At 54.7% G+C, this 60,948-nt stretch overlaps 1 protein-coding gene across 1 annotated transcript; it reads right to left on the bottom strand.

Moving 5' to 3' along the window:
• Positions 1–731: 731 nt before the first annotated feature.
• On the bottom strand, positions 732–28,032 carry VSIG10L2 (V-set and immunoglobulin domain containing 10 like 2). Its single transcript, XM_038380401.2, has 12 exons — positions 27,954–28,032; positions 26,134–26,481; positions 21,248–21,523; positions 20,411–20,686; positions 18,148–18,684; positions 15,761–16,021; positions 13,671–13,961; positions 11,702–12,016; positions 5,291–5,413; positions 3,764–3,788; positions 3,067–3,203; positions 732–2,637 (listed from the first exon to the last, which is right to left on the bottom strand). Exons 1-12 carry the CDS (start codon positions 28,030–28,032, stop codon positions 2,528–2,530), a joined length of 2,778 nt encoding a protein of 925 aa, XP_038236329.1. The 3' UTR covers positions 732–2,527.
• Positions 28,033–60,948: the final 32,916 nt, after the last annotated feature.

Here is a 60,948-nt window from a genome sequence, read left to right as displayed (position 1 = left end):
CGGGCCCAGTGACTGCTTCTCTGGGCCTCAGTTTCCCCACCTGTTAGATGGGATAACGATATCCACTTTGGTAAAGTGCTTGTGGCCCCTTGACCGCAGAGAGCATGGGTCAGATCACCCCTAGTGCTGCATCCTCTGGGCAGCTCTCCTGCTCGGAGCAACCCAAATGACAGTGGCTCATAGCCCATCCCCGCCCTGCTAGCACTGGGGTGCGGGGCTGGGGATTACTCTCAGGCCAGCGCTGTACAAGAACGAAGCTAGCAGTGCCCCAGAGGCTGTTGTCTCCCCTCTCCAGCTCCAGCCTCACCCAAGTGATCCAGGCGTCGAGGCTGCCAGCACCACAAGGCTCGTAGGAGACATGGAGGTGTGCGCGTCCCTGGGGACAGCAGGACTGCATGCTGAGGGCTTGGAGCTAGTTTGCAGCCCTAGCCTGGGCCTTGCTGTCAGGGGCTCAGTGTAATGACCGGTCGTCATCTTGCATGGACACATCTGTAGGTCGTTTCTGGTACAGGCGATGCCCACCAAGGGGCCTACAGCTGGCAGCATCCTGCCCCCACAGCGAGGGCCTGTACCACCCTCCATTCCAGCCCAGCTTCCATTCTGCACCCCCACCCCATCCAACTTTGTGCCTCTTTGGCAGAGAGGGTTAAATCCCACTGCACGCACCACACGGGGCAGGTGTCAGGCCCACTCAATCTGCTCTCAGACACTGGCCTCACGCTGCAGAGTCCAGACTCACCCCTCCGGGGGTTTGGCTTTATTAACACAAACAAATTAACTATACAATCCCAAAGCTCAGCTCAACCCTTCTCCCTAGGCTGGGCTGCTGATCGGGCTCCTCCCACTGGCCTGCTCAGCCCACACCCCAGATCCTCTCCCCCCCAGCAAGCCACTCCCACCTCCCTGATAGCCAGGGTAGGTAACTAGTCACTGACGGGGGTGAGGCAGCAGAACTCACTTATCCCTTTGCCGGCAGGGTCAGCACCTGTTAACAGAGTGGGGGATTTCAGGCTAACAGGTTGATGAGGTTCAACAATGACAAGTTCAACAAGGGCACAAGGGGAATGCCAAGGGGGGGGCCGGGGCTGGCGCTCAGCCGCTGCACTGAAATGGCTCCAGCTGCGTTCTCTATGCCCCTGGTTAGCCAGCGGCAATAGTCTGAGCCCGCTCCCCGAAGACAGAGGATGGTTTGGGCAGCCCAGACATCTCCCCCTGCCTACAGCCCTCACCCCCCATGCATGATCTCCTGCCCCACTGCAGGCAAGGCAATAAAACAAGTGCCCTGGACCGAGTCCCTTGGACACGGGGAGCCCCTCATAACCCTGCTGCCCACGTCAAAGGGGGAACTGGCCGGTTCAGTGACTGTACAGATGAACATGGGGGGTTGGCGATGTAAGGCCTTGGCAAGAGAATTTAGTACTGTGCCTTTAAGGCAGCAAGACTTCCGGCCGGGGTATAGCCCAGACTCCAGATTTGCACCAGAGCTCAGCTTAGACACCTAAGTAAGTGGGCAGATTTGGGAAGCGGCTCAGCACCCTCCCTGCTGCCCATCCAGTCCAAGCTGTGGGCCGAGCTATGGAGAAGTTGCTCACAGGGGACTGAGTCTTGCGGCAGGGACCCCACAGCCCCTTGTTTGCAGCGTGAGCGTCCCGTCAATAATAGCCTTGCTCTACGTGACACATGCAGAGGGTTTGGTCCTCCCAGAGCTCGGCCGCAGCCTGCCTCGCTAGCTGCAACGGCTGCTGGGCAGTTCCCCAGAGGGTCTGGGTCCCAGTCCAGGAGCACAGGGCAGGGCTCTGCCAGGACCCTATGCCCCTTGGCTTCCACCAGGCCTGCCAAGAGCTGTCAGGGCCAAAAGGCGCGGAGGGGGCTCCAAACCCTGCCTGGCTCACACAAAGGCTTTTCCTCTGCTATCCTGGCTCCCGTGGAGCCCTCTAACCCAGATCCAGCCAGGGCCCCCGCAGCCCCTCACCAGGCAGCAGAGCCATGAGATGGGGTTAGGATGCACCTGCTGCTGTGCTCCATACCCTGGCTCCGAACAAGGCCGGGAGGCCGGCGTATGGCCATCTCCAGCCAATGGTGCTGCTCCTGTTCACTCCTGCACCCCAGCCGAACCAGCTCCCTTGTGTCGCCAGGGCTGCGTGCACGCACCCGTAGCAGCAGCAGGGCCGTCAACTGTTACCGGCACTGGCGCCCCCCAGAGAGGAGCTGGGCACAGAGGAGTGAGTTAAGCCGCACAGGAAAGCACCATCCTGCTAATCGCTATGGGGCAGGGGAGGGGGAGAAAGGGCCAAAATCCCATTTGTTCCAAGCCCCACAGCGAACCCTCCTTCCAGGCCGTGCGTTGGTACATTGGCTCCTGCCCTCTGGCGCATCGTACCCAGGGGCCATTTTGTTCTCAGCCGCACCCTAACAGTCTGGCAATGCCAATCCCTGCACGGGGGCCCTGTAAATGCCAGATCCCCTTCCCTCTTCCCCGACTGCAGGTCAGGGGTGCTGACTGGGTCTGACGGGGGCCGGCTGGGATTCACGATGTCGCAGTCACTGTGATTGTGACATTGACCGGAGGGTCGTCAGCGGCTAGATCTGGAGCTGGGGGAGCCTCCTGGGTGGATGCAGGGGGCTCTGGGTGACACTCTGCAAAAGGGAGAGACACACAGCAAATCACTGAGAGCTGGGAACTCCAGACAGCTAACTGCCCTGGGTGAGCACCGTAAGCACACCAGGGTCCCAGGAACACCCCTAGCCCGCCCTAACTGCCCCACCTCCCACACAGTAGGCCTGCGCACTACTGCCACAGACAAGGGCGATAAACCCTCATGCTCCAGGGCACAAGGCAGTCAGTCATTTGCAGGGTCAGGAAGAAAGGTCAGGACAGCTTATTACATAGCTGGCACATTCTGCCGCCTCTGATCACGGCCAGCCAAAGCCAGGCACCAGATGCGACGGCCGATGTTTTACGTGACAGGCTGCACCTTAGGCAGGCTTACCCCCAAATGCAGGCTAGCTTATGTGCTTAGCTGGGCCCTCTCACTGTCGCGTCAGCTGCACTTGCGCCCCAATTACCTGCTGATGCCTCCCCAGCCGGGGGGAATGTGGGAGATACGCCCCCAAGCTCCCCGCCCGTCTCAGCCTCTGCCACACCTGCGACCGTCTCAGCGTCTTCCGGAGTGCTGATGTGCTCGTGAGCCTCTGGGCCAGCCCTGGGGACAAGGGGGGGGGGAGCGTGCCTAAAACTGTTCCTCACAGACCACCCAGCAGCGCCAGGGGTCCTGCGGAGAATGGTGCATGGAGCTGGGTGCTGGGGCAGACCCGTGACAGCGAGCTAGGGAGCCATGGAAATAAGCCTCCAGATGTGCATGAAGGGAGCATCTGGCCGGGGGGGTTGGGGGGGAGAGTCAATTGAGCCGTGGGGAAGGAGGTGCGGAAGGGGTGGTGGTGATCCAAGGGAGCTGGGGCAGCCCTCGTGGCGGGCTGTTGTCCGTAGCTGTTGTCTGGCCTGGCTCTTGGGGGCAGGTCCATGATTTCAGTGCAAGTTCGGAGCCTAAGCACCTTTGAGGTCTGGCCTGGAGCGCCGCGTCTTGGGCCCCTGGGGGTAGCGCGCCGGGCCCCGAGCTCGCGGAGCTACTCCCTGAGGCAGGTCGGGGATCAGAGCGGTGATCGGCAGGGTGGACTCGGGAGGGTGGCCGGGGGAGGGCGGCTGCGGGAGGCGGGGGTCTGGTCGCACGGCTGAGGGGGGCATGGCTGACCCCAGGACACTTACATTCCGAAGAGCAGGTCGTGCAGCCCTGGGGAACAGCACAAGGAAATAACATTGTAAGAGCCACGCAGGGCACTGGGCCTGACCTGGGGCTCAAACATGAGCCGGCATAAGGAGTGTGCTTAACCCGAGCCAGGCCCGGGGTAGTGGCAGGCCCTTTATGCTGAGGAGCACCAGAGGAAATGTTCACACAGAGCCCTGTGCCCGCAGCCCAGTCGTCCGGGCCAACAGCAGCGAAACCTTTGCGCTGGGCACGCCGGCCACAGGATGAGGAGCTTAATTCACTTTCACACCCATTGACATCGGCTCCTGCAAACGACACCCCAAACTGCAGAGAGTGTTGAGCCATTGGCTCAGGACTGGCGGCTCTCTGCCCTTCTGAGCAGCTCTCCGCCTGGCACGCTGTCCACTTTAACCCACCACCGCCTGGCATGCTGTCCATCCTACTCCACCACCACCTGGCATGCTGTCCGTCCTAACCCACCACCACCTGGCACGCTGTCCGTCCTACTCCACCACCCCCTGGCACGCTGTCCGTCCTACTCCACCACCGCCTGGCACGCTGTCGTCTTAACCCACCACCGCCTGGCACGCTGTCCATCCTAGTCCACCACTCCTGGCACGCTGTCCAACCTAACCCACCACCACCTGACACGCTGTCCGTCCTACTCCACCACCACCTGACATGCTGTCCGTCATACTCCACCACCACCTGACACGCTGTCCCTCTACTCCACCACCGCCTGGCATGCTGTCCGTCTTAACCCACCACCGCCTGGCACTCTGTCCGTCCTAACCCACCACCACCTGACACGCTGTCCGTCCTACTCCACCACCGCCTGGCACGCTGTCCGTCTTAACCCACCACCGCCTGGCAGGCTGTCCATCCTAGTCCACCAGCTCCTGGCACGCTGTCCATGCTAACCCACCACCACCTGACACGCTGTCCGTCCTACTCCACCACCGCTTGGCACGCTGTCCGTCCTACTCCAACCACCTGACACGCTGTCCCTCCTATCCACCACCGCCTGGCACGCTGTCCGTCCTAACCCACCACCACCTGGCACTCTGTCCGTCTTAACCCACCACGCCTAGCACGCTGTCCATCCTACTCCACCACCGCCTGGCACGTCCGTCTTAACCCACCACCGCCTGGCACGCTGTCCGTCCTACTCCACCACTGCTGGAACGCTGTCCGTCCTACTCCACCACCACCTGACACGCTGTCCGTCCTAACCCACCACCGCCTGCATGCATGCTGTCCGTCCTAACCCACCACCGTCTGGCACGCTGTCCGTACTCCACCACCCGCCTGGCATGCTGTCCATTCTAATTCACCTCTGCCTCCCAGTTGAAAGCATTGGGGTATCTGTCCCTGCAGCACCGGGCACCATCGGCTGGGTCCCGGTCTAGCTGTGCTGCGTGGGCATTCTCCATCTTTTAGCCCTGCGTTTTCCGCTGCACCCGCTTGTCCTGACCAGAACGGCCCCAGCGGTAGCGCGAAGGGGCCCCAGCCTTCCCCGCACTCACGTGGGTTGTTGTCCCGGTTCCGGACGATGTACTGAAATGCCAGCAGAGATGCAACCGCCGCCACGACCATCCCTGCTCCTGCAGCGCCCACCACAGCAGGGTAGGCGTTGAAAGGGGGCTCGGCTGAAAGAGGAGAGAGGAGGCGGGTTCAGCACCACATGGCCTGGGCTGGGGATCCCTGCATGAGGAGCCTGCTAGAAACAGGGACCTGCTCTCCAGGTGAGGGCCACACAGCCCCTGTGCAGACCCTGGCCTCCCAGCTCTCACCCCTCATGTATCTCAGAGCAGCTCACACGGGTTTGTTAACACAGACACAAGTGTCACTGAGCTCCCCTTGCACCTCCACCAGGGCCCAAGGGAGGTGATGTACTGCTCCACCAATCGCACTGTGCGCAGGAGATGCTGTTACCCTCATTGGATGGGGGGGGGGCGGGAGATTGAACACACAGCAGCAAAGGGAGCTGCCCAAGGCCATGTAGCGAGTCAGCTGCAGAGCAGGGAATAGAACCCAGGTGTCCTGGACCCCAGGCCTGTGCTATAACCACTGAAGCATGTTCTCTCTTGGAGTCAGGTCATTCCCACTCCAAATTGGGGCATTTAAACCCAAATATTTCCTCCTGCTGGAGCTCTGATCGGTAAGGGCCCAGCCCTGCCTCACTCGCGGCGTTTGGCTCCGACAGTTGGAGTTGGGGGCACAGCAAGCTGCTGCCCAGTTTCAGCAACAATTCGCTTATCCCGGGTTTAAAACATCACCGAGAACAGCTCAGATCCGGGGCAGGCCCAGGGACAGAGTTGACGTGGCTAAGCGGCCACAAGCCCAGCTGGCCACCTCTCTCCTAGCTGGCTGATGAGCTCAGCCCTGGTTGGGAGGCTGCACCATGCAGCGGGGAGGGAAGGGGCGGAGAAGGGCTGCAGTGCAGAAGATGGGTCTCTCCGTGGGCCAGATTCCACTGGCGCAAGGTCGGGCCAGTGGCAGGCTCCCGGGGTGAACCAGGCCCATCAGCTGTGGGTAGGCTCAGAATCCACATGCTGAGTAAGGGGCTGCTCTGGCTTGTGGCCCCAGCACAGCCGTGGAAAGGCCTCGGCCAGTGGCCCGGTGGGAGCCAGGTGGCAAGGGGCTCAGCACAGCCGTGGCGGGACGCGAGCATAGCAAAGGGAACAATCAGCAGAAAACGCAGGGGTGCCGCCATTGGCCCTGGCGCCTGCCACAGGAGGAAGATTTAGATTTTGGATGCAGTTTGGATGCTGCTACCCCACCCCATCTGCCCCCTTCGTCCGCCAGAGCCCCGAGTCCCTCATGATCCCCCCGTAGCTGGAGGAGTTCCAGCCAAACCGCCCTAAGCCCTGGGCCACTGGCCAAAACTGAGCCCCCGCTGGCTTTGGGGGAGAGGGAGAATGGGCGGAGCCTGGGGGGAAGTGTGCGCGGGGCCACAGCCTGGGTTGGGGAGGTTTAGCCTCCCCTCGCCTATGATACCTGCCACCCATGTCCTCTGACCTGGGACCATCTCTCTGTGCGTGGCTGGGCCAGCACTGAGCATTAAACAACCGCAACAGAAAACTTTTCACAGCTTGTACAATCCCATCTGAGCAGAGAGATTGACCCCCATTTAGCTGACCCACTGGATCAAATCTGGACACATACAGATGAGCAAGAAAATCTACCAATTTCTTCCTCGGTTTTTGTAGAAGGGTCACGTCTAGCGCTAGGAGGAAAGGAGGGTCTCGTGATTCAGGCACGGTCTGGAGCCTCATGGGACCTGAGTTCAATTCTCAAGTCAGATGCCCCCTGGTTAACTTGGGGCAAATTTCTTTTTCATTCTGCACTTTATCAACACCATCTAAGCTGGGCCATGGTTGTGGAGCGATCCCCCAGGAATAGCCAGTGTTCCCAGCACTGAACTGGTCAGGACCCCTGGGTTTTATTCCCAGCTCTGCTACTGAATAGAGGTGTGACCCTGACTTCCAGTCCCTTTGCCAGTCTGTGCCTTGGTTTCCCCAGCTGTACAATGACATTTACCTGCCTGGCAGGGGTGTCGTGCGGTTTAATGTTCAGAAAGTGTTTTGAGTCCCTCCCATGAAAGGCAGCAGAGAAGGACCAAACACCCTGGTTTTTCCATGTCCATGGCTTCCGTCTTGCCTCTGCTCACATCAGCTGCCTCTAGCGACATCGGTGAAGATCAGTGCTCAGCTAGTGTCCACTAGCGCCACCACTTGGGGAGCTGTTCAGAGAAACGCCCTTGAAGCAGGTTTTAAAATGTGTCTCTGTCTGAACAGGGCATTGCGGGGCTCCATGTCTATTCCCTAAAGGTGCTCGGTGCCCAGGGAAAAACGGGGTTTGCTGACATCCCTGCAGACTCAGCCTGGGATCTGAGTTCGCCCCTTCTCATGCGTCAGCCTCTGTACTGCAGGTTCTTCAGGCCACATTCTGACCTCAGCAAGGCCCAGGCACCCTGACTGGCTGCACAACTCAACCAGTCGGGACATAACAAAGGGTCCTGATCATGCTGCCCAGGACGGAACAGCTGCCTCTCCCGGTGTTGGGCTGGTTCTGCATGGCCGGGCGTTCAGGCCAAGCCAACTCAGCAGAGCTGCGCTCATAGAGACAGGGACTGTCTTTTTGCTCTATGGTTGGTACATCACCTAGCACAACGGGGCGCGGTCCATGACTGGGGCTCCTAGGTGCTATGGCAATAAAGATAATCAGCTGTATGGGTTTTATTTTGGTCCCTAAAGTCAGCAGATCCAACTCTTGTGCAAACAGGGGGCAGATCTGGTTGAAAAGTTTTTGCTGAAACTTTTTAATTGACGAAAAATGGCTTCTCAGTGAAGATGGAAATCTTTCGGTGAAAATCCCCATTTTCATCAGAAATTGTAAGGCTTTAACTGAAAATGTCAATGCCAAAAACTGAGACTTTTTGGTTTTTTGATGACCCCCCCCCAAAAAAACAACAACCAAATGTTAAGGAAAAGTTCAATGAATACAAACGCTTTGTTTTTGTTGAAAAATTTTGCAGGGGAAAACGAATCTTTTCCCAGACAGCAAAGAGAAGGGACCATTTTAGTCACTTTTCAGGGGAGAATCGCACTTTAAAGAGAAGTCATTTTCCAGGAATTTCGAGGGTATTTTAAGCCAGTCGTATAAATAATGACAAATTGGAGTAGCTTCCTCTGTGCAAATGTGACTCAGAGCATCCTCCCGTTGTATCCCCAATCAGAATGAATGCAGCGTGGATTCAGGTGTGTCGCAGAGAGAGCACAGGTGAGTGAAACCAACCCGAATTGCGGCCAGGGCCCGGGCTGCTAACAGTGACAAGTAAACAAGTGAGCAGAGTGACTTCTTGGGGCTGTGCAGTGACATCTGGAGCGAGAGGGTGGGGTGTGCTTCCCAGGGAAGGATAATCGTCTGCAGGAAACCATGCAATTAGGATAATGAGATGATGGGAAACAGAAGTGACAATCACACTGAAGTCATCAGAGAAGGGGTCCCCTCCAGACCACACTGCACAGCACCACAAGGAATCTACACCCACTCCTGGCGACTCATGCATCAGGGTCAGCTGGGGGGATACAGCAGCTGGGCCATGCAGGAGGCAAACAGACAGGCAGGGACAGCAAAAGGAGGCCCCGAGGGACCCCAGAAGAGGCACGGGGAGAAGAAGGAGCAGCAGGGGTTCGTTCTGGTCATGCTGACACCATTTCAGACCTAGCACCCTCTTTCCCTGGGCCTCTTGTTATCCTAGAAAGGAGACAGGCAGACAGCTACTGAGTTTCACAAGAGCTGAACCAAACTTCACGAGTTGGAGAGAAAATTCTGAGATTTCCCTGCACCATCACTCCGGCAGGTCATCAGCACTTGGTCAATGAAATCTCACGGGAGCAGCATTGCATCATCAAGCCTAACTCTCATTGGCTGATCACACGTGCAGGGCAGGTCCTGTTGCTAAAGTAGCTCCTTGCCATGTCAACCTTCTCATGGAGGTCACTGTCACGCCCCCGAGAGCCCTTTCTAACTACGCCCATGCAAGCTGCAGGGCAGTTCGGTGGCTCCCAGCAGCTGTTACTCCTGCCCTGCAGGGCATTCAGGCCAAGTCAGCTCAGCAGAGCCATGCTCAAGAGAAACCCCCTCAGGCTCAATCCAGGACCAACCAGGGATGTCCGTGCTTCCAATCCCTCTTAATGCTGTTCTGAGGAAACAGGGTGTCAGGGAGGGACGGGGACTGGATTGCAGCAAAATGTGGCAGCTAGCACCAAGGGGGGATGGGCTGATAATGTCCCACTGGTCCCACCTGCCACTCCAGGGAAATCTTTTGCTGGCACAGAAATGCCCCATGCGCCAAATGGCACCAACAGACCCAGGGGGTGCTCATGAACCAGCCAGATGACAGCAGTTATCGGAGTCCCTCTCTGGTGGCTGGACTTGGGGTACCTGCACCCCATACATTTCCAAGGGGGCCCAATGGATAAGTCCTCTGGACATAATAGGGAGGAAAGCTCTGTCATCCCATAGAAATTCCCCTACAGAATGCAAGAGAAGGTGAAGACTAGAGCAGTGATAGTCTTCCTCAAGCCCCATAGGGAGGCTCAGTAAGCCTATAGACAGGGTGGCGTTTCCCATTACATTCCATATGATTTTTCCATAAGGGGCGACCTGAACCGGGCCCCTCTCGCTCCGTAGGCAGCAATTCCAGCAGGAGCCAGGCAGAGCTCATTTTGGCTGGAAGCTGCTCAGCTCTTTGGCTCATGAGCACAGAGGAGGGTGTTCTTCTCTCACTCGCAGCCATGTTCTATCAGAGAGGGCCAGGGTGGATTCAGACCTGATTGAAACTGCCAAGGCCAGAGCTCCCCACTAACGCACAGGAAGTAAGGGTGGGAATGGCCCAGTGCGAGCACTCCACCTGCAGTCACAGGAGATGGGCTATGGGGGTATACACAGCTGACTCCCTGCTCCACAAGAAGCACCAGGGGCGAGATCCCTCGGGTCCCACTCTGATCTCACATACACCAGTGTGACACTGGTTTAACTCCAGGAAGTTAGGTGGAATACTTCTGATCGACCATGAGTGAGAACAGAATCAGGCCCAGTAGCTGTAAAGGAGATATGACCTGCTCTGTTTGCCTCAGTTTGTTAACTCTGAAACCTAATGCTTATAGGTCACTGCTCATTGGTTTATGAAAATGCACGCAGCTTCTCAGCGATTCTGGGATTATGATGCTGGGTGAAATTTGAGTACAATGCCGCACTTCACCCCAAGCCCACAGCTGACTCCGGTCATGAATAAACAGACAAAGTGACTGCCAATGCTCCTCAATCCTGAACTACAGCACCCGCTGATCTTCCACTCCTGGAATCTTCCGCACTACACTGCCAGTACCCTGCACTCCCCACTCACAACACCCTCTGCCATCCCAGTCCTGGGCCCTTGTCCCAGCCATCTTTCACTGCACTAGCAGGGCGCAGTGTTCAAGTTCTGTGAGCAGTTTTGTTCAGCTCCACTACAAACACTTGAAACATTCCCTGCATGATGTGGCAATGCTGGTTGGTCTTCCAGCACACCATCCCCTGCACCCCAATACAATGACACCATCCCCTGCACCCCAATACAACGCTATCCTCCACACCCCAGTACAATGACACCATTCCCTACATCATAATACATCATCCCCTACACCCCAATGCAATCACACCATCCCCTAGAGCCCAGTAAAATGACACCATCCCCTACACCCCAGTACAACACCATTCCCTGCACCCCAGTGCAATCACACCATCCCCTGCACCCCAATACAAAACAGTCACCTACACCCCAGTGCAATCACATCACCTACGCCCCAACACAATGACAACATCCCCTACACCCCAGTACAATGACACCATCCCCTGCACCCCTGATACAATTATAACATCCACTACACCCCAATGTAATCACACCAATCTATATCCCCACAATCCAGCTATGCTAAGGACCTATTTACTCACCCCTGGCCCAGCCTTGCTTGTGGGGAGCTGTCCAGCCTTGCCAGCTCCACACAGCCCTGTCCTGCTTGCTGTGATTCACACCCAGGGAGGGACATGGCCTTGGGAGCCGTCTGCTTTCCAGGTCCTTCATCCCAATGTGACAAAAATCCTAAAAGGGCTGGTTGAATAAATGGGGCTTGGAAGCTAATCCTGCCTGGACCTACCTGTCTAGCTGGAACAGAACCGAGATACACCCACCATTCTCTACAGCCCGGCATCCTCCCCCCACTTCATCCACACCCCAACAGACCCCCCACCACCACCCACAGGCCCAGCCATGGGAGAGGGGATGGGGTTCTGGATATGTGGGCAGTGGACAGCTGCTGCAGTAGGGGATACTCCACTCCAGCCCCCAGAGTGGAGCCCAGCCGGAGCCTGGGCCCTAGTCACTTCACCTGGGGTCTTCCCCTCGGACGGGTGCCCAGTGGTGCGGTGGTTGACAGCCAGGATGCGGAAGGCGTACACTACTGCCGGGTCCAGGCCGCCCACCCTGTGGTCCCGGATGTCAGGTTCTATGTCACTGGCCACCGTCTCCCAGGCTCGGGCTGCCGACCGGGACGGGCCCAGCGAGGATTTCTTTGCTTCTTGCCGTTGGACGACGAAGCCGGTCAGGTTCCCCGAGCCCTGCGTCACCCACTCCAGCTGCACCTCGGTGCGCTGCCGGGTGTACATCAGCTTGCTGATCGTCACGTTGGGGGGCGTCGGGTACTCTGCCGGGGGTAGGGAGCGTGTCAGCGGTGCACCCAGAGAGACAACCTCACACACACCCCTGACTCCATGCTGCTCTCACACACACACCCCCGGCACACACCCATCCCCTGTACACCTCACACAGACACCTGCACATCACACACATGCACAAAGACACCTCAGTTTTCACACACATTCTCACGCACAAGCTCCTTCCCTTCCTCTCTCGTTCCATTCAGGGTATAACTGGCCAGTCAGGTAATAAAAGGCTGCACCTTCCTCCCCCACCTGGAGCGAAACCTGCCCCAGTCCAGACCCTGGACCCTGGGGTTTTCCAGGGTCCCACATGACCTCACTCAGTGCCATAGAAACCAAGAGCAGGAATGAAACAGGAACCCCTGGGAGTTCACCTCATGGTCTCTGGGGAGCCCAAGGCTGCATAATGTGTTAGTCCAACTTTCTGAAGTAAATAGGATGAAATTCAATAAGGACAAATGCAAAGTGCTCCATTTAAGAAGGAACAATCAGTTGCACACAAACAAAATGGGAAATGACTGCCAAGGAAGGAGAACTGCGGAAAGGGATCTGGAGGTTATTGTGGACCACAAGCTTAATACAGTATGAGTCAACAGTGTAACGCTGTTGCCAAAAAAGCAAACATCATTCTGGGATGTATCAGCAGGAGTGTTGTAAGCAAGACACGAGAAGTCATTCTTCCGCTCCGCTCCGTGCTGATTAGACCTCAGCTGGAGTATTGCGTCCAGTTCTGGGGGCCACATTTCAGGAAAGATGTGGACACATTGAAGAGAGTCCAGCGAAGAGCAACAAAAATGATGAAAGGTCTAGAAAACATGACATATGAGGAAAGATTGAAAGAAGTGGGTTTGTTTAGTCTGGAGCAGAGAAGACTGAGAGGGGACATGATAATAGTTTTCAAGTACATAAAAGTTTGTTACAAGGAGGAGGGAGAAAACTTGTCCTCCTTAACCTCTGAGGATAAGACAAGAAGCATTGGGCTTAAATTGCAGCAAGGGCAGTTTAGGTTGGACATTAGGAAAAATTTCCTGTCAGGTAGCTGAGTGCCGGAATAAACTGCCCAGGGAGGTGGTGGAATCTCCATCATTGGAGGCTTTTAAGAACAGGTTGGAAAAGCTCCTGTCAGGGATGGACTAGATAATACGTAGTCCTGCCTCAGTGCAAGGGCTGGTCTGGATGATCTCCCTCCCATCCCGCCATTGCTATGCTTCTACCAATCAGCATTCAAACCATGCCCATGACTAAACCCAACTGGAACAGAACCTCCTGTCCACACACGCCCCAGCAGATTCCTACCCTCTTCTCCACCCCTGGCCCAGACCCTTCTACCACTTCCCTTCTCTCCACACACCATGTGGGCCCCACCAAACTCCCTACCCACTTCCCCTCCCCCCCTCCCGGTGGACCCCATCAGACCCCCTCCATCCATTTCCCCTCCCCTAGCCCTTGCTATGGGGGCCCCAGACCTCCCCATCCACTTCTCCTTCTACCTCCCTACCCCATGGCCCCCGAGACCCTCCCATCCACTTCTCCTTCCCAGCACACTCCTATCCGCTTCCTTCTAAACTCTGCAAAGCCCCCCCGTTTGCCCCCCATCCCTGTATGGATCCCATGAGCACCCGCCCTGCCCTGCTGTACTCTTCACACGGAGCCTGATGGGGACGGTGGCGTTGCCCACGGCGTTCACGGCCGCACAGTGGTAGGTGCCACTGTCCCTCATCCACTCGGTGTCCCGGATGGTCAGGTTGAACCAGGCGTCGCCCTGCTGCAGCCTGTACCTCGCAGCGTCCGGCCGGATCACCTGGTGCTTGTTGTTGAACCAGAACACTTCGGAGCCCAGGTGGGGGCCCTGTAGCGCGCAGGCCAGCTGGACCTCGCCGCCCTCGAACAGCGACACCTCCGTGCGCTCGGCCGCCACCTTGGGAACGTCTGTCCAGAGAGAGAGAGATGGGGGGACACTGCAATGAGAGCAGCGCCCAGGGCAGGGCACCTCACGCTCAACAGAGCAGGAGTCTGTTCCTCTGAGCCCTTCAGGGAGCCCGGGGAGGGGAGCCGGGGTCTGTCCCATGAGCCCTGCAGGGAGCCCGGGGAGGGGAGCCGGGGTCTGTCACCATGAGCCCTGCAGGGTGGCCCAGCCCAGGGTGGGGAGCCAGGGTCTATTCCAGCTCATGCATCATCACCAGGATTGGTAACTAATTTGCAGTGCCAGTGCAGGGCCAAATTCTGCCCTCCACAACCCCGGGCACCCCTGGTGATGATGGGGGCGGGGTGGGGGAATGACTGTACTAGGGTTGCCAAATTTCTGATTTCAGAAAACCAAACATCCTTGCCCTGCCCTGCCCTGAGGCCCCGCCCCTTCTCCAAGGCCCCGCCCCCACTCACTCCATTCCCCCTCGCTTTCCCCCACCCTTATTCACTTGCGCATTTTCACTGGGCTGGGGCAGGGGCCTCAGAGGGGTATGGGATGCAGGAGGGGGCTCTGGGCTGGGGGGATAGGGGCAAGGGGTTCAGAGTGAAAGGGGCTGGGGGCTTTGGGTTGGGGTGCAGGAGGGGGTGAGGGCTCCAGCTGGCGGTGTGAGCTCTGGGGTGGAGCCAGAAATGAGGGGTTCAGAGTGTGGGAGGGGGCTCTGAACTGGAGCAGGGGGTTGGGGTGCAGAGGGGTGATGGCTCGGGCTGGGGGTACAGGGATTAAGGGTTTGGGGTGCAGGAGGGGGCTCCAGGGTGGGGGTGGAGCCAAGGGGTTCAGAATGTGGGAGGGGGTGTGGGGTATGGGCTCCAGGAGGGAGTTTGGGTGCGGGAGGGGGCTCAGGGCTGGGGCAGGCTGGCGGGGTGTGGGAGAGGGTTGCAAACTGAGTGCTCTGAGTCAGGAATCACCAAGACGACTGCCATGGGAGCCCACGAGGCCATTCTTACATGCACACAGACCACCGGCCAGGGCCACCTCCCCTAGCATTCGCACTGAGTGCGCCTGTCATTGGGGCACAGTTCCCTCATCTGCCATCTCACGAAGCCTTGTCCCTGAACCCGCCTCAGCCCCCTGCCCTGCCTCTTAGGGTGGAGCAGCGGTAGGGGGCAGCAAGAGCTCAGGAGCGGACCCCATTCTCCCAGGAGAGGTGAGGGGGAGCAGAGAGGGCCCGGCTGCTCAGGGCAGCTCTGTCCCTTCATCCCCCTTCCCTCCCCGTGAGCAATAGGACAACTCCACTGCCCCTCCCGTCTTCCCCTCCAGCATCTGGGCTGGGAGGGGGCACCGGGGACTCGCTGCAGCCTCCTCCAGGCCTGGGGGGGTGGGTAAAGAGCCCTTGGAGCTGCAGGAGGAGCAGAGTTGTGGCTGGGGGTGAAGGGGGGAGGAACGAGGGAGGCAGTGAAGGACGGGCGTGGCGCCCGGTCCCTGCCTGGGGCTCTGACACACACCTGGGGACGCTCTTCAGCCAGCTCTCCTCAAGAGCGTTCATGAGCCGGACCCAGCGTGGATTTTCCCTGTTTCTGGCCTGCACAGGGGTCAGTGGCGAAAAGGGCGAGATTCCACTCATCCCCACAGCCCCAAGGGTGGCTCAAAGCGACAGCCGCTTTGCCGTGAAGCTGTGCAATATTGCTGCCTCTCGGTCTGGGTTCCAGGAACCGCAGAACTGGTGCCATGTCCCACCCGCACTCCCCACACTTGCTTTGCCAGCAGTTTCACTGGCCCACGACCCGCTGCGGCCCCGCCGGATGGCAGCCGGCCTGCTTACCCAGCCGGACAAGGCACTCTGTGGCTCTGGCCTGCAGAGGGTGGGCTGCGATGCACGCGAACTCCTTGCCCCCGAGGGTGCTGTTGGCTTGCATGACGTAGATGTTGCTGGATGGTTTCAAGCCGCCCAGCACGCGGTTCCGCCAGTCTCGCCACCAGAGTGTGACCCGGGGCAGGCCTCCTGCCCAATCGCAGGACAGCATGAGGAACTCGTTCTGCTTCGTAGCCATGGCAGAACAGGTGGGGTTCCCCACAGGGACCCCTGGGGGGGCAGAGACAGCAGCATCTTAGAGACAAGCGTCCCTGCCCACATCCAACCTGGTGGAGACGCTACACATCCCATCATGCAGATCCCCGGGTCTCTGCTCTCCCCACATAAACTGGGAGGAGTTGGGTGTTCCCAAATAATCCAAAGGGCACTTTCTGCTCCAGAACCTCTGACATACAAACGCTGGGCCTCATGCGGGAAACACCCCAGAGAATCAGCGCTCGCTGGCCCTGGGGGGAGCTCCATGGAGTAATATCATAGAATCATAGAATATCAGGGTTGGAAGGGACCTCAGGAGGTCATCTAGTCCCACCCCCCTGCTCAAAGCAGGACCAACCCCAACTAAACCATCCCAGCCAGGGCTTTGTCAAGCCTGATCTTAAAAACTTCTAAGGAAAGAGATTCCACCACCTCCCTAGGTAACCCATTCCAGTGTTTCACCTCCCTCCTAGTGAAAAAGTTTTTCCTAATATCCAACCTAAACCTCCCCCACTGCAACTTGAGACCATTACTCCTCGTTCTGTCATCTGCTACCACTGAGAACATCTAGATCCATCCTCTTTGGAACCCCCTTTCAGGTAGTTGAAAGCAGCTATCAAATCCCCCCTCACTCTTCTCTTCCACAGACTAAACAATCCCAGTTCCCTCAGCCTCTCCTCATAAGTCATGTGTTCCAGTCCCCTAATCATTTTTGTTGCCCTCCGCTGGTCGTTTTCCAATTTTTCCACATCCTTCTTGTAGTGTGGGGCCCAAAACTGGACACAGTACTCCAGATGAGGCCTCACCAATGTTGAATAGCGGGGAACGATCACGTCCCTTGATCTGTTGGCAATGCCCCTACTTATACATCCTAAAATGCCATTGGCCTTCTTGGCAACAAGGGCACACTGCTGACTCATATCCAGCTTCTCATCCACTGTAACCCCTAGGTCCTTTTCTGCAGAACTGCTGCTGAGCCACTCAGTCCCTAGTCTGTAGCGGTGCATGGGATTCTTCCGTCCTAAGTGCAGGACTCTGCACTTGTCCTTGTTGAACCTCATCAGATTTCTTTTGGCCCAATCCTCTAATTTGTCTAGGGCCCTCTGTATCCTATCTCTACCCTCCAGTGTATCTACCACTCCTTCCAGTTTAGTGTCATCTGCAAACTTGCTGAGGTTGCAATCCACACTATCCTTCAGATGAGGAGAATCAGGCCTAAAGCTGGGACAGTTTCACAGAGTATCAGGGTTGGAAGGGACCTCAGGAGGTCATCTAGTCCAACCCCCTGCTCAAAGCAGGACCAATCCCCAATTTTTGCCCCAGATCCCTAAATGGCCTCCTCAAGGATTGAACTCACAACCCTGGGTTTAGCAGGCCAATGCTCAAACCACTGTGCAATCCCTCCCCCCCAAGAGACCAAAGTCTCAGCCACATGTACGTGGGAAAGGGTTCTTAAAAACCCCTGCCCAAGCGGGGAAGCTAAGGTACAGTCCAATAGGCTCTCCAGCCCGTTAGAGTTATCTCTACTGAGGGATCAGACCAGGCCACGAAGGGACCAGGAGAAAACACACCAACATCCCTAACATTCCTCCACATCCCTGGAGATCTCCCTGTGCCTCCCTTGGGAGTCCTGAGTCCCCCAGGTGCTGGGCTAGCTTGCTGACCACAGCACCCTCTGGGGTTTGCACCACCTGTGTCTGCTTCCACGGGACCAGCACGGTCTGCCAAGCCCATTATCTTAGTCAGGCACAAGCACCCCTGGGACATTTATGTCATGACGCTGGGTTGGTTCATCATGATGGGATGGGATGAGTGACATCATCCCATTGGGCAAAGCCGTCAGCGGGATACGATGTGACCTAGCACCGCAGTGGGGTTTTGCAGGCCCTGGAAGTGATTTCATGGACTCCAGGCACTTCACAAACAAAACCCCTCCAGAGCAAAGTGGTTCTGGAATACAGACGAGCCTGGGGAGTTAGTTTCACGGCTGCACAGACTCCTGACGCTGCAGCCGTCTCGCCTGTAGGACCAGTGTTTGCACTTATTCCTATTTCAGTTCTGGGAATGAGAGCCCGAGCAAGGCCATCTCCTACACAAGCCACCTTCACTAGCCATGTCACACCGCTGCGGCCATGCAGTACCCACGTAGCTCCCTGTTGCCAGACGAATGGTGCCATCTACCCAGGGCCCTGAATGTCTACTTGAGGCCTTCCAGTAAGCAGGGAGGAACTGCGCCTTGTTTGGAGAGCTGCTTTCCACAGCGTCAGCCTTGTTTCTTCCTGCCAGCTGGAGACTCCATCTCCACAAGCTGGCGTGGGCTCTCAGGGGGTAGAGCACAGGACCCGGCTGCCTTATGGAAGGGGCAGTGGTGTTTCCATTCCTGGGCGGCACTGAGGGGGCAGGGCGAGGGTACTTACATACAGTGGTGGTGCAGACAGCATCCCCTCTGAGCGCTGGGTGGGAGGCCAGGCAGGTGTACGAGCTGCCGTTCCGGATGTCCACCCCTCGCTGGATTCTGGTAGCATTGGAGTAGGATGCCACAGTGTCTGCTTCCCGGCCGGATCTCACCCACCGCAGCCGCGCTGCGGGGAACCCACCAGGCCACGAACACTGCAGAGCAATGTCCTGGAAATTGGCAGCAGGGACTGGTGTGCAGCTGGGCTTCCCCTTGGGCAGATCTGTGCGTGGGGCAAAGATTGTATCAACAGCAAGAGGCGTTAGCAACACTGGGAAGAACACAAGGCCTGCTGGGGCCAGGGAGCCGGGGACCATGTGGCAGCTATGCCTGTGTGGCTCTGTGGGCTCTTCCCAATGGGATCAGCTCCCTGGTGAAGCACTCTAGGAGCAATGGAGGGGAGCTGGGAGAGCACAGGGTGCTCGGCAGCCTGCGACGTGGGTTTGGATCACAAAGCCTGAGACGTACTGGGCAGGCCCTGGCCGCTGTCAGTGCTAAGGTGGTAACATGAGGAACAAGAGGGCAGAAAGCAGCAAGCCAGGGACAGGACTGCGACCCAGCGACTCGGAGACACCCTGGCGCGTCGGGGACGGGACAGCGACCCAGCAACTCGGAGACACTCTGGCTTGCTGAGGTCAGTCCGCAAGATGTCTCCCCCATTGTGCGGAGCCAGAGAAATTTGGACACAGCGTGATCTGACACCGATTCTTCAGGCAGGTGCCAGCTTTGCAAGTGTCACAGTTTCAGTGCCAGTTCTTGCCGAGAATCAACCCCTCCCCAGGCTGCCACAACCCTCCAGCACCCTCATGGCAAGTGTCTCCCTCGAGGGATGCTTTCCAGCTGCCGGAATCCACCATGTCCCCATGACCAGCCCTTCCAGCTCGCTGATCTGCCCAAATCCCCTGCTCTCCTTGTGACAAGCCCCCAACCCACTTGCCAAGATCCCCTCCAGCCCCCCATGACAGTTCCTCCACCCCAGCCTCCCTGGCTGCCAGCATCCCCCCAATCAATATCTTGGAACATGTCCATTGGCCTCTCCCAGAAATCTGGCCCCTCGAATGGCTGGCTCTGCTTTCAAAGGGTTTGGAGGGCTTGACACCTGGACTAAATGAAGGGGGAGCAGACGGATGTTCCCAGGAACAAAGCTACTGGCTCAGGGGCCTCAGGATTTAGCAGGGAATTCAGTTCTCTTATGCATTTCCGCTCTCCAGTCGCCATCATCACTAGGCCCAGTGCCTCTCCCAGCGGCACACTCTCCGGGCCCTCATGCACCACAGCATAGCAGACCAAAGCTGGAGATCCAAACCAAGTGGAACCATCCTCACAGGTGTTTACTGCTGTGCTCGCCACAGCTGTCAGTGAACGGTCTCTCTCCATGATCATCGGCTAGACGACCTGCCTCTGGATCACGCACAAGCCCCTTCTCTGCTCCCCCACAGTCCTGCCAGCCCAGCTGGAGGAGCCCGACCGGAAAGAACACAACAGCTGCCTTAGGCCACACACACCATCAATCTCACAACGCTACCCCCCTTCTGTCCCAAGGAGCTAAGCACTGAGCGATACCCATCCTGTGGTATGCTCAAATAAATTTGTTAGTCTCTAAGGTGCCACAAGTCCTCCTTTTCTTTTTGCGTCCTGTGGAAGGGGCTCTTCTGCTCTCACAAGGGATGGGTCCCTGCTTGGTCTGGATCATTCGGGACCAATACAGGTAGAAACCTCTCCGTTCTCACGAGACTTAAACTAACCCATTCTCAAACTTGGAGAGCTCTTCCCTAGCTTCCTGGTACCTCTTTAGCTAACGGGTGACCATGAGAATCAAAGAAGGGAAGTAAAGAGGCAAAATGCAGAGGACAGAGGAGACGGGACCAGAAGGGGGATGCAGCTGCACATGCCAGAGAGAGAGCATACCCACATGGCCGCGTGCCCAGCCATTGAAAGGACACACTTACAGTAGACGGTGAGGATGATGGTGGTCTGAGTGCGCGTATTGAGGTATGTGTTTTGGGCCAGGCAGGTGTAGGTGCCTGTCTGAGTCCGGGAGATCTTGGCTATCACGTACTTCTGGCCGGAGTAAATCTGGGAGCTGTTGTAAAACCAGATGTAATGGCTGGGCGGGTTGGAAGGGGCCAGGCAGGTCAGGATCACCTCCTCCTGCTCATTAGCTGAGAAGCCGTTCTGGTTAATAGCAAATGGCTCAACGTTGATCACGGGTTCATCAGGGCCATCTGCAGAATGAAGTAGGAGGTGGTTAGCACCAGGCTGATGGCAGGAAGGGGAGGGTGACCGTCCGGTTCAGATGACCGTCCGGCAGCTGGATTGTGTATCTGAATCTTTTTGGTCTAGGAATAGGACGTGGGGCTCTGTAGCCCAGGAATGGCAGGGGGGTCTGCTCTGACCCCAATGCGGGGGCAGGGATGGGGTTAGACCCAAAGTGGTTGCCAGCGGTTGTTTTCTGGGGGGATCATAATCTTATTCCCATTTCAAATCTTCGGTCCTTGTCAGACACTGGGGCAGCTGGGATGCTGCTAGGCCCACATGCCCAGAGGTGTCTGGGAAGCCAGCACAAAGGATTCTGGGCCGGGGGGGAAAAAAGAGTTTGGAAGCCCTGGTTATGTTCTCTGGAGTCACTCTTATGGGGCCCAATGCTGGGAGGTGCTGAGCACCCCAGTTCCCACTGGCCTTGGTTACGGGCACTCAGCAGCTGGCCGGATCGGGCCCTTGAGGGGGGCGTGTGACGGCAGAGCAGAGGGGCAGGACATGTTTGCTTCTGCCTGCAGGTCACTTACAAATCACGTCAAGATACATCCTGTCGCTGGTCTGGCTGTTGACCTCGTTGTGGGCGGTGCAGGTGTACCAGCCCGTGTGAGTCCGGTTAGCCGCCGTCAGGTTCAGCAGCCCGCTGGCCGCTTCCGCAACAGCCACCGCACCCTCCCGGTTGGTGTGGCGGTGCCAGGAGTACCCGACGGGAGGCGTCCCCTCCTTCACCGCACACGTCATCGTCACCACCGTGCCTTCCACCGGCGTGGGGTCGGTCATCTGCAGGAAGGGCTTCGGAACGGGAACTAGGGGAGACCAAGCACACAGCTCAGATGTGATCTCACCCACTGCAGCCTCTCCCCCACTCTGCCCCTCTGCACTCGCCCCGTTCCCCATCCAATCCATTCCGAACTGCCCCGTTCCAGCCCTCTCCCCACGTCCCCCAGGCTCTCCATCCAGCTGGCTCCAGTCCCATCTCACCCAAGCCATTCCTTTCATATTAATCCCTTCCATTATGACCGTTCTTTTCCAAGCCAGCCCTTGCGATTAGAATCTCGTCCGTTGCACTCCCAGGCGTGTGATTTTGATGCTGTGCCCTTCAGACCCATGCTAACGAATTGCTAGAGACAGAGGGACGGTTCGAGGGAGACGTAAGAGGAGGGGGTCAGTCAGCCCCCACGATGGAAGCTGCTCCCAATGCAGCGTTGTCTGGATGATCATTCAGCACAGATGGCCTGCTCAGGGAGGGGGGGCAGCAGGAGGGGGCTGGACAGTCTGCAGAGACAGCTGAGGGGGAGGAGGTCAGAGGGGCCGGGGAGCCATGAGTTGCTGGGAAGGGGGCAGTGGGAGGTTGGCCAGGTGGTGGGGCGAGGGAAGAAGATTAAGGCTTCCCAGCAGCCCATAGGTTTTGAAGGATTGAACAGGAGGGCCGCGAGTCTCCAGGCCCTGGTGCTGATGAGCTGGGGCCCGGGGGCAGGTGGGCCAGCTGCTGCACTCACCCTCCGAAGCCTGCTGGAGCCCAGGGTCTAGGGGGGGCTACCCAGATGGTTCGTCACAGAGCCAGGAGAGGGGCAGGCCCGCTCCCAGCCACAGTCAGCTGGCTGCCACAGAGATGGCGCTAGCAGGGCACTGGGACCTGACCAGGCATGCTGGGGAGGGAGAAGTACACGGAGAAGACATTTCCTGGATCAGACCACGTCTTCCTTCCTTAGCCCAAGTGGGCAGCAGGGGTGGGAGGGCAGCTCTCCCTTGGTCCCCGCTCCAGGAATGGGGGAGAGCAATCCCCTCTCACCCTGCCCTGGCGAGATGCGTGCTGGGCCCCGGAGTGCTGTACCACCCCGGTGCTCTCTTGGGATCTCGCTCTGACCGCTCGCTCCAGGGGGAAAACTGTACGGGGTCCGGCCAAGCCCCGTTGACCCTGGCTGCCGGGCTCTGCGCAGCGCCAGGTACCAGAGCCATCCGCTGATTGAGCTGGTGCGCCATGGGGGAGAGCCGATGCCCACAGATATCAATGAGGGCTCTGGGTCAGAGGAGCAGAGAGCTGGGTTTGGGGATAAACGCCCTGAGTTCTCCTTCTAACAAACCTCCAGTGCCCCAGACCCAATAGGGCAGCGCCCTAGCAACCATCCAGATCCTGGTTTCAACCTCCCTAGGGATGTCTGGATCCGGGAATTAGTCTAGGCCCCTCCAGACCTTGGATTCTCCGCTGCTTTGCACTTGGTGGAGCCATATACAGTGGTGCCAAGCAAGAGCAAAGTGGATACAAAAGGCTCCCTGATCAGAATTCTCCACTCAGCCCAGGGGCAGCAGCCTGTCCCCACAGTGCACACATGTTTCTGTGCTGGGGACACGCCGGCCCTAGGTGGGTCTGCTGGTGACTAACTCTGGTTGCCCTGCCAGGCACCACAAGAATCCAGTGGCTGGCTGCTGTGATGCCATCGCTCATATTTTTATTATGAGCCTGCTGATATTTGGTGTTTTTTCTTAAAGCCCCGGCTCCTGGAGTCAGGTGATGACACAAGCTTCTCAGCTGGCATGAAAAAAAGCAAGTAGCTGTGGATAAAAGTGCGTAAACGTGACCCAAGGCAGCCAAAAAGTCCCCCCCCCAAAGCCCCAAAATGTCATCTTTTTTATAAATTTCATGATTTTAAAGCCACTCTTATGAATTTGGGGTGGGGCACCTGACTCATGATTTTTGACCTCTTGGGGTTGGTGATGCCAAGGCTAGTTTGTGCCTGGCCAGTGGACTCTCAGCCCCTTGGTTTCACAGAGGAGCAGTGTCCACCCCAGAGCCGTCAGCGCTGCAGGCTGGGGACCATTTGCGCAAGAGCACTTGCTGTGTCACTGCGAGTGACTGTCTTGCTGGAGCCAGGCTCTGTCACTCGGCCCGGCTGCCTCGGCGGTAGCTGTACATGTGCTGCTGTTCTTGGCTGCTGGAGGCTCTTTGATGCTGCACTTGATTGATTCTGTGCCCAGGGCAGATTGAAAACCTCTGCACGGTTCGGATCAGAGGGGACCCGGGAGGAGGGAGCACCCCGCCCCCACCATTAAAATGTGCCGGTTCAGCTGACAGAGCCGGGTATGGCCTCTGATTTTTGGTGCCCAATTCGACACACCCATGGCCTGATTCTCGGAGCGGCTCAGCACCCACAATCCCAAATGGAGCTGGTAGGAGCTGCAGGGGCTCTTCTCTGCTGTAACGCCTGTAAGAACTTGACAACCAGCTGAGACCACGGCCCGTCGTGCTAGCCGATATTGCCTCCTTTTTCTCCCCATCCATCTGTTTGTAGCCACCTGTCTCTCGTCTTAGACTTAGATGGTAAGCTCTTTGGGGTGGGGACTGTCTTTCTGTTCTGTGTTTGTACAGCGCCTAGCAGCATGGGGCTTTGAGTCGTGAGCGGGGCTCCTTGGTGTCACCACAGCAATAAATAAGGGAAGCACCCCAAATCAGAGGCTAATATTGAAAATGTTGGCTCTAACGCCCCCTGCCTCAGTTTCCCCATCTGTAAATGAGAATATTTATCCTCGCCCTCCTTACCAGGGCAAGGTCAGTTCACTGACACCTAAAGTGCTCTAGGGGGTACTCCCAGGGCAGGCATCAGACAAATGCTAGCTGTTAGAATTCCTAGAGCAGGTTGCTATTCTCAGGAAGTTTATTCAGAGCGTTTTCCCACCCCCTGATGAGTAAATAATCCCCCAACACTTGTTTTCTTTATCTGACCGGCTCTACGGAGCAGCCAATGAATTGTTCGCCAATTTGTCCCATCCATCAGTCAATGAATTATTAGCGAGTCATTTTCCCAGCTCTGCCTTGTCCCCATGTTTGTTTTCTCTCTGGAATTACAGACTCGGAAGCCCCAATTCTCTCCCTTTTTATATCTCCAGTGATCGTGGTAAGGATGCTAACAGCACCTGGCTCACATGGCTTTGATGTGAGCTGGAATAGACACCTGATGGGACTGAAATTCTTCGGCCTTTGATATACAGGAGGTCCAAGTAGAGGATCTAATGAGTCCCTTCTGGCCTCAAACTCTCTGAGTGAATCTATGAAATGTTCTGTCTTTCTGAGAGTCCCAGTTTGCGGCTAATACTGAAGAGAAAGCCACGGGGCTTTGAGCCCTGGACAAATGACTGAGCTCTTCCATCGGCAGTGGAAGTGGTTGCCCAGCAGTGAGTGACATTCTTCAGGAAGATAATCTCCCAGCAACCAAGAAGTATTTGCCAGTGGAGTCTATCCATCCCCACCCAGCAGAGTGCATGTGAACAGACACACTGCAAGGGGAGGAGCTGAGAACCGCTGGGTGTCCCAGGAAATGTGGGATAAAAAAACCTCTCACGGGTCCGGTAGAAAATCCCTGACAGTAACCCCCCCCGGCAGGAATACTGGGATTCGGCCACAATTCTGCAGCTCCACCCGCAGCTCCAGCTAGATTTCAAGAGGCCTACGTGCGCCCGCTTAGATTGCTGAGCAGAACATCTGCTTTGCTTTGCACCAGCTGGTGTGATGATGCAGAATGTGACTGCGGCATGGCCGTGTAGGACACCATTCTGCTCAGCAGGGTGCCTGGGGGTATCCCTCTCTCCCTGGCAGTCTCTAGCCAGGTGAGATCCAGGCACAGAGGGCACACAGAATACCAGGGCCCAGAGCTGAGAATGCCATTGCGCCCACAGATGTGTGCTGTTGTGGGTAAGGTCAGTAAGGTTGGGCAGACAGCGCTGCTGTCTCACTCATGCCCATCACACAACCCCCTGCCAAAGGGCTCTCTTCAGGCTGCTCTTGACAGAGGGGAATGTTGGCCATGCTACACAAGGCCTTGTAGCACAGGATCCCCAGGAGAGGAGCCTCCAGAAGGAAGCAGAGGAAGTCCTATTTTTGGAGGCACTGAGCACTAAGCTCTTTGGGGCAAGGACTGCCTGTTTGTTCGGTGTTTGTACCACACCTAACACAGCAGTGTCTGGTCGTAGGCACTACCGCAATATAAGGACAGGCTGGGTTAGGCAATGGAGAACATATTGCCGGGGACATCTGGGGAGGGTGGAACAGCTGGACCAAAATGGTCTCTTCCATCTCCCATCATCTTTGCATGCAGCACCATTTCAAGGGCAGCTTCACCTGCAGGATTACGAGGAACAGACGAGTGGGGGTGCGCGTGCAGTGATTGGCGGAGATGGTTGGACATCGGGCCTCCTGGATTCTAGTCTCACCCTTGGGTGCAACCCACTTCCCCTCCCCCTACCTCAGTTTGCCTGCTGCGGTTGCGCCCCACTTCAGTGGGGTGGGTCTGCGAGGGTTGTGACAGAGCGCTCTAGAAGGGAGCACAGTAGGACTGTGGTTTAGGGTTTGGGGACCCTGACTGGTGCCTCCGTATACCTGTTTAGACAGTCCCAGAGGTGACACTACCTCCACGCTACCTACCCAGCACAACCAGCTCTATGTAGAAGTAGGCCACTTTGATCTCTCCATCCTCCTCGTACATCGCCTGGCACATGAAGTGTCCTTGGGCAGCCGTCTGCAGGTCGCTTACCTCCAGGGTGCCGTTCCTCAGGCTCACCTGCCCCAGGGCCGCAGAAGCCTTCTCCACCTTGGACTCTATCCCATTGCTGATGGCAACGGCCCTTGGCACCAGTGAGCCCAGCTTGGTGAAGCTCCAGAAAACCACCATGGGCGAGACCACGTCACCGCACGCCAGCTGCACGGAGCGGTGCCGCACCCCCCGCACTGCCTGCTCCTCATACTTCGCATCGCCCGGGTGGAGTAGCTGAGCTGGGGTGAATGAGAGAAGAAGGATGGGCCAGTGGTTAGGGCGGTAGCCTGCAACTCAGGAGACCGGGGATCAGTTCTCTACTCCGGCACAGGCTCCGTGCGTGAGCCTTTCCCTTGGGCCAGTCAATTCAGCCTCTTGGTGCATCACTTCCCCTCTGCCCAGTGGGGATACAGCACTGTCTGCCTCATGGAGGGTTGTGAGGATAGATACGGCGACGACTGGGAGGTGCTGGTAAGAGGCACTGAAGACAGCATAAGTGAACAGTGCCCCCCGGAGCTCAAGGGAGTCACCCCCAGTGTCAGCAGGGTTTCCCAAGGGACAGAATTTAAAACTTTGCCCTTAATACTTGTGCTGTGTTCTCCTAGCTGGTGAGAGTCTGGAAACACGCAGTGAGGGAAAAGGAAGAACCAAGGGCCAGATCCACAAAGGGAATTGGGGCCACTAGCGTCCCAGAAATAGCCTATTTGATCCGGTGGAGTCACAGAGCGGCAGTCAGTGCTCCAGGCCCAGCCCTTCCATGTTTACACTTGGAGGGGCATTTGGGGCTGGCCCTACAGTTTGAAGTGCTCTGTGAATGCACAGCACAGGGGCAGTGGCACCCCCACCCACAAGCTGCATCCTGCCAGGGTGAGAGGGGAGCTCAGGCTACACGGTGAGACGGCCAAGCATGGGGGTGGTTCTGTGATGTGGGGTCCTGTCCCCTAGGAACTCCCCCGAGCCCAGCCTTTCAAAGGGAATCTGTTCTAGGAAGTTGGCAGCCCCTCCAGCTAAGGACAGAGAGGAATCAATTTAACTGAGAGCGACGTGTCCCCCAAGAGGAAGGGTGGGTGGCAGCAGAGAAATGGAGCCTGCCGAAATCTGTGCTGTGTATGCCTTTGCTCCTGGGAGAGCGGATAATGGTGAGGATCTGCTGAGTCAGGAGGAGTTTTCCAGCACAGTGCCCCAGGGCTGGATAATCTGAACAGATGTGGAGAGAGCCACGCATGGGAGCTGCTCAAGGACCTGGCAGGATTAGCACGGCTCGGGTCACAAGCGATTGATAGGGTTCCAGACAGGGCCGGGCGTTCATACTGGTCACAGGACGGTCCTGAGTTATCGGTGCAAATATTATTAACCCATCAATATCATATCGACTAGCAAGAGCTTTTGGGAGTGTTATAAACCCTCCTGCTTCTGCACATAAGCCCCAACCTCTAACTACTGGGGGCTGGGGCTGGGGGCGCTGGTTATTTGGAATGAACTCTTTGCTTCCTCCCATGGATTTATCGGACCAGGTTCACTGCTGCCCTGCACCTTGTTTCATCACGTACCCCAGTGCAAAGTGCTGCCAGCTCAGCATGGGACCGTTCATGTTGGCTTCGCACAGGTGCAGGGCGCTGGGCAACCGGGCCCATAGCAATGTACCAAGCCCATTATTTCTGCACGGGAGCCATTGCCCAGGGGGCTGGCTGAGCCAGAGCACATTACTCACCGTAAGCCACTGTTGGGAGAAGGCAAAATATTTTCAGCAGGTTTCTAAATGGTGAGTTCCTTGCTGCTCCATAATCCATGTCTCCATGTCACTCTGCGGGAGAGACCATCCGCCCGTAGCTGCCTCCACACTGGCGCTCCTCACTCTGCACCCAGCCCTTCTGCCACTTTTTCCATCTCTAGATGAGTCCGAAGCCCTGTATAATCTCTGTGGTGCGGGAGTGGGACGTGTCTGTCTCCTCTTTCAATCTCCCATCCGCCTAAATGCACCCCAGTTCGGTCTCAGGTTACTCTGGATAGTCCCTGATTAGTCCTCAATTATTCATATCCCTTCCCTTCCTTAATCACTTTTCCTTGATCTATTATGCAGGTGCCTCTTTACGGAGTCACCTGTCGCATTCCCTTGGCCTGGTGTCTCACGGTCCATGGAAATCTGAATTGAAACTACTGAAGAGTCCCCACGGGCGGATCTGGGATCTGATGGTCAGGGACTGGGGGTGCTCCCCAGAGCCTTGCGAGTCAGGGCACCAAAGCCTTAGCTGTGCTTGGAGCTTCAGGTTATCACAGACTCCAGAGAAAACTGCCTCACCAACAGACCCAGGGCCCCATTATTGGGTGTAGCTTGGAGGGGGGGGCAGCCCTCTCCTCCCAGCACTGAGCTAAGGAGGGTGCAGAACTGAGACCTGCCTGGGACCTTCCCAACAGAGGCTATCTAATGTAAGCTGGGCACTGGGGCTGCGTCTGGCTGCATCCGAGGATGCTCCCATCCTAGCCTTGGCATCTCTGCCCAGCTGGCCTTGCAGAAATGACCCTGTATTGTGGGCCCCGTTCAGAGCAGACACTCAGGGGAGGAAGGCAGCATTTGCCATATCAGAAAAATCCATCGGTCCATCTGAACCTGCCCCAGTGCTTCCTGGGAAAACAGTGCCTCCAACCCATAATGAACCTGGCTATTTGTGCAGAGCTGAACATAAGAGGCACATTTCCTTCCTGACCTTTGCGGAGGGGCCAGCTGAAACGTGAAAGCACAAGACCCAATCACCCTTATCCCAGAGCGTAAAACTAGCAATGGTTCTAGCCCCTTCACAAAGCCAGCCACCCTGTGGCCTCTTCCAACCATTTCCCTGGCACCTTCCCACGGGCTGGGGGGAGCTTTCAGAGCTGAGTCTGGTGGGGAGACCGCCCTCAGTGACAACGGTTTCCAGAGACCCCGAGTCTCAGCAGGTGAAACAAGATTTTGATGGGCTGTTGCTTAGTATTTGCAGTCCGCCTCCCGGAGGAGCCAGGTTAGGTATCCTCCGTGTCATTTATTCATGACTGGGGTGGCCGGTGGGTTTAACTTTCATCCAGGCTTTAAAAACAAACCCATCAGCTGAGCAGCACCCATCAAGCTCAGGGAACCACTGGGCCTGCCCAGGGGCCAGGTCTCAACAGAACTGTGTGGTCCTCTACAGCGCAGACACTGGCAGTTAGGGGAACATCTGCTTTCCAGGCCTACCCACCATGTAAACCCCACTGGGACAGATTCATTACCATCATGTCTTGGAAACATGATCCCTTCGCTCCACTCAGCCCTGTCCCGTCAGTCTCAGCTGGTCTCAGCCACTGCCCACTCAGCCTTGCAAGCCTACTCTTTTGTAGCCCACGACATCACTCTCTGTGGCTTGCCACAGCTTGTGGCACATGGCAGCCAGATCCCAGGTGTGCTGTATGCACCCCCTGGGTCAGCTAGTTTGGACCAGGACTGGGTGATGATGGACTCAGTTGAGGAATGTGTAGCCCCGGACATAAGTGGAATCTCCAAACATTTTCCTTAGTGATGCTCTGCGACCGCCTGACTGGCAGGAGAAGTCTTGCTGTATGAAGAATCTGGCCACCCCTGCTCACTGCCTTTGGCTTTCACCAGGACTTTGCTTAGGCCGGAAAATGCTGCAGATGGACAGTCTGCTCATTGACTGTGATAATTCTCCAGAGCGGGACAATTGCTGAGGCCTGGACTTGTCCATTCTGGGATGTATCGAAGGACACTGCAATGGAGTTTGGTGCACAGGACAGCAAACCTAGTGCTCCTGACCGGTGCTAGCTTGAGATCTCTGCAGTGTGAAATCTGCCTATCCACACCTGTCCGTCCCTCGCCCTGGATCTGGGTAACCTGTGTCTAGGGTCAGAGATGGGGAGAGGGCAAGAGGCCCATGTAACCCTCAGTCTCAGTCAAGGTGAGGCTTAGTGCTAAGTTTCAGCAAGGAAGGATGGTCATGTGGTTAAGGCACTGGGGACATCTGGAGTCAGTTCCTGCTGGTAGGACCTAGGCAAGTGAGTCAGGGCTTGTCTAGACAGGGAGTTAGTGTGTGGCAAGCTGAGGTGCTTTGCCATTTACTTCAACAAGCATGGGATTAAGCCTGTAGGTTGCAGGGGCGTGGGGAACTGTCTTTTACACTGTGTAGTTAATAGTATACAGGGCTTTGATCATAGCTGAATCAAGCCCCTGGATCCCATCGCCCATTCCTCTGAGCTACCCATTCTGCTATGCAATGGCTGAGCAGTGCAACAGGGTGCAGACAGCACCTCCCCATAGTCCTGTGTGTGGGAAGTGACCGGCAGTGCCTCGCCCCGGACAACAGCTCACCAGCGTCCCTGGCATTCGATCTGCCCAATTGCCCACAGCAACATTTGGTAGAAAAACTCATTGTAACTGACAACTTAGGCTGTAGCTCTAAGGAGAGGCCAGTTGCCACAGCCCACTTGCTGCTGCAGACAGAGGCAGGAGTGTTGGACGAGAAGTTTCCATAAGAGCTTTTCTGGGCGAGGGTGAGGGCTATTTATCTTGGAGACGTCCTGGAAATCACAGCCACGCCGAGCTAATTTACACTTGTCTGGCTTGAGGCTGGGGTGACTTCACCTGTTTGGATTTGCCTGGTGTTTAATAAACTGGCCCTTTTTCTCCTATGTTCTGCTGTCCCTCTACACTTCCCTTCATGTATTTGTTTCCATTCCTTGCCTGCAAAAGAGGATGCTGGGTTCTTGCTCTCGTTCTCTCCTTCGATCACACATCGCAGACGAACAGTGCCAGCTTTGATAGCTCTCAGCTAGATGCCCTTGTGAGAATTCAGAGCAGGGTGAGGTGAAGTTGTTACTGCCCCATTTTGATCTGTGGAAGAGCAAATTGCCCTCAGCCTGTGAGCAAGTGTTCATTTTCACCAGGGCAGGGCACTGATTGCACAGCAAAGTGGCAGTTTTTCACGTTCTGGGGCAAGCAGCAAAAACATCGAGTCAAAAGCAGATGCTGTCTGCTTCGCTTTCTACAGGGCTGGTGAAGGTGTGATCACTTAGCTGGAGGGCAGCAGGCCAGATCCCTGGTGGCAAAGACCCATCTGTTCATTACTGGGGTGGGGAAGTCCTGGGAACACATCATCGAAACGTTTCACAAGTTCCCACCCTTGCAAACACAGTAAAATAAACTAAAGCCCATAGCAGGACAAGAGGCCTCTGACTGTCATTCCCAAACAATTATTCAGAGCAATATGAGCTCTAGCTGCAGCCAGGGAGACTCAAGGATCCTCTCCCCAGAGATCTCTCCTCCCTGAATCTCCCAATCAAGAGTCAGCTGCTATATGTGATTCTTGTCTTTTGTAAGAACGGCCCATGGTCCATCTAGCCCAGTATCCTGTCTCTGACAGTGGCCAGTGCCAGAGGGAATGGACAGAACAGGGCAATGTCAAGTGATCCATCCCAACTTCTAGCAGTTGGAGGTTTAGGAACACACGGAGCTAAGAGCCATTGATGGACCTATCCTCCATGAACGTATCTAAGTCTTATTTGAACCCAGTCAAACTTTTGGCCTTCACAACATCCCCTGGCAATGAGTTCCAGGGGCTGACGCAGAATTCAAGGGCTTAAAGGAACCCTCCGTCCTTAATTAACAATGCACTTACAATTCCCACAACTATGCAAATAGTCTTCTACACAGCAGCTGCCAAATAGCGGACAGTCAACCGGATGAGACCCTAGCAACAGAAATCCATTCCCTTGGGGCAGGTACCATCTTTTCGTTCTGTGTTTGGACAGCCCCTAGAGCAGTGGGGTCCCGGTCCATGATGAGGGTTCAGAGGTACAGCGACAATAGAAATAAATAAAGATGGGACCAAACCAAAATCTCAGTTCCAAGCAGCCAGCCCAACTTAGATCTGAATCTGAACTGTATGCCTGGCTCCTCTCTCTAGAATGGGCCACACTCCTGAATCATACCCAAATGTAGAGTTCAGACCCAGCTGGGCATATAACCCATTTCATGTGAGGGTGGGTGGGTCTGGGATGCTGGCATGGCAGGACAGATATCTCACCCCCCTCCCCATAGCTTCATAGATTGTAAAGCCAGAAGGGACCATTAAGATCATCTAGTCCAGCCTCCTCACCCGTATCCTGTGGGCGAGCTTGGCTATATTTCTAGGAAAACGTCCAGTCTTGATGTAAAGACTGCAGTGATGGAGAATCTGCCATGTCCATTGGTAAAAGTCCTTCCAGCTATTCTCTCCAGGCTCTTTATATCAACTCTTACAGACATGCTTTTTTCACCCCCACCTGGTCATCAGGCCCAGGGAGAGCCCACGTTCAAATGAAGTGCCAGCAGGCCTATCACCTTATGCCGAACTTCTGATAGCGCTTCTGGTAAAGGCAAGCTGGGGAAGGCCTGTGCTTGCATGGGAGACCCCCCCCAGAGAGCTGTGCGCCCATCCGCTCTCTGCATCAGCCCTGCACAAGGACCCCAGCCTGGTAACAGAGGCTGTGCTGCTGGGGAAACCCCCTCCAGGCGAGTCACCAAGCTGGACGTGGTGTGTGTACCACCTGGGGCCTGGGTCTCTCCACGCTGCACCGTTACGTTCCTAGGCTCTGCGGTCGGACAGAAGCAGCCACCATCTTGTCTGTTTCAGAGTAGCAGCCGCGTTAGTCTGTAGTTGCAAAAAAGCTGTGGGTCAGCTGCAGCGTATGGCAGGGGAGACACACACACTGCACTGCCTCCAGGGGATTGGCCTTTTGGTCTTTCTTCTGCTGCTCTTTTCCTTTAATCTAAAACGAAAGGCACACGCGCTGGAGGCATGTACAGTATAAATTGAACCCTACTTGTGCCCCCCCATTGGTGTAGGAGCTGAGCTCCTGGCGCTTTGTAACATATTTACCCCAGGAGGGAGGGCAGCCAAGGACCTAGAGCCCCCAGAGGCTAAGTGACTTGCCTGGGGCCCAGTCTCCTGAGTTCTAGGCCAGAACCCTGCACAGAAAGAGCCCTGGCAATAGGAATATTCTGGCTGCTCCCCTGCAACCCCGGCCCTACAGCTCGGGGCTGACGAAAGCCTTAAACCATTAGGTGTTTCAGGATGCTCAGCCACACATGCAAAGTGTTACTGTTCATTAGCGAGGCCGCGGACGGGGCAAGGAGCCAGGAGACCTGGGTTCTAGGCCTGGATCTGCACCTGTCCAAACATGGCAAAGTCATTTAACCTCCCCCTGCCTCAGCTCACCCATGTATGACATTGGGGGACCGATACGCTTGGAAAGTGTTTTGAGATCCGGGCATGACCCATGCTGTGGCATAGAGATGCGACGCATTATTGCCTGTGCCCTGTGAGGAGCAGGAGTGAGTCATGGACTCATCCCCCCACCCAGGTCCTTGGCATGCTGACATGGAAAAGCTCGCAGCACCGGTTCCTGTGTGGTCTGCCTAGCACCTTTCACCAGCACTAAACTCACTACCAAAACCATTTTATGACATGTGTGAAGCCCTGAAGTGAACTGAGCAGGCCAGTTCTCTGCCACTCCAGGGCGAGGAGGTCATGGGCAAAGACAGGAGGGTGAAGCATCAAAACGGAGTTTTCTCTTTAGCTCCACAGGAAAGCTCCTGAACTGCACTGGGCGGGTACACCCCTGCTGGTTTCTGTCCCCACTAGACCGAGCTCCTGGGGACAATCGCCAGCCATACAAAGTAGTTCTTATTACTCTGGTAGCTCCCCCGAGCTCCAGTCAGGATCAGGGCCCTGTACAAACAGGCCAACCCTGCGCTAACAGCCTGACCGTCCAAGTAACTGCCCCACTCAAGCCAGTAACCTGGTGCCCCGGGATGAGACCGTGGACAGTGATGCACAGCAACGCTGCGGGGCCACAGGGCTGAACTCTCCAGCCAACTCCAGCAGCTTTCTGCAGAGAGAGTCAAACATCCTCTCACCCGCCCTGCTTTCGTTCAACTCTCTGCCCTGCTAGCCAGCAGAAGGGCCACCCCAGGGAGCGACCCCAGGGGAACACAGCTAGGGGTGATGCAGTGTGCGCCTGGAGCTCATACCCCGACTGGGCCTCGTTACAGGGGCCCCGTACACACATGGGAGCCAGTTTTCCCTCCAGCCCACACACGCTCCATGCTGAGCTGCTTTTCATTACTGCAGTTTACTCACATCACACGTGCAGGGCTATAAAACGCCAGCAAGGGAGCACCCCTGGGCACTGCTGGGCATGGTTCCACAGCCTCACGTTTGGGCCCATGCTGAGCTAGGCTGGGCAGCTTCTCCTGGGTGACTTGACTTCTCAGGTTGCTTCAGGCAGGTTTCTAGCTATCTTAGGTGCTTACATAGCCCCTGACAGGTTTCAGAGTAGCAGCCGTGTTAGTCTGTATCCACAAAAAGAACAGGAGGACTTATGGCACCTTAGAGACTAACAAAAATAGACTCCAACGAGAGACTGCTGAATTGGAATTAATTTGCAAACTGGATACAATTAACTTAGGCTTGAATAGAGACTGGGAGTGGATGTGTCATTACACAAAGTAATGACAGGTTTCAGAGTAGCAGCCGTGTTAGTCTGTATTCGCAAAAAGAAAAGGAGTACTTGTGGCACCTTAGAGACTAACAAATTTATTAGAGCATAAGCTTTCGTGAGCTACAGCTCACTTCATCGGATGCATCGGATGCAAATAAATTTGTTAGTCTCTAAGGTGCCACAAGTACTCCTTTTCTTTTTACACAAAGTAAAACTATTTCCCCATGTTTATCTCCCCCCCCCCCATTGTTCCTCACACGTTCTAGTCAACTGCTGGAAATAGCCCACCTTGATTATCGCTACAAAAGGTTCCCCCCCACACACACACACACTCTCCTGCTGATAATAGCTCACCTTACCTGATCACTCTCGTTACAGTGTGTATGGTAACACCCATTGTTTCATGTTCTCTGTGTCTATAAATCTCCCCACTGTATTTTCCACTGCATGCATCCGATGAAGTTGAGCTGTAGCTCACGAAAGCTTATGCTCAAATACATTTGTTAGTCTCTAAGATGCCACAAGTCCTCCTTTTTTTACATAGCCCCTGTTACTGAGCACCTCACAGTCTTCACTGTATCCACCCTCACCAGCCCTTGGGAGGTAGGGGGGTGCCCTTCTCCTCATTGTACAGCTGCGGAGCAAGGCCCAGGGAAAGCCACAAAGGGACTTAGGCACCTAACGCCACTGGTTAGGCATCACTGAGATCCTCAAAACCTCTGCTTGGCTGCTGCAGAATCCTGGAGGGGCCCAGGGTAAGCCAGACCTTGCCCTGAAGAGTTTGCAGTGTAAGGGCTAGACTGTGATTCAGACTTGGGGGGGAGCCATGGGGCTGGGTGTGTCGGGGAAGGGGGGTCGATGTGCCTGGTTGCTGCCTGCGGGGGTGGGGGTGGACAGCCCCTACGTGCTGGAGACAGCAGCTGAGCTGGCACGGGGCAGCACTTGCTGTTGGTAGCGGCTGGCAGAAGGAGAGGAACGGTGGCTCAGGGGGTGTCTCTGAGTCACAGGGCAGGCAGCCGACAGGCGCTCCAGACTCCGAACTGGGCCTGCAGTCACAGTCCGACTCTAAATAAATGACAGAGGCAGCATGAGTCATCCCAGCCCACAGGCTTCGTCTGGGACACACCTGCCACCTGCAGCCAGCACGTGGGGATGGCTGGTCTGGTGGGGCGAGGGGGTGGGGGGCCAGCGGCAGGTGGCACCTGGTTCCATTAGTGCCCGCTGCCGCTCGAATGCCCTGTGCGTTGTCTCTCCGTAGGGCCGGGGGGCTGGAACAATTTGTATAGCAGGGGGGCTGAGAGCCATTGAACCAAACTGTAAACCCTGTACATAATGAAAACAACTTCAAGCCAGGGGGTGCTGCAGAACGCCCCGCACCCCTAGTTCCAGCACCTATGCTGTAGGGCCTGGCATGGTCGCAGACCTGGGGTAGGCTTCTTGGCTTCCCATTGATCAGGAGGTGGTTGGCATTCTTCCTCCTGGCCTGGGAGTGCCTGGAGCAGGCCCCTCCTTGCAGAGGCACCAGCAGTCAAAGGGGGGGCTGTCATCTGGGTGCACCACATAGCACCCTGATCTCGCCTGTAGCGCTGGGCTGGCTACATCTTGTGCGCTGTGCTCTGCGGACCCAGTGTGCTGGGTGCTCGTTGGAAGGGCCCAGCCAGGAGCCTGAGCTCTCGTTCTGTCCGACAGGTCCTGCAGGGGCAGCCGCAGTGCAAGCTCCCCCCAGCCAGCCTCCGCCTGGAGATCCCGTCTCCCTAGCTCAGAGGGGAGCGCAGTCATTTCCCAGCTTTCAGCAGTGACCTCAAACAGCGGGGTCTGTTGTCCCCAGCTAGGAACCAGCATGAGACCCACCGAACTCATTTCCCTTGGACCCCAAGCAGCCAGTGGTGACTCCAAGTGAAATGTGTTTCAGTCACTGCTTCCCTGAGCTGGTCTGGGCCTGGTGAAAGCCCCTGTCTCCCACGAGCAACCCTCTGAGCCATCAGGTCCGCCAACATCTTCTGTGCCGATTGGGTCCCTGGAGAGGCCTGCGCTCATGCCCTCATGTGTTCGATGACAGATGCAGGTCTGACTCAGGGATGGCCTGTCCCCGAGTTGCCCCTGCTAGGGGGCTATTCCCCTGCAGCAGGGAGATGTGTGGGCGAGTATGAGGTTGGAATCTTAGCTGCCCCACTAAGCAGCTTCTCCCAGCCCCTGAAATGCAACCCAGGGTTTGCAGAAAGTTGCTGAAAACCCCCAGAAGCACGTTACACAAGGGGGGCTGCAAAGGTTCTTCCCTGTGTGATCCGTGTCACCCCAGCGCCACCCGCACATTGAGATACCCACCCGGACGCTGAGTTCATCCAACTGACAACATCTGTGGGCAGCAGGCAGCCCCGAGCTGCTCCCACAACACAAACACCAGCCAGCCATCCGACCTGGCACCCTCTCCAGCGAAAAGTGCCAGGCTTTCATCCGCTTCCCTTCCCAGACTCCCTTTGCTGGGCCGCCCCAGCCAGCCTCCTGCCCCGCCAAGGGACCTAAGCGCCATCCAGCAGGGAAGGGCCAACGCTGCAGAGTCCAGTTTTGGATGTAGTCCCAGTGTTTCAGGGAAGTTTGTTTGGGCCAGTCAGGGTCAAGATGGAGACTGTGGTGTATGTAGCCACTGTTCTCTGTTCTCTACACCTTGACATTTCTAAGAACTCTGCAGAGCTGAGCTGCCATTTTCTCTGCAGAGTTGCTGCACTGTGTTACAAAGGAGACTGCTGGCTTGAGTTGCCCTGCCGAGGACCAGGTGCATTTCACTGTCAGTTGCTGAGAGGCAAGGGGGGAGGTAAGATCTTTTATTGGACCCACTGCTGTTGGCGAGAGAAAGACAAGTTTTCGAGCTACACCAAGTTTGACCTGAAGAAGAGCTCTGTACCCTCGAAAACTTATTTCTCTCACCAACAGAAGCGGGTCCAATAAGAGATGTTACCTCCCTAAAATCCTGGGATTGTCTCTCTAAAATCCTGGGATTGATTTGACACACCTGCATTTTCAATCACTAGCCCTTGAGCAAGAGCCCAGGGGAGAAGAGAAAGGTGCGTGCAGTATGCTGGAGACAGGAGCTGTTTGAGAGGGCGAGTGCATTTCCAACCACAGCTGGGGTGCAAATATTGTTTCTCAATGCCACGGACGGGCTGGGCTGGGTTCTAAAGTACCAGAATGCTCGGGTGCACATAGACATGGCTCAGGTTTTGGCTGCAGATTTTGCACATGCCAGCTGCCCGCTGGGGAAGGGGCACTCTCTGCTCCTGTTGAACAAGACTTAAATTCCCTGCCCTGGCACAGAGGACCGAGGAGTGCCTGGATGGGAGACAAAAAACCAGGTTTATTGGGATGGAGGAGAGACAATTTGCACTTCCCCTATTAAGAGGCTGTTGGCACTGATTCAGACCCCGGCATATACCAGCTGTGCCCCCCTTTCAATAGCCCCTGGGGGCTTTGCAAGGACACAGACGGTGAAGATCCACCCCAGGTATGTCCTGTCTCCACTGGTGTGGCCATGCCCTCTCTCTGCTCCAGGCCTGTCCAAGACCATTCCCGACTCCCGGGTTCTTGTGGAAGTGGTGCAGGACTGGAGGAGCCTGTGCCGGGGGTATTCCCGAGGGCCCTTATGCCTGCTTAGCAGCCCCTTTGCACCAGCCTCGCTGGCATAAAGGGGCCACAGGGCAAGGTGAATGTAGCCCAATGCAGAGGAAGTGGGGCTGACGATGGAGCTAAACCTCCGGCGTTGGGGCCTGCCTCTTTATGGACTGCTTATGGCTTTCGTTTGCTTCCTTGTTAGGAACAGGGTCCCATTCCTGGAGGAAAAACCCTGCAGTATTTGTTCTGTATTCCTGCGCCGAGCTCTGAAAATCTAGCCGTTCCTGGCTGAGAAGTTCCACCCACTGCTGTCAGACTCACTGAGGCCCACGATGTGCCTGGAACAAAGCCCCGGAACCTGGCACCCTCTGGACTTGGGGAAAGTTTGGACCCAGGTCTGAACTTTGCAGCCCAGCTAGGTAACTGCTCTCTGCAGGTTCTTCAGCCTCCGGCAGTGAAGAGCTCACTGTGTCCCAGGCTATTTCTGCCCCGCGGTTTGCAGCCTAGCAAACACCTCAATTTACTCTCAGGTTTGCTTCCTCCCAATCAGCCCCTTCATGCAGAAAATAGACTTGTTTGCAAAGTGTGGGTTTTCTGAGTGGGGTGGAACTTAGCGAAAAATAGAAACCCCCCCAAACCACCCCCGCATCTCAAATGAGAGGAAGAAAATGCAACATACAGAAAATGAAGGGCAAAAACACCCCTCCAGGCAACGTGCATATTCCGATGTCCCAGCAGCAGCAACCAAATTCCAGCCACTCGGCCAGGCCTTCGTTCCATCCAGCCTGCGCGTCAGTCCCTGAGGGACTGATCCTGTTACCACGCAGGGTCCGGACCACACACAGCGCCTTCGGCATAACACACGCGGAATGATCAGGCTTTCTCCAGTTACACACGCAGCTTGCTGCAGATCCTCCCTCCACCCCTGGGATCCCCAGATCGGGGCGCGCGATGGGGCGCGGGGGAAGGAGGGCTGCACTGGGGCCGAGCAGGATTATTTGAAACGGCTTTGTTTGCTTTATTGACATGAAAGCGACCGGTGCCGTGCTAAAGCTGCCTGTGTTCCCAGCTCCAGCCAAAGCTCCCAACCCGGGAATCTCATCTGCGTGTCCCCCTGGCTGTGGGTCATTCAAATGTTCACCCGGGATTTCTCTGTCCTGTGGAACTACCTGTCACTGTCTCAGAGCAGCAGACAGGACCGTCCACGGGGCTGGGAGGCGGGGGTGCACTGAGGGCCAGCTTGAGGCAGGAGAAAGCGGAGACCCCTGATCAATCTGGCTCCATGGATTGATTTTATTTCCATCTGACTTCACTGCAGTGCTGTCGCCACCCTGGCTGGGTGGTGTTCGTGGTTCAAAGCAGACAGGGGCACAGCCAAGCGGAGGAGCTGCTACCCTGAGAATGGAGCCTGCAGATCCCCTCCTGTGCCCTGTTAGAAATGGAGGCAAAGGCCTCCAGTGGCTGTGCACAGTGGGGTGCGTGGCTGGCTGTGCGGGGGGGTTGTGGACTGGCTGTGGGGGGGTTGTGTGTTGGCTGTGTGTGTTGGGGGGATTGTGTGTTGGCTGTGCACAGTGGGGTGCATAGCTGGCTGTGCGGGGGGGTTGTGGGCTGGCTGTGAGTGGGGGTTGTGGGCTGGCTGTGAGGGGGGGTTGTGTGTTGGCTGTGTGTGTTGGGAGGGTGGTGTGTTGGCTGTGTACAGTGGGGTGCATGGCTGGCTGTGCGGGGGGGTTGTGGGCTGGCTGTGGGGGTGGGTTGTGTGTTGGCTGTGTGTGTTGGGGGTGGTGTGTTGGCTGTGCACAGTGGGGTGCGTGGCTGGCTGTGGGGGGGGTTGTGTACTAGCTGGCTGTGCAGCAGGGTTGTGTGCTGGCTGGCTGTGCGGGGGGGTTGTGGGCTGGCTGTGAGTGGGGGGGTTGTGTGTTGGCTGTGTGTGTTGGGGGTGGTGTGTTGGCTGTTCACAGTGGGGTGTGTGGCTGGCTGTGCAGCGGGGTTGTGTGTAGGCTGTGAGTGGGGAGGGTTGTGTGTTGGCTGTGTGTGTTGGGGGGTTATGTGTTGGCTGTGCACAGTGGGGTGCGTGGCTGGCTGTGCAGCGGGGTTGTGTGTAGGCTGTGAGTGGGGAGGGTTGTGTGTTGGCTGTGTGTGTTGGGGGTGGTGTGTTGGCTGTGCACAGTGGGGTGTGTGGCTGGCTGTGCAGCGGGGTTGTGTGTAGGCTGTGAGTGGGGAGGGTTGTGTGTTGGCTGTGTGTGTTGGGGGGTTATGTGTTGGCTGTGCACAGTGGGGTGCGTGGCTGGCTGTGCAGCGGGGTTGTGTGTAGGCTGTGAGTGGGGAGGGTTGTGTGTTGGCTGTGTGTGTTGGGGGGTTATGTGTTGGCTGTGCACAGTGGGGTGCGTGGCTGGCTGTGCAGCGGGGTTGTGTGTAGGCTGTGAGTGGGGAGGGTTGTGTGTTGGCTGTGTGTGTTGGGGGTGGTGTGTTGGCCGTGCACAGTGGGGTGCGTGGCTGGCTGTGCGGGGGGGGTTGTGGGCTGGCTGTGCGGGGGGATGTGCACGCTGCGGGAGGGAGTGCATCAGCTGACTGTATGTTACTCTTCGTTTTTCCAGCCCCGAGTAAATAGACAGGCTGGTTACTAATGAGCCGTCGCCTCGTGGGCTTGGAACTGATCCTTACAAACAAATGGGGGACGCCCGGTGCCCGAGCCCTGCTGCGCTATTGCCTGGTGCAGGGACCCCCCCGCCCCTCGGAGTCCCAGCGACCCTGGGGGCCCTGTGGAGGGCGGCACCGGGCCCCACCCTTCCCAGAGGCTCGGGCTGAGGGCGCAGCTCACTGACCCCCTTTCAGACTCCGGGAGCCGAGGGAGAAGCAGACTCGGGAAGGGCGGGGAAGGGGAAGGACTGGTATGACTATAGGTGAGCACAGCTGGTAAATATTTCTCCAGTAGCCAAGCCCCCACACCGCTATAGCTTATTCCCTTCCCGGGCAGTACAGTTAGACCCACATAAAGCACCTTTATACCCACTGGAGTGTGTCCACCCCAGGGTGCTATCACCACCCGGGCACAGTTATAGAGCTACAACTTTCTAGTGGAGACAAGGCCTAACATTTACATTTGGGTGGGGTCAGGTTTAAATGACATCAGCTTAGATGCCCTTAGGACTTACTTGGGCCTGGTCGACGGACAGCTTTAGTACCAGTTTCATTATTTTGGATAGGGGGGTGATTTTTTTGACCCAAAATAATTCAGTTGGTACAACCCCCTAGCGAGGATACTGTTTTACCCGCATAAACGTGCCTTGTGCCAGTATAGCTTATTCTCCTGAATTTAGTTAGCCCAGTGACAACCGATTTAACGGGCTCAAACATACACAGCTAAAGCAGTTCCAAAGCAAGGTGCAGACCAGCCCTTAGACTCCTGCCCGCTGATTTTGGCCTGTTGTCTGTTACTCAGGTCAGAGCAAAGCCGTGTGTTGCTTTAAAACCCGCCAAGGACAGGAACTCGCTGCTGAAGCTAACAGGAAGCCGGTGGTGTTGCCAGAGGATTTGCTGTCCTGCCCCCATTCAGAGGCATTGCTGTCCGGACGGTGTCTTCACACGCTTCATTTCACACTCCCATTTATTGGTGGGGGAAAAACACTGCAGCCTTTTCCTTGTTTAAAATATGCTATTTTTAGTGGGAATAAAATCCCTCTGTAATTATGTAAATGTCAACCTGGGAAAATGTTTCACTGTTTTATTCTTTCTGGAAGGAACATCTTGTCCCAAAGCAGCAAAGAGCCGTGAGGGCTCCTCACTGGATGATACAGGCTCTGTGTGTGTGACGGCTCATCAGCAGGCTCTGGCCCAGCCCTGTGTGTTTGGAGAGACGCAGAGCGTTTCCTGCATGGTCCCCACACACTTGGCAGCTGCACGCCCACCCTTCCCGCCTCAGAGAGCTGGGGCCCACGTGGCGCAGGAGCTCATGGATCAGCTCAAGGATCGGCTCCCTCAGTGGGGCCGAGCAAGGCGCAGGTTAAGGCCGCGCTCTTCTGGGAAAAGCATCTGGCTGCCCCACTGGCGGGGAGCAGAATCGTTGGTCTTTGAGACTTTGCTCATTAACAGGACTCCAGCATGCAGGAGGAAATACATCCCTACGCCCAGCCGGGACAGAGCTGCGTCCCCAGTGCGCCTGCCTTCTCCACCACGTTGTGGCAAGGTGAGCTTGGTAGAGCCCCATTGCGGCCTGCCATGGCACTATCCGTCCTTCTGGGAGCTCTCCCAGGCAAGTCTCCATCAGAGCTGCCCAAACTTAGACAAAAGCCCCATGTGCAATGTTAACAAACGGATCTTCCACCCCTCCTGGGCTCAGCTCTCGGTTCTTCTCTGCTCTCCTACAGAGCACTGGCTCTGAGGCACAGAGAACAAGAACCAGTGGCTGGAAGCTGCAGCCAGACAAGTTCCAATGAGAAATAAGGCCCAGGTTTTTAACAGTGTGCATGATTAACCACTGGAACAAACTCCTAGGGAAGGGGTACATTCTCTGTCTCTTGATGTCTTCAGATCAAGGCTAGGTCTACACTACACACCTGTATCGGCATAACTACATTGCTCGGGCGTGTGAAAAATCCACCCCCCTGAGCAATGAGTTATACCGACCTAGCCCCCAGTGTAAAAAGCGCTACGTCGACGGGAGAGCTTCTCCCGCCAACTCAGCTACCGCCTCTCGGGGAGACGGATTAACTACGCCGATAGAAGACGCTCTTCTATCAGTGGAGTAGCGTCTTCACTAGAACGCTCCAGCTGCACAGCTGTGCCACTCCAGCGCTGTACATGAAGACAAGCCCAAGACTGGAGCCTTTCTGGAGGTTGGTTTAGCAAGCGTTAAGGCTGTACTTGGATTGTGGCTTACCGCTACCATGTTGGCCCAGCCCCTCTTTACCACTCTCCCACTCACGGACCACCCTCTTTGTAGGAGCTGGATTATTATAAAATGACTCACACTGGCTGTTTTTTACATTTGTCATCCTGATTTATTAGCAGGTGTTGTTTGCGAAGGAGTAACTGCAGCAGACACATAGTTCTTTAGCTAGAGATAAGTGTCGATATCCCTCCAATCAGTTCTTCAATTTAGGACTAACAATATTTTAAACATCCCTGCCTTTTATCAGAGAACCTGTTAATTCTCCAAGCTCTCCAGCATTAGAGTATGCTTCCAGCTCTGCCACATCCTGTCCTCAACCATGTCTACACTAGCATGTTTCTTCGCCTGTCCTACCACTGCCCAGGTGGTTGTACCAGTATAGACCATTCCCTGGTTCCCTACAGACTGCTGGAGTTTTACCCATCGTGCTCTCTAGGTGCACAGGCACCACCCTGGTTCAAAGACTCCTCTTTGTGAGCACTACCCAATGTGGGGCTGCCTCAGTAGAAAATGTTAAGACAAATGTTAGTACAGACAGCACCTTGCTGTTTAACTAGCTATTGGACACAAGTGAGAATTGATGCATTCATATGTCAGTACAAATTGGCATGATTCACACAGAATGCAGGACACACAGACACACAATGGGTTAGGTCTAAGCTTTCCCCCTTGCCTTACAGATGTAACAGGTGGCCTCAGCTGGCTGTTCCTGAGGTTTCTCCTTGCAAGACCTTTTGTCCTTCCCTAAAGCTCTGTCTTGCCCTAGAGACTTGTGTGGCCAGATATTCAGAAGAGCTCAGCACAGCAGTGCACCCACGAAGCTGAGCTCTTCTGAATACCTGGCCCTTAGTCTTTCATGCTCCTGAGTTGGAGCTAATTAGACCCATGTACTCTGTCTGTCTGGGTGAGTCAGCAGAATAACTCTGCTCTGCCACCAAACCCAGTTATGGTGATATTCTCTCTTGAGGCACAGAGTCAGACTCCTGTAAACATCCAGATTATTCCCATGAAATTCACCTGAACGATGTGGGCCTAGATTCAGTTTGAAGCATCGACACCCCATGAGAAAATGGTTTCTCGCCGGTGGGAGGTGAAGCTTTCAGTTTCAAACTCTTTGGAAAGGCAAGGGGTTTGTTTTCCGCCTTGGGGAAAACACTTGGGCTCCGGCAATGGGGACATGTGATCCCAGATTCCTACCGAAACCCTTCCTACCTCAGATCCTGATGCCTTGGGGAAGTTTGGTCAGGTGCAGCCCACATGGTCGGCCTTTTTAGCCTGCCCTCTCTGATCCCACCAGCCTGATTGCATTCGAGACTGACATCCAACGCCTCTGACGTCTCTTTCCCCAAAAGTGACAGAGATAGAGTGAGGCTGGAGCCAGCACCCCTTGATGTGTTCGCCCCATCTCCCCTCCCCGCTTTGATGTGGTTCCTTGGACAGCTGGGGGAAAGTGCGAAGCCCAGCCTACCCGCCGGCTTGTAAGGACAACATGTGGCTGTAGCTAAGACTTTAACTCCCCCTGTGTAATGGGAATACCAGCCTGGTCTAGCTCTGACATGGCTCTAATGATATACAGTGGGGCCTCCTGGGTTTTCTTCATACTTGGAGATGCTCTGTTACCCCACAGCTAGCTGCAAAAAGAGAGCAAGGCCAAGCCAAGCCGTGCCAGCTCTGAATTGGTTCGCAGCTGATAAAGAAAGATATTTAATTCTGATGGGAAGATTCTTCCCTTGATCAGCTGGGTTGTGCTGTGAGATTAAAGCTGTCTTTGCAGCCTGCTGGAGCGGAGCGAGTGCGAAATGCAGCCACGAGGGATGGGAACTGGCAGCCTAAGGAATGAACCCAGGCTGCATCAATGACTTCCCCAGCTGTCAGAGGGAGGCCGAGGCTGTATTAACTAGAGCAGTGACCGAGACGTCTGTTCTCTTCCCTGGGGTACCTGTCTGATGAGAATGGCACGGCTGACCCAAGGAAGACACCTTGTTTTTCCAGTTCAAAAAATCTACTCAGAGTCATCAGCTCTGGGAAATTACCTCCCTCCCACCCATAAAAAGCTTGTAAATATCATTGCAGATGCAGGCATCCAAATATAGCAGTGCTTCTAGCTGACAGGCAGTACACAAGGATCATATCTCCCCCTGCTGACATGCAGCCATTTCTAGGGTGGAGCACAGCAGCTCTTCAACACCTCACAGCAACCCTACACCGCCGGTAAGAGGGGAAGAGTTATGTTACGGCCAATTGAAACAGCAGAGGGATTTAAGGGCAAAATGTAATTCCCAGCCAGGATGTTGTGGTGAATGCTCCTAGTATGAATATTGCTGTGGGATAATTCATATTAGGGCCTTGGTTTTACAGCTCATCCACAGAGACAAAAGCAGCATTCTCTGCCTTTGTGCTTCACGGTTACTGGATGAGCAAGCAGCAGTGTTTAGAGAGGTCAAAGATGCACAATGGGAATTACGACATGTAGTAAAATTCTAGTCACTAGCAATGTGGTTCTCTCTAGCTTGGGGCTTCTGCAACTGTAACTAATCTGCCTCCTGGACACCGAACCATCAAGCGGCTTCCCCCTCCTTCCCAAGAGCCCCTTCCCTAGTGCCAAAACTCAGCCTCACCTGACAAGCCCGAGGATCAAAATCTGAGAAAGGGAAAAGTCACTGGAATTTGATCCAATCCAAACGGTTTGTGTAAGGATTCCATCTTCTCGGGGGTGGAAGGTTCTTGCCAGTGGAGCTGGATGAAATTTTTGAACCAAATTTGTTTCAGCAGAAAATGCAGATTTGGTGACACCAAAACGTTGCCGGTGCTGGCATCAGTTTGGCTTCACGTTAAAAAAAAATCCAAAAAAAAGCTAAACCAGTTTGATTTCTCGAATCAAAATGACATTTTGTTTCACTTTTTTCAGATTTATTTTGAAAGAATGAACCACATGAAAACCCTGCTCAGCATCGACACGGAATATTTCATTCCACCCGGAACAACTTTTGTTCCAATTTTTCAGACTGGCCAGCAAAGCAAAAAAACCCACGATTCACCCAGCCAGTCCTACGCTGGCGACAAGAAGGAGTTCATTGTAAAGGGCCACATCCTGCTCACCTTGTAGATAGACATCAGTGGGGCTGCCAACACAAGGCAGGAGAACAAGGAGTGACATCACTGCACTCACCCGGTGGTGAATTCAGTGCCTGGACTCCAGGAGGCAAACGTGCCTTACACATCTGCCCTACAGGGCGGGTCAGCGCCTGTCCCACTGCAGGTCTGCCCTGGCCACCCGGTGGCGATCTCAGATGCTTTGCTGGTGGCGTGGTCTCTGGTGTGGCAGGTCCCCATGCCAGAAGGGGCAGGGATGGGGAGTGCATTATGGGTTCAGGGGATGTCCCTCCCAAAAAGAAGAGCTCTGATTTGAAGCACCTGGACCAATTTTCCTGAGCTGTCTGCAAGGGATTGTCACATGTAAGTAACTGGTGTTGTTAGCCCCACCTGCTGGGGTCCCCATGTTATTTCTCCCCCCACCCTACCCCACACTGTTCCTCAGACATTCTTCAGAGTAGCAGCTGTGTTAGTCTGTATTCTCAAAAAGAAAAGGAGGACTTGTGGCACCTTAGAAACTAACAAATTTATATGAGCATTAATAAATTAACAAATTAATAAATTTGTTAGTCTCTAAGGTGCCACAAGTACTCCTTTTCTTTTTTCAGACATTCTTGTCAACTGCTGGAAATGGCCCACCTAGATTATCACCACAAAAGGTTTTCTTCCTTCTCTCCCCGCCTCCTGCTGGTAATAGCTCATCTTAAGTGATCACTCTCCTTGCAGTGTGTATGATAAAACCCATTGTTTCATGTTCTCTGTGTGTGTATATAAATCTCCCCACTGTATTTTCCACCGAATGGATCCAATGAAGTGAGCTGTAGCTCACGAAAGCTTATGCTCAAATAAATTTGTTAGTCTCTAAGGTGCCACAAGTCCTCCTTTTCTTTTTGCGGATACAGACTAACATGGCTGCTACTCTGAAACCAGTGGGACTCCAGACTGTCTCACATACCAGTGCAGAGGCCAGGGCTGCAGGTCCTTTGGACACCAGCCCCAAGCGCCCCGTGAATGCGCAAATGAAAGGATCCTGTACTGTGGCTGGCAGGATGCAAAGGGGCAAATTCCCTCAGCCCAGCAGGTCCCAACACAGCCCCTCAGGGACAGACCAGCAGAGGGGTCACTAGGGTATCCAGCCCTAGGCAGCTCCTCCAGCCTAGTTCCTGGGCTGCCCCTTCTCATCTTTCTTCCGCTTGGACCAAACCTACCACTGGCCTGAGCTCAGCCCTGGTGTCAGCGCTCTCTCTGTGCTGCCATCCAGCCTCGTGCCCCTGGTGGTCAGACACAACTTACTTGGCAATGTTAAGAAACAAGCGCTCCACTCCAAACTCTGGTATACAGATAATGCCATGGCTGGGATGGCACCTAGGCTGAAATCCAGGATTGTGAGCAGAGGACATTGGTGTCTAGGCGTGGGCAGAGCCAGGCACAAGTCTGAAGCAGATCAGCAAAGCTTGGCGTCACAGCCGGAGCTCACTACCAGCGGCAGGAGAGAGCACGTTTGTGAATGTGGCAGAGGCTGTTAAAAGGGGAGGAACTGCACATGTATTGACCCTGGCCCGGCACTGGTACCTGCTGCAACACAGATTGCTTCCCTAGGGGGAGAGACAGACAAGGAGAGGGCAGCTTCAGCTGGGGCGGGGGGCCCGGGATCTGCCCAAAGGTGGTCAGAGAAGAAGGAGGTGAAAAGAGACAGCACTGGGGTGAAAAGGGGATTTGGAGAGGAAACTGGACCGTGAAGGACTGTGTGCACTGCCCCAGGGCATGAGGGGCACAGAGCTGGTGAGGTTGGCTCTTGGGAACCTGCTAGAGGGATACAGTTTGGGCATCTGGGGAATGCGTGTGGCCCTCCAGGGGAGGAGCGAGGAGCTGTCGTTCGCAGGAGGGCCTGTTGGAAGGAAGTGAGATCATGGCAGCGTTGAAGCAAAGGAGGGGATGGCAGGACAGCGGGGGTGACACTGGACTGTGCAGTCCAGGAAAATCAAGGAAAGCGTGGGCCCCTTACTGAACGCGGGAGGCAACCTAGTGACAGAGGATGTGGAAAAAGCTAATGTACTCAATGCTTTTTTTGCTTCTGTCTTCACGAACAAGGTCAGCTCCCAGACTGCTGCACTGGGCAGCACAGCATGGGGAGGAGGTGACCAGCCCTCTGTGGAGAAAGAAGTGGTTCGAGACTATTTAGAAAAGCTGGATGAGCACAAGTCGCTGGACGATGTGCAAGCTGCATCCGCGAGTGCTAAAGGAGTTGGCGGATGTGATTGCAGAGCCATTGGCCATTATCTTTGAAAACTCATGGTGATTGCGGGAGGACCCCGACGACTGGACAAAGGCTAATGTAGGGCCCATCTTTAAAAAAGGGAAGGAGGAGGATCAGGGGAATACAGGCCAGTCAGCCTCACCTCAGTCCCTGGAAAAATCATGGGGCAGGTCCTCAAGGAGTCAATTCTGAAGCACTTAAAGGAGAGGAAACAAGGATAGAACAAGGAATAATGGTCTCAAGTTGCAGGGGGGAGGTTTAGGTTGGATATTAAGAAAAACTTTTTCACTAGGAGGGTGGTGAAGCCCTGGAATGGGTTACCTAGGGAGGTGGTGGAATCTCCTTCCTTTGACGTTTTCAAGGTCAGGCTTGACAAAGCCCTGGCTGGGATGATTTAGTTGGAGTTGGTCCTGCTTTGAGCAGGGGGTTGGACTAAATGACCTCCTGAGGTCTCTTCCAACCCTGATAGTCTATGATTCTATGAAATGCTTGTAAATCCCTCGGCTGGGAAGTGCTCCCTGCAATGCTGAACGCCACTCATTGCGCTACAGTGTCTTTGGTGGATGAGATTAGCGCTGTAGTTCCTTCCTGTCCCCTTATGTCCTGAAGCATGAGTTTTAGTGGCCCTTAGAGCGCCATCACCCAGCAACTAGAATCCAAGAACTGCTCTCCCCTGGCTGTGTCCCCAGAGGCCTTTGGGGAGTTGGCAGCCACACGGCCAAGCTGAGAACAGGTGACAGGCACCATGTAAAATACATGACACTGATCAGTTTGTGAGTGGCAAAGTCTGGGCCTGGAGAGGGATTTCAGTGGAATGCAGGCACCCAACTCCCTGGGGCTCCTTTGAAAACCCAGCTGAAAGCATCAGCTCCCACTGCCAGCCAGGGGGGGATCACACAGCAGCTCCGGGTGGGGAAAGGTGCAGCTCTTTCATTCTCCACCTTGCTGGCTGCTGGCTTGCATTCAAGAAGGGCCTTTGTGCACTGCTGGGTTTGATATTTCATCCCTTAGTCTCCCCTTAGCCCAGGGCTATTAAATATACATGGGCGTTTGTAATGTAACCGCGATGCTATTGCGCAAGAGCCGGGGCAGCTGTAAAGTTAGAGGGGCCGGATGAGCCTCAGTATTACCACTGGGTATCATTGACATGTGGGGGGATGGGCACAGAGCTCACTCTGTGGGGGGCAGGAGGAAGCTGCTCGCTCAGACAAAATAAACAGGGTGCACAATGAACAGTGAAATGGGAGCGGCCAGCAGCTGGAGCTGAGAATTTCCCTGTCTGCTTCTGGCATGCAGCTTCTCTTGCTTGGCATGGCTGCCCCAGATGCCCGGGCATTCTGCTGCCCCTCAATACACGTGTGTGATGGGTCGTATTTTGCCTGCACGACTGCTCCGCATCAGGGCTTCGTGACGGCCAGGAAGACAGCTCTCAGTGTCCATAAGTCACCCTGGGATGCAGGAGGAAAGCAGGCCCCTGCAGATCCAGCATGTCCTCTGGGGTACCTGGGACTAGAACCCTGGACTTTCAGCACCAAAACCACCAAAGCCTGGAGCCAAAGGAGCCCTCTAGTGGCAGAGGCTAGTAACAAGTCCCTTAGTCTCACCCTCAGCTCACTCAAAGCCAGTTCTTCCAGCACCCCCAGAAAGACTGCCCAGGACACCTCCTGAGAGACCGGCTAGCAGCCCCACGCTGGGCAGGTGGGACCCCAAGTCCAGGCTGTTAGGCACAGTGCCAGCGCCCCACACCCACGGCAGCCCGGGAGCTTGCTACTAACCCTCCATGCAAGGAGCAAACCATCCACAGCCACTTTCCAGGGGAAAACCAGAATGAGCAAAAGGGAAGTCTCCGGGAGAGAGCACAGGATGTACAAGTCGGGTCTGCAACATGTGGCACCAATGCTGTCCCACAAAACAGCAGCAGTTCCCTCTGTGGGCAGGGCACAAAGCGAAACCAGCTGCCTCTGCCACAGCCCCCCCGGTCAGAGCTTTGAGAAAGACCCCGGGGGAAAGTCCTATTGGCCTGGCCTGCCTTCCCGGGTTAAGAGAGGAAAAGGACCCGCACAGCTAAGAGGGATGCTCCAAGTCCCACGGGAGGAGCCAGCAGAAGAGCTGGTTCCCACCTTCAGGGGTGCTCTTGTCCCTCATGTTCTGGGCCATCTCGATTGCTGCTGGAACCCCCTAAGTGGGCCTGGGAGTGGCTTACAGCCCCACTGAGTGCCCCTGGGTGGCAGCACTGCAGTGTCCATTACATTTATGTTGGTCATGAGCAACTTCCGGGCCCCTGATTTTCTATGGCCTCGCTTGCAAGCACTGAGCTGTTGGTACTGATTACAGACTAGCTCTGCAGATTGGTGCTATGCTCCAGAACCTCTCCCCTTGACTTTAGGTTCCTGGTTCAAATCCAGCCCCAGCTGCTAATGACTGAAATATACCAGTCCTCTTAGCTAGCTAGCTGAGGACTGACTGCACATGGTGTACTAATGCCTGTCTCACCTACGCGAGGTGCTGGTGCTGCCTGGTCTGGGTTAAGTCAAGAGCATTTCCATCTGGTGTCTGCCACCAGCCCCTAATTCACTTAATATATTGAAATGAAGGGGGGGGGGTGAGGAAATCACACACCTAAGTGTTACCTGGTCTTTGTAAATTGTTCTGCGGGGGGAGTGAGTAAATCAAGATTTTGGGCTGTAGCTCCTTTGTTATAAAAGCAATACTTCAAAGCCCAACAAACTGCATCCTGACCAATGTGCTGGCCCTGCAATATGACTCCATGCAGGCGACGTACAATTTTGCGAGATCAGTTGCAGGGTTTATCTCAAATGCCGTCACCATCAGTATGAATATGTACAGGCTGGGTGCCTGTTTCTCTCTGTCATGTCTCATGTTACCTTAGAATTTGCTTTGCTGATAAGGGCTGAATCACTAGCCGCTGGGACAGGGAAGCATGGGAACAGGACAGGGCACCTTGCACTGCTTCTAAGCAATCAGCGAGAGCAGAGGCCTCTTTGGACATGTTGCAGTCTTAAGAAGGTGTTCTTAAAAGAGGCAAACATCTTGGGTCCAGTCAACGTAATCTCTCCACTCTTAAATGCCCCAGACAGGCTTCGTCAAATGGAATGACTCAGAAGAAAGGGATTGAAACAACAGACAAAGCAGCTGATTTAGAGGGCAGAAATGTAACAGGAGGTTTATACAGTCCACAAGGAGCAGTGAGGGGCAGGAACAGTTACAGAAAGTAAAAAACCGTAGGTCCAATGTTACATTCTCAGCTTTCACACAGAGAAGTTAGATAAAGACACAAATACTCTTGCTGGAAGGCGGCAGCATAACACGGCTGTATTTGTCAGAATCAGAATGATCACACCCAAGAACCCAAAAACAGAGAGAGACAAAGCAGGCTGCTCCCTGAGGCAGAAAGGCACAAGTCACCCCATCTTACTCTAGGCCAGCTTACTCCTGCATGCTTCCCTACAGAGCCCCCTAACCAGCAAGCAGGGCTAGGAAATGCCCCCACTCCCCGAAATTTTAAGTGACAGCCTACAATTTAAAAAATAGTTTTCAGTGGACCCCTCCACCCACCCCAACACTGACCCCCAGCAACTTTACAGTCAAAGACCCGGCCGAGGTGTGAGTGAGAGCAGAGTTCCGTCCTGTGTGTCTCACTGGCTCATTTCTCTACCATGGTGGGGAGCAGATGTGGGAGAGGGGTTTTCCAAAGGAAATGGAAAAAGAGAACCAGGCTAGGAAGTTGTGGGTGCTCAGCTGTTCCAGGATCAGGCCCTACAGGATGCAATTCCCCTTTAAGTAAAAGGGAGCTGTGTTTAGGAAGAACTGAGCTCCCATCAAAATGGGGTAGGGGTCAAGACAGAGAGGGGAGTTAGTAACGGGACACTTCCAGTCACTGGCTGGAGTCTGGCCAATCTCATCGCTGTCTGATGTTGCTGCAGTGACTATGTGAACCCAGCGCAGGTCACAATGGACTGGCACCTTGCAGTGGTCCCACCAAATCGGAAGGGGTCATGCAGAATCTCACCCCAGAGGTGGGGTCCTCCAAGTCAAGACTAATGTGTGTTGGCTGTGAAAGCCTTGGCCTGCTGCCCTGTCTGAAGGTACCTGAGGGTGTCAGGCTGCGTGGCTTGTGATGGCCATTTGCGGCTGAAACGAGAGAAGGAATGAGAAGCAAACTCGGCTCTTGCCAATGAGAGCCCTGCACTGACTGAGCAGTTGTTTGACGGTATGGAATGGTCTTGCCACGCCCAAGCATCTGGGGTAGAGAGTCTGAACCAGTGACCAAAAGCTCAGGTCATTTCCTTCCCTCTAGTGATGTTCTAGCACCATTCGTTCTCCAGTTGCCCCAACTCTCCCAGGAAATAGAAGGGAAGTGAAAGCCGAATTCCTCAGGAAAAAAGCTGAAATAAACAGTCTTTTCCGGTCTTCTTTGTCTGTCAGTTAGAGGCAAAAAAAGGAGCTACCCCCTTTATTTTTCCTTGGCAGGTCACCTCTGGATGGGAACTGAGCAGTCAGCAAGTGGGCTGCGGAGGGAGGGAGGGAGTGTTTGATTGCAGATGAGTTCAGAGGATGACTTTTGCATGTGCCTTTCCAGCAGCCATTTGTCCAAATCAGGGATCAGGTTTCTGGAGACAGCAGATGAAGAATTAGGAAATGTGCAGATAACACAGGAAACTGTGATTCAAAGGTCAGAGGCTCTTAAAACTGACATGGCACCAAGGCCAGGAATATATATTTGATTGCACACAAGAAGAACAGGGTGGAAACTGGAGAGGTTTACCAAGGTCTGGCTTCATTATGGAGAAATCCCTGAGGATGGAGGAGTAGTGAACTCAATTCCTTTACTGTATAAAATGACGTCTGGGGATGTGGGAGGAAATTGCTAACCAGTTGGTTTGACAGGGGCTGTGGAAAGACCGTAGGAGTTATTTTAATGTACAGAGTAGGGAAACGCCTGGGAAAACCCAGCAGGATTTCGGGAAGGGGAGACTGCATTTAAGGAGTGGATTAGCTACCTAGTGTCTCTAATTGCTCTAAATCCTCATGGAGGGTGTGCAAGGCTTTCTGACAGCCCACGGCCTAGCTGGGCATGTTCAAGCTTTAATCCAGTTTGTGGAGAAGCTCTGCAGTCGGTGTGTCCAGAGGTTAGGCTAGATGGCCTTGGTGATCCTTGGACTCTTAGATTCCCCCGTTCATCTTCCTTCATGGGCCTTGGGGAGTTCTGGGTAGCCCAATATGCGCATAACAGCTGGAACTCTGTATTTGATAGTGATTATAATCTACTGTCATGCTTCAGGGCTTCAGTCAGTCACCTGCAAGGTCAGGAAGGACATTTTCCGCCCATGCCCAGTTGTAATCTGGGTTTGCTTTGAAGCATCGAAGTTCTGCCACAGCTAGAGACAGAAGGACACTGTTTGGATGGACCAGTGCTCTGAGCTGGTACAGAAAATCCTGTCAGATGCCTGGCTCGTGTCTTGTTCACGTGCTCAGGGCATTGTTCTTGGCCTGGGGCACACAACTGCGTAGTGTCCAAAGGACAGAAATCCTTTGGTTTAACTGAAGGTGTTGGGCTTGGTGTAGGGGTGTTTGGAGAGAAGGTGATGGCCTGCGATGTGCAGAAGGAGGCCAGAGCCCACGGATCCTGTCTGGCCTTAAACTCTATGACACTATAAGAGGTTAGTTGTGGCGGCTGTGCAGAGCTGGAAGCTGGAGTGTGGGACAGGCAGTAAGGAGAACCATACGAATGGGATGTTTGGAGATGGAAAGCAGTAGCTGGTGCTGGCCAACAAGCAGCTCCATTCTGCCTGCTGCCACCCCAGAGCTTTGTCATTGTGTGTACCTGACATGCTCACCAGGACAGAGAGCACAAGGGTGGGGCGACATCATCTCACCCCACACTCCAGCTGCTGAGACCCACAGACCAGCAAAAACAGCCCTGAGGCCTTAGGAGCTCACCTTTGTTGAAGGGTGGATCCCACTGAAGGACACCAAGTTTCTGCTGGTCTGAAGGGATTCCGAGGGCCTAGGATTGTAGAGCAGCTTTCCATTAGCAAGTTAGTGCTCAGCACATTGTGGATGCTCCATCAGCAAATCAATAACCATTTGTGGGGCATGGCTGGTCACCGCATGGCTCTGTTTCTGTTCTCTGACTGGAGGAGTGACACTTTGTAAACAGGACAATGGGAAATTCATGATTCTGGCACCAGTTCTCATTCAAGCAAAACTTCATGGGCTAGATGAATGGCCATGACTACTGGCCAATGTCCAAACCCTTGTGCAGGTCTGACAGTTATAGCGCAGGAATGCGGTGCTTATATACAAATATTCCCAGTGAGCTCCCATCAACATACAACCCCGACTGTGCTTGAAATGTTTCATCACTTGTGTTTCCAATAATACCTTTGATTATGAACCCTACATCCCCCCTCCCCAGTGTCATTTCTTGTGTAAACTATTCACTTACTTTTTGCCTTTCATTCACCTTAGACTGTGTGTCGTGGGGTGGATACACCCCATCAAGGGGTGTCTGTCCCATACGGTCAGTGGGAAGCTTATGCCCCAATTGCTAGAGCCTCCCTGACAGCCTAACCCACAAAACGGGAGAGTGTGATCTAGCTGTCAGAGTCCTTTGGCCTACCCTTACTCTCTGGGCAGTGTAACCTAGTAGTCAGAGTAGATTGGGCCACCACCCAGGGTCCCAGGCCCTCAAGTAGGGTAGAGCATCAAATCAACACTCTGGGTTGCTAAGACCCTCAGATCGGCCAGAGCTGCAAACACAGAGTCTCAATAGTCTAGCATTCTGACTCGGGCAAATGGTAGACAACTGCAAACCTCTAGGCCTAAGCTGGGGGAGTAGCTGCTACCCTGGGTGTGGGGTTGGCAGCAGGTGGTAGGACCCAGGACCCAGGTCCACTCACTCCACTAGGTCCCAGCCCAGGGCCCTAACAGTGTCGGGGGAAGTGTTCCCACCACTGGGTCAATGGGGATCCTGCCGAAACATGCTGATGAGTCTCTTGGTCCTACAACTGGACTAGTATCTATTTCCCCTGGGCTACTTCCTACCTGGTCTCCCAGTACAGCAGTCTATGGGTCCTCTGGGGTCATCTGCCAGTGAAGCCAGTGACTCAGTCCCTTTCCAAGTCTCTTAGTGATGCAGGCTGGGCAGAAATGCTGTCCCACCATGAGTGTTTTCAGCTCTAGTGAGCACTTAATGTAAAAAAGACACCTTATGGAGCTCTATCTTTGAACAGTAGGAAGGAACAGGTTAAACCAGATCCTTAGGGAGAGTCCACACCTCCTGACTAGGACACCCTATCCCCTCCCCTCTTACTTTCACAGGGCTCTGGCATTCGAGCCCCTGGTTTAAAGAGGTCCTTTCAGCAGAAGGTGATCCCCTCATTTGGGACAGGCTAAGTACAGTTCTGATCCCCTTTATTCATACAATAAAGACAACAACACTGATAACAACATATCATTACCCCTGCATTCGGTACTAAAGTGATTTGTAACCCAACACCAGCCAAAGTTGATCACTTTCAGCAACACCGCTCTATCTGCTGAATATCTAGGCAGAATAGGTGTGTTCATGTAAATACAGTTTGCTCCTGAAATCTCTCCCACTCCCAGCTAGCTGTTAGGGAAGAACTCATTCAGACCTGCTTACACTGCCCCTGCCGGAGACCCACTGCCTTGGCTTTCCCACCCCGCTGGAAGGTAAAACCAGCAAATTCAGACCTCCAGGAGTTGCCCAGAGAGGCATCCCCTTAACAGTTTCAGGCAGAACCAGCAAGAGTTAGTCCTCCAGCACCTAGAAGGGCTGGGAGCAGACAGAGGCCAATCAGAGCCCAGCAGGCCACATAAAAAGGGCTGGCTGCTTACTAGGGGCCACTTCCAGTTCTGGGTGGAGGCAGGACAGGGAAGCAGATTGTCCTTGCCGTAATCATAGTAACCTGACCCAGTCAGGGTCTAACCTTGACAACACTGGCTTCTGTGAAGGACCAGTCTTTATATCATGGACTTTAATACCCAGGTAGCTATTGTGAGTTAAGATTTCATTTGCTTTCTGTTAACCCTAGAAGGGCCTGGTTCTGGACCCAGTCAGAGGGGACTGAGCAGAGAGCTGGTGGGCAAGGTCATGGAGGCAGCAGACCATTGTGGAACCAGGATGCAAAAGGAGGTGCTACAGCAATAGAAGCTCTGCAGCATCACATCCAGACAGCAGGGGATGCTCTGGGGGGAGCGCACAGCGAAACAATAACTGATAAAGTGGAAGCAAAGCACCTGGATGTTAGTGAAACAAAACAACTGGAATGTTTTGATAATTTTTCATTGAAAATGCCAAAAAATTGATATGTTCCTGCAAAATATTCCTATTCTGTTGAATCAGCATTTTGCAATGGGAAAACCTTCCATCCGATTTGCCACCCCATTCCATTCAGCAGGGCGGATGCTGAGCACTCTTTGTGCTCAGAGTTCTGTACAAACATCAGAGGCAGGCCTGGTAGGCAGATCACCAGGTGGGAGCTCCAGCAGGTAGCAGGCTCACAGGATTGGGCCCTATGGGCCAGCGTCTCCCCTGTCTTGCCCTGTGTCACCATTTACACCAGTGCACAGTAGCTGTGACACAGCTAGATTGGACACCCCATATCTGGGAGCAAGAAGCCCCAGGTCAGTTCCTTGCCCCCGCAGCTCCCACACATGAAAGTACCTGCTGCATCAGGACCCAGCCCTGCTGACTGACCTGGGATCCAAGGGAGAGCAGGAAAAGATCCCTACGCTGAGATCTATGCGGTTGTAAAATAGTCTCCCAAGGGATCAATGGAAACCATGTTGCTTGAGCCATTTACAATTGGGTTGGACAAAGCCCTGGAGCATGTTCTACCCTGGCCCAATGAGCTTGGGGAGGAGATGACCTAATCCGTGGGTCTCTTTTCCAGCTCTCTATTCCATGGAGCTAGCAGGGATTTATTTCCGAGCTTGGGCCTCAGCAGTTCTGCTTCCCTGCTCCTGCGGCAGGCTGGCTGGCAAGTTGCACTTGCTTTTCTGATGTACGTTTAAAGGTTCCTACAGTGAATAAACATTCCTAGAGCGTCGTTGACTTGGGGCACAAATGCAGCTGGGGAGCAGGATCTAAGCCATGGCAGGCAGTGGCTAGGACATATCTCTGCATGTTCATGAAGGTCCCTTCTGACCTTAAAGTCAATGAGTCTGTCAGACCAGCCAAACCTGCTCCATGAGCTAGTACGAGACTTTGTATTACTTTTCTCCTGCCTATTGTTTTAGCAGACTCCCAGACCGGCAAATTTGAGAGTCAAGAGGGAGATTGAAGCCCTGGATGGATTCAAGGCTGCTGTCTGGTTTTATTGCAGAGGCTTTGTATTGCTTGGCAGGACTGCACCTTACAGTGGGGGGGGAAGGATGCCTTGCTTACAGTTCAGACACAAGTCAGCCGTGGTTCCATGTATCTTGCTGGACAGCAAGGCTGATCTATGTGCATGCTCCACTCTGATTGCCTTCCTTGATTACTGGTTGAGGAAACACAGGGATGGCCCGGAGCACTCCATCCTGTATTTCCTGGAATATTTTCTCAAAGCCTTGCCTGTGACCTTGTCTCGCTCTACGTATTTGACTTGGCGAGATTGAAATAATAATGTTCTCCAGCCCTGAAACTCTCCATGTGTTACATTCCACACATCTGCCCTTCTCCTAGGTATTTCTTCCGCCTTTCTTGCTTGTCTCCCTAATGTCCTATTTGCACTAGAGATGGGCCTGAGATGTAACATTCAGCTCTGCTTTCAACCCCACCAGAATTCAGGGTTGTTTGAGTCCAGGGATCGGAGTGTTTTTAGCTGGATACGCAGCGTCTGGATTCACTGTGATCCCCAGCTCCATGGTTCTCATTTATTTCTTGTCAGGATGTTAATCTTATGGGGCCACGGAATACACACCACATTCCGGATCCTCTCACTCCCCATCTTGCCCCCTCTTTCCCCTTCCCCCATCTCTCCCTCTATCCTATTCCCCAATGCTCCATGCCCCATGAGCCTCACCTACCCCCCTTCCAATCTCCCCACCTCAAGCGTCTCCTGAAAACACACTTCTTCCAGGAGGTGACTGCAGGCAACTCTCTAGAGGTGTATCACTAACCAAAGCACCCACTTGCTTGTATTCTGTCACCTGTACCCCCTTCCTCTCTTCCCCTGTGTGTGTCTCTCCCCCCCCCCCCGCCCCAGCTCCTTACTGTCTGAACCCAGGCCCTTGGCTCTTCAGGGCAAGACTGGAAACCACAGGCTCCCAGCTCAGGTTCACTGAGGTTCAGGGACATTCCTTCCTTATTCAGACGTGTTGAGACAAATTACCTGGGGTTATTGTCACTCTCCAGAGTGCCCGGGGAAGAGTCACAAGTCAAGACGGGACAGTTTGTTGCAATTGGTCACAGACCTCACCTGGTATTCTTTCTGTCCTCTCATTGGATAAGTACACCACTATTTATGATTATTACTTGTACTCCAGTAGCATCCAGTCCCCCACTGCAGCGATCACACTCCCATTGTGCTGTACAGACACAGCAGGAGACAGCCCCTGCCTTGGAGAGCTTGCGATCCAAACAGACATCAAAAGGGCTAAAGGAAGGAAGCGTTATCATAATCGTCTCCATTTCTACAGCGTCCCAGAGAGATCAAGTGACATGCCTGGGGGTCATACAGTGGGTCTAGGGCAGAGCTGGGAGTTGAATCCCAGTCTCCAGAGTCCCCATCCAGTGTGAACATGCCTGTGTGAGCACAGCCAAAGGGGATCCCTGCATGGATGCTTGTGGGAAACGCTTGATGGGATCCCACCAGTTCCTGGACCAAAAGATTATCACAGGCACCTGAGCCATCAGAACGTGTTGCCCCATCACGTCTGAGTACATGTGAAGTCACTTGGTTAAAGTCAGCCAGGCGTCCCTGACATGCTAAGCACCAGAACAATGGGGCTGAAGAGCAGCCTTAGAAGATATGGAAGAAAGTTCTTATCCAGCCCCATTGCTGAGAACGTACATGCCTCACAAACACGAATCAGGATAGCCTCAGAACACTTCTGGGCAGCACAGAAGTATTATCCCTATTTTACAGACAGATTGAGGGACTTGCTCGGGGTCATAGTAGAAGTCTGTGTCCAAGCTGGGAACTGAATGCAAAATAATTGAGCCCCAGCCTGTTTCATGGGGCTGGAAGATTTAGGCTACAAGCCCCAAGCCTCATACACGTCACCCCTACTGATTGCAATGGGGAATTTACATGAGTGAGGGCTGCAGGAAGGGGCCCTAAATTGGAGCCCCAGAGGTGCGCTGGCTGGAAATCCAGCGCCAGGAAGGCGTTCATGGAAAGTAGGTGCGGGGACTAGGAAATACGGACAATGTTACAATCCAGATGTTTTTTAATATACAGTGAATAAAAAATCTTAATTGGTACTAAAGGAGCAGGCTCCAATTATAATTCTCCAGGGTTCTTTTCCATGTCTGGTGGCATTTTAATGAGTGTCGTCACTTTTTCCTTTGGCTCTTTCGTGAGTCGTTTTCAAGGTCCACGTGCAGCCTTTGTGAGTTCTTTGGGGTGCAGGGTGCTTACCCCCTGTGACACCATTTGGCCAGGGCTGAGGATCAGAGGCAGTAGATTATGTCTGTTTTCCGTTTCAATTCCTTGTTGTTCTTTACAAGCTGAATTTTTCCCCCTCGCAGGGAAGTGCTAACAGCCTCCAGCATTCGATTTTGTTTTATAACACGCTCCCCTTTCCTGAGTGCATCGTGCAACGGCAGCTTCACGCCAGCAAGGGAGGAATGAGGGTTAGAAACGGGCTGGAGATGCAGCAAGATCTGGATCCAGGTTTGGGTTCCAAATACTCCAGCCTTTGGAGGTGCCTGGGTAATGATAATCACCCTGAGCGCTTATACAGCGTTGTCCTCTGTGTACCTCAAAGGACTTGCTCAGGTCAGTCTCTGAGCCCCATGTTACAGAGGGGAGCCTAAAGCACTGTGGGGTTCAGGCCAACACTTTCCAGTGATTTAGGGTGCCTGACTTGAGCTACCTCATGAGTCTCCAATTTTTCACTTTGGTTTAAGGGATTTATCCAAGGTCCCAGAGAAGGCCCAGACCCCATAGCTCTGCTACCACGTTTGCGTCCCACCCACTGCCCCATACGTATTCCTAGGGCCTCTTTCTTTTGGCTGTCACTAGTTCTGGTGTATTAATTCATGCACACAAGGGAGAGGAACAAATAACCCATGGAACACCTCCCCCACCTGCGCCTATCCCTTATGCAGGGGCCAGAAAGGCAGCTACAAAGAAGAGTCATGGTTCTATGCTTGGC

This window comes from Dermochelys coriacea, chromosome 22 (assembly GCF_009764565.3).
Source record: "Dermochelys coriacea isolate rDerCor1 chromosome 22, rDerCor1.pri.v4, whole genome shotgun sequence".
NCBI lineage: Eukaryota > Metazoa > Chordata > Testudines > Dermochelyidae > Dermochelys > Dermochelys coriacea.
This window is presented reverse-complemented; position numbering and strand designations above follow the sequence as displayed.

What these genes read in the sequence shown, in the direction of transcription:
- VSIG10L2 (XM_038380401.2), bottom strand. Translation starts at nt 28,032, where the DNA reads ATGGATTATGGAGCAGCAAGGAACTCACCATTTAGAAACCTGCTGAAA. An exon ending in AGAGTGCCTTGTCCGGCTGG is followed by an intron (nt 13,962 to 15,760) that starts GTAAGCAGGCCG and finishes CTCTCTGGACAG; the next exon opens with ACGTTCCCAAGGTGGCGGCC. An exon ending in GAACCGGGACAACAACCCAC is followed by an intron (nt 3,789 to 5,290) that starts GTGAGTGCGGGG and finishes GCTGTTCCCCAG; the next exon opens with GGCTGCACGACCTGCTCTTC.